General features: G+C 51.1%; 1 protein-coding gene across 1 annotated transcript; it reads right to left on the bottom strand.

Annotated features, from left to right (window-relative positions):
* Positions 1-46,771: 46,771 nt before the first annotated feature.
* RHCG (Rh family C glycoprotein) lies at positions 46,772-70,541 on the bottom strand. Its single transcript, XM_060120919.1, has 10 exons — positions 70,355-70,541; positions 61,373-61,559; positions 58,019-58,169; positions 53,924-54,071; positions 52,972-53,138; positions 51,393-51,530; positions 51,058-51,194; positions 50,605-50,729; positions 50,334-50,407; positions 46,772-46,840 (listed from the first exon to the last, which is right to left on the bottom strand). The coding sequence occupies exons 1-10, from the start codon at positions 70,539-70,541 to the stop codon at positions 46,772-46,774; spliced, it is 1,383 nt and encodes a 460-aa protein (XP_059976902.1).
* Between the last annotated feature and the right edge of the window lie 399 nt (positions 70,542-70,940).

Here is a 70,940-nt window from a genome sequence, read left to right as displayed (position 1 = left end):
GATGTCGCCTTCACCTGGAGTCTTGGTCAGAGGAACCGAAGTGGGACCCTGGACACAGTAGGTCACCTCCAGGTCCTTAATTTTCCCATCTGTACAGTGAGTGTGAACATGTCTGCCCAGTCCTCAGTGGAGGTCATAGAGGTCTAGAGAGATACCAGGAAATGAACTAGTTGGGATGGGGGAAGTCTCCCTTAATTCTGAGAATCTCCTTGGGCACTTCCCTTCCTGGAGGGCACCCACATTTTAATGAGTCATTGGGGCTATAGTAAGAGGTTTACTTTTATCTCAGTGACTCCTGATAGCAGCCCCCTGGGAGGAACTACGTTCCTCCCATTTCACTGTTGAAGAAACTGAGGCTGAGAGCAGTAAAATGAAAAGGGACTTGCCCAAGGTCACCGAGTGAGTGAGGAAAAAGAGAAGGAGCTGGGGTTTGAATGAGGTCTGGGTCTGGCCACCTTTTCACACCAAGAAACCTACTTCCGGCCACCTCCCCACTTCTGTATCCACCTCATTATCCCTTGGGGGCAGGGTGATTCTGAGGTTGGGGCACCTGAGCCCTAGTCCTTTTGGAGACTGGCAGGCCTAAAGACCGAGCCCTGGGCCTCCCTGGTGGCGCACTGGTTAAGAATCCACCTGCCAATGCTGGAGACAAGGGTTCAAGCCCTGGTCCGGGAAGTGCCCACATGCCGCGGAGTAACGAAGCCCATGAGCCACAACTACTGAGCCTGCACTCTAGAGCCTGTGAGCCACAACTACTGAGCCCATGTGCCACAACTACTGAGCCCATGCCCCACAACTACTGAGCCTGTGCTCTAGATCCTGTGAGCCACAACTACTGAGCCCATGTGTCACAACTACTGAGCCCATGCACCACAACTACTGAGCCTGTGCTCTAGAGCCTGTAAGCCACAACTACGGAAGCCTGCACACCTAGAGCCCGTGCTCCGCAACAAGAGAAGCCAACACAATGAGAAACCCACGCACCGCAACGAAGAGTAGCCCCCACTCGCTGCAACTAGAGAAAGTACGCACGCAGCAAGGAAGATCCAATGCCAAAATTAAATAAATAAATTTTAAAAATAAATAAATAGGGCTTCCCTGGTGGCTCAGTGGTTGAGAGTCCACCTGCCGATGCAGGGGACACGGGTTCATGCCCCGGTCTGGGAAGATCCCACATGCCGCGGAGCGGCTGGGCCCGTGAGCCATGGCCGCTGAGCCTGCGTGTCCGGAGCCTGTGCTCCGCAACGGGAGAGGCCACAACAGTGAGAGGCCCGCGTACCACAAAAATAAATAAATAATAAATAAATAAATAAAAGACCGCGCCCCCTCACAGTGTGGGAAGGCTCTCAGAGGACTCCTGGACCTCCACTCTGGAGGGAAGGGAAGGAGAGAGGGCCAAATGGCCGGCCGGATGACTGTGTGGACTTGGGCAGTTGCAGAGAGTGCTGGAGAGCCAGACTGATGCAGGGTTTAGCAGTGGGGCCATTCCAGATGCCCAGGTTGGCTCCTGCTGTGGTTTGCCAGTATCCCTAAGGCCAGAGTCTGACCCTCCACTCCCTTTCCCTCAGGGAAGCTGAAAGGAAACTCCTCTCTGGGGACCCAAAACCCAGAAGTCATTTCAGACAGAGAAATCTCCTGGTCCCTCCTGGCTTGCCTGACCTAGCAAGACTGCGTCTTTGAGAGCCTGAGTTGGCACATCAAGATCCTTCCGTCTGCTGTTCCCAAGTGGTACTCCCCAACTCCGAGAAAAGGAATCCTGCCAATCTTCAAACAAGAAAAGCAAACCAGTTCAAACACATCAAGAGGAACTAGATTTGGTTAGGGCCCAGCGACGGGAAGGGCAGGAATGGAGTCCTGGCTCTCGCCATTCCATCCTGGAGAAACTCTGCTGTTGGAGGGAGAAAATCTGCACTGTCTGGAACAGTTCAGACTGATTGTCCAGCTGTCGGAGAAGTAGCTTAGCTCTCCAGAGCTTTGTCAATAGCGACTCCATGCACAGTGGTGCAGGAGACCAGGGGCAAGGGCTGCGCGGGAGGCACCCCAGATTAGGTTTCGAACAGTTCCTTCCCCAAACCCGCTGAAGACTCGGCTTCATTTTAAATTCTCCAAAGTCAGGGAAATGACCTCCGGAGTCTGTAGGGAAACCCTTTTTTTTTTTTTTTTTGCCGCGCCCCGCGGCATATGGCACCTTAGTTCCCCGACCAGTGATCGAACCAGCGTTCCTTGAATTGGAAGCGCAGAATCTTAACCACTGGACCGGAAGTCCCGGAAACTCTTTTAAGAGGTCTTGCTCTCAGGCAGCCCTATCCACTGGTGTTACCAAAGTCCTTGGGTAGCTGGCTCGTCGGCGCTTGCAGCGGCCTTGTGAGGCAGAGCGACGGCGTTATTAACTCCATTTTAGAGTGTGGCAAACGGAGGTTTCCAAAGGAAAGGTGTTCGCCTAAGTCCAGGGCAGGGCCGCTTCCCCTGGCCGCTGGCTTCCAGCGAGGGCACTGGGCACGGGCTGAACGCCGAGGCTCCCAATTCTGAAAAGGGGCGGGAGCTGTCCACCCACTGGTGCTGAAACGCGGACCGCCTCTGCTGGTGTTACCGACAGAGCGAGCTGATTCAGCCACACCCCGGGCCCGCCTTCCAGCCTCTGAGACGGGCTCCTCTGATGGAACTGAGGTGGGGGATTCTTCACGGAAGGAAAATAATGCACATCATCATCATCCTGCCTCCAAACCTCAATAGCTACCTAACAGGCCTCACTACTTCCAGCCTTGCCCCCTCAATTCATTCCCCACTCAGCACCTAGGGTAGTTTCTTCAAGAGAGAAATCTCATCATATTTAAAGTTTTCCAATGGTCTCCCATATAATTCAGAGTGAAACTTAAATGTTCTTGCCACAGCCAATACACCTTCTCTCCCCTTCAATGATCTAGCCCCTGCCTACTTCTCCCACTTTAAACACCTATCATGATAGTAGTGATAGGGTGGGAACTGGCTTATTTCTCATATATTTTGAAGGCAAAACTGCTATGATTTGCTGAGGGGTTGGAGGTAGGGTGTGGGAGAAATCGTGGAATCAAGGATGATTACAGGGGTTTGATTTGAGCTTCTGGAAGGATGAAGTTTCTATTTCCTGAACTGACAAGATAGAAGTAAGAGCAGAATTTTGGGATTGAGGATATCAGCTTGGGAATTCCCTGGTGGTCCAGTGGTTAGGACTCTGCGCTTTCACTGCCGAGGGCCTGGGTTCGATCCCTGGTCAGGGAACTAAGATCCCACAACCCACAAGTGGCGTGGCCAAAAAAAAAGATAGCTTGGCTCTGGACATGTTAAGTTTGAGAGGCCTATCAGAAAGCTGGGGTGGGGGGAGGTCCCATAGGCAACTGGACTTATAGGCCTGGCATTCAGGGGAGAGGTCCAGGTTGGAGTTTTAAACCTAGGAGTTGTTACATTATAGGTCTTATTTAAAACCATGAGGCAAGTGAGATTACTAGGGAGCAAGTGTAGAAAGAAAAAAATGTTCTAAGGGCTGAACACTGGGGTACTTTGATTTTGACAGGAGGAAGATGAGAATCAGTAAAGGAGGCCAAGAGAGAGAGTCTTTGAGTAGGAGAACAAAGAAAGTGGTATCCTTGAGGCCAGGGGGAAAATGTCTTAAGAAGGAAGGAGAGATCAAAAGTGTCCAATATACCAGGCTTCCCTGGTGGCGCAGTGGTTGGGAGTCCGCCTGCTGATGCAGGGGACACGGGTTCGTGCCCTGGTCCGGGAAGATCCCACATGCCGCGGAGCAGCTGGGCCTGTGAGCCATGGCTGCTGAGCCTGCACGTCCGGAGCCTGTGCTCTGCAATGGGAGAGGCCACAACAGTGAGAGGCCCGCGTACCGCAAAAAAAAAAAAAAAAAAAAAAAAAAAGTGTCCAATATACTGACAGGCACAGGCCAAGTAAGATGAGGACTGAGAACTGACCCTTGGATATATCCTCAAAGAGGTCCTCTTTGAGAAATGGGAGTCTGGGTTGGGTTGATTAGAGGGAAGACCAAGAGAGAGTAAGAGGAAATGGTAGCTGGCATTGACATAGCCTGGCAGGCTAAGAAAGAGAAAAATGGACTGGGAGCTGGCAGGGAGGCCAAAGGGAAGGAACCCCATGAGGTGGTAAAGCCCTGGGCTAAACATTTTCAGCCAGGTAAGTGCCCCATTGGCAGACCATGCCCTCAACCTTCCACATGCTTCTAAAATCAGCTCAGAACCTATCTGAGCCTTAATAAGACATTCAGGGCACACATGTTTAGTGGAGTTTTCATTTTCCTCTTCTTTTTCATTTGAACTCAAGATCCCAGCTGATGAAATGGTTTGACATTCACCCTTGTGAGATCAGAGCTTTGCAGCCCCTTAACCTCATAGGGACCAGATTGCGATGGGCAATCTGGGAGCATCAGGACACATTCTTGCTTCCCACCAACCAGTGAATCTGGGTGGCCTTGGACCACATACCCTTTGGCAGGCCCCATGCCCAGGCTTGAGGCTCTCCAGAGCCACCTCCCTTGCTCAGCCTCCCTTCAAGAATGCAGTAGATATCTCTTTTTGCCTTATTTTTCAAGTTGGGAAAGATTCAATGCCCCCAAATACAGTCTGACTCTACTTGGCCTGTCATTTAGGCAGATGGTGGCAGGTTTTTCTCTCAGGGACCCTGGGCTCAGTGAGAGTCCGCAGACCTTAGGATCACAGTGGTCCCCAAGCAGCCTTGATGAGAAGCCCTGAGAAGCAGAGGTGGGCTCTCTCACTCAGTGCCCACCTGTGGAACAATGGCTGTGAGTTCATTGTCTAGTGGGGGAGCACGAAGCGCCCAGTCTCAATTACCAAGGGTGGAGACAAGGACCAACCTTGTGCTCTCAGGTGCCGAGGTTGCAGAAGTGGAGCAGATGGATTCAGGTGGGTTCCCTTGGATGCTCCTTGACCTCTGTCACCTCTATTTAGCTGCTCTGCATCCCCTCCTGAAGTCATGGGAGAACTGCAGAGCCAGGCCACGTGCAGCTCCCAGGCCCCACGGGTGTGTGTGTGTTTTCCTGGGGCTGCAAAGGTTGCTGCTGAGAGACTAGGCCTCTGGGTACCCCCTGCCCATCCTGCCCCTTCATGAACCACACCTCCTGGCATGATGCTTCCAGGACTGCCCCTTGTCCCATAAAATATCCATATACAGGCTAAACCTAGTAATGCAAGTGTGGTGTGAGCACCAATGGGGGACCAAGAGTCCCTACTCTGCCTCTGTGTGACCTTGGGCAAGTTACTGCCTGTCTCCAGGTCTCAGTTTTCTCATCTGTCAAATGGGGGTTAAGGAACAAATTGGAACCCATCATCTTTTCCCATCTCAAAGACTCAAGGGTAGCCCCAGCTTGCCTCCTGCTGGCACATGTAAGGCTGCTGCATCTATAGCTCAGGCCTCTCTTTAGCCCTGGACAGCAGAACGCCTCCTCCTTCCCCAGCCCAAGTCTGAATGCATACCCTTTCCTGGTCACCTCTTTCTCCCTGACCCTGGGAAGACTCTAGGGAGGAGATAATATTCTAACTAAATGGAGAAGAGAGAAAAATGGCATTCCAAAAATGGGCAAAGGCAGAGAGTCATGGAAGCATGGCTGATTTGGAGAAGACCAGTGGCCCAGAGTGGCTAGAATGAAGGGTAAGTGGCAAGCAATGGGGGCAGATCCTTCAGGGCTTTATAATCCATGCTCCTACATTTGGAGCTCATGCTGAAGGCAGTGGGGAGACACTGAAGGATTTAGACATGGTCAGAAGTTTCAGTTTAGAAATATTACTCAGGAGTGGTGTGGAGAAGAACTTGAAGGTGTGTGGCAAAGCCTGGATTGTCTCCCTTTCCCCATGCATGCCCAAAAGGAAGACTGCATTTCCAGCCTCTCTTGGAGTTAGGTATGGACCTGTGACTAAGTTCTGGCTGACTGGATATAAGCAGAAGTATCTTGTGCACCTTCCAGGGAGTGTCCCTTGTGGGAGGGAAAGTGCCTATGCCTTCTGGCTGGAATGTACCTTGATGGCTGTCGCCTGGTCCTCCTGATCTGATCTGGTTAGGCTGATGCAAGCATGTTCAATGGGCAAGGCCAGGGCGAGATGGTGGCTACCATCTTTGGTCCACAGCTCTACTCTGCTCTTCCAGTGTATTCTCCCACAGCTGCCTGAGCCTTTTGCTCACCTATCCTAAAACTGGTGGCAACTGGGCCATCTCCACTGCTTCCTTTTCCCCATGTTCCCAACTGTTAGCCCCATTCTGGAGGAGGTATTTCTCAGGGCCATCTCCACATTTGGACAGCTGAGACAATTTAATCCACTTAGTGAAAATAATAACAGCTAATATTCACTGAACACTTACTATGGGCAGGCGCTGTGCTCAGGGCTTTGCATGGATGATCACATATATTATCTCTTAACCTTCATGCCGTCTTGCTTCTGAAACCACACCAGGGTGAAGAGAACAGGAAGGTTCTGATGGAGTCAGGAGTCATTATTGAATAGAACTGATGAGGCTCTTCAGGCCCCAACCCCTGACCCACTTTAATCACCCTTCCTGCTCTAGGTGAGGAACCAGGCTCAGAGATGTGAACCAAGTGGCCCAAGGTCACACAGCTGGAAAGTAGTAGACAAGAAACTCCAGGTATTTATTGTGCTCAAGAGAAGCAGGTGACCCTGTGAACTTCACCTCCAGTGGAGGGAGCCTATGTTTAAATACCAGCTCTGCCACTTACTGGCTTAGTCTCTCTGTGCCTCAGTTTCCTCATCTGAAAAAAGGTGGGTAGCAGTAGTGCAACCCTCATAGGATTACTGTGAAGATTAAAAGAGATAACGCAAATAAAGCGTTTTGCATAGTAGCTATTATTATTTCTATTAGTAGTAGTATTATCATGGGTCTGAACCCCTCCCCTGACCTGCCAGGGAGAATCAGGAGATAGAAAGGAAGGCTGGGGCTGAGAATTTTCTGCCCCATCACCTGTGCCAGAGGCCAAAGGGCAGAGGAGGAGCCGCGTGACTGTCTGAGCTGGCGGGCAATTTACTGGAGGAGTTCATTTGGTGACTCTGACTCCGAGTTAATTAAGGATGGCCGCTAGGGGTCATTGCCATGGCGACAATTAGGCCGGGAAGGAGCCTCATTAAGGTGAGGTTTTAACAAGGCCTGTTGTTTTTAACTGGAGATCCCATGAAAGAGGTGTTCTTCAGGCTGCTTCCCTTTCTCCCTTCCTGTGTTTTGGATCCATTTCCAGAGTCTCTGAGGAAGAACAAGACAGAATTCTTGGGATCAGTCCCACGAGAAAATCAACAGGTTTCTCTCCCTGGTGCTGCTCTGCACCAGAAAGGAGGTCTGGTGGAAGAGGTTTAAGGAGGGAGGGGAGGGTAGAGGCAATGAGGGCAGAGCAGAAGGTGAGGAAGGAGGATTTTATTTAAAATGGAACCGGAAGCCTTTCCTGGAACTTAGAAAAGTTGTTGGTGGAGGGATGGTGTAGACGGAAATGGTGGTGGAAGAGCACCAAGCCTGTTTCTTCAGAGTTGAGGGAGGAAAGGAAGGAAGGAAGGAAGGGAGGAAGAAAGGCTTCTCTTAATTCCAAGCACTTTTAAAAAGTGTGTATTTTTTTTCTTATTTCCATAGTAATACATATGCTTATTGAGAAAAATTAGAAATTTCAGAAAAGTACAGAAAAGAAAATATCCCTGCAGTCCTCCACTCCGACTTAATGACTATTAATGTTTTTGGTAAGATAAGTTGAGCAGAGGCTACAGGAAGCTGAACTGAGGGAAGCAATAGGAGAATGTATATTTTTATGTTTATACCCTTTTCTACTGTTTGAATTTTCATCAGGAGAATGTCAAAACTAAGTTAAAATAGCAGGGACTTCCCTGGTGGTGCAGTTGTTAAGAATCCGCCTGCCAATGGAGGGGACACGGGTTCGATCCCTGGCCTGGGAAAATCCCACATGCCGCGGAGCAACTAAGCGCGTGTGCCACAGCGACTGAGCCTGCGCTGTAGAGCCCACGAGGCACAACTACTGAGCTCATGTGCCACAACTACTGACACCCACGCGACTAGATTCCATGCTCTGCAACAAGGGAAGCCACTGCAATGAGAAGCCCACACACCACAACGAAGAGTAGCCCCCACTCACTGCGACTAGAGAAAGCCTGCACACAGCAACGAAGACCAACGCAGCCAAAAATAAATAAATAAATAAATTTATTAAAATAGCACACAATGCAACACTTCTATACATTGAGATGCAGGTACATTTTTCCCTAGAAAAATAGTGGTCATAGTGTATCTACAATTTTGAAATCTAAATTTATCACTTCAAGATAACAAGATATCTTGAATGCTTTACCAGAATGTTACGTTTACTTCCTGACTTTTTTTTTTTAAAGCACATTGTAAAATATGCCATCTGTACAAAGGGTAGACAGAAAAGGTAAGTTTCCTAGCTGGTTCCCCACTCCAGAGGCAACCACTGATACCAGTTTCTTTTGTATCTGTCCAGAGACATCCTATGTACATTTTTTCCATGTATCTGTTTTGTTTAACAATGTTAGCACACTATTCACTCTGCTTTGCACATTACTTTTTTCCCTTTCAAGTGTGTCTTGGAGATAGTCACATAGCAGCATGCACAGAACAGTCTCATTCTTTTTTAACAGCTGCATTCTATACAATTCTGGACTCCAGTGCATCTCACCAGTACCCTGTCGGTGGATGCTCTGGTTATTGCCACAGATAAGGCTGCTCTGCTATATCTGAGGTTGGAGTTCTAAAGGAGACTTACTAATTCAGAGTATTACACCATTATTTTTAATGGTTTTGTAATATTCCAGAACATAAATGGCCATGACACATTTAACAGTTCCTTATGGTTGAACATTTAAATTGTTGCCATTTTTCACAATGGGCTACCCACGATAGTCCTTGAGGAGCCCACAGTCTGCTGAGGGAGATAGACAAGTGAACAAGCCCGTGTAACAACAATACATTGCATAGCTGCTGTGATGGTGGAGTGTCCAGGAATGGCACAGCACAGCTTGCAGAAGTCAGGGAGGAACCAGGCTGCAAGTGAGAGGAGGGAGGATGTCAGGGCTTTAGGCAGAGGTCCTGAGCTGTGAAGCACTTGGCTGGCTGCTGGAGCTGGAAGTCATTAGGTATGAACAAGAGGTAGTCCTGCCCCTTAAGGGACTCATAGAGGGGTCTTGGATACACTTTCATACCCAGCATTTGGCGTAGTGGTCAGTACTTGGTGAATGTTTATGGACAAATGAATAAGTAGAGGATAAAAGGAGAGGAGCTGGCGAAGTGGGCAGAGGCCATGGCTTTGATGGCCAGGCTGAAGGTTTAAACTTTGTCTGGTCAGGGATGGGGTCCCCCTGAAAGCCCTCATATGGGAATGGGAAGAGTCAGATCTGCTCTCATAGAAAGGTTCCTCTGGGAGCCCAGGTGGAATCAGGGTGGCCACATAGACTGCAAACCAGGTGTGGGCGACAGTAGTACTGTTCCCCCATATTCAGTGTCCCTCCCTTCACCGACCCTCCCTGCAGGAGGATTCTACGTCCCAACCCTGGTGAACACAGGCATGGCCATGTGACTTGTTCTGGTCAGGGAAACATGAATGGAAGAGATTTTCCAGGAGCAGCTTTAAGGGATGGTTAGTTTGGGATCTGCCACGTTCTCATTTCTCTCCCTTGGCAATTGTGGGAGTACTGGCTGATATGGAGCTCCCTTCAGCCTGCGTGCCTGAGTGACTATAATGAGTACCTGCAATAGGTATTTAAACACGAGTGAGAAATAAATGATGTGGCTTCAAGCTACTAAGATTTGGGGGGTTGTTTGTTACTGTAGCATAACAGTGATTATTCTGACTGATACAGAAGGGAACTGGATGGGGTAATTCCCAAGTCCCTTCCAGATGTGCATAACAGGCTGGGATTCTGCCGTGCTGGCTTTTCTGTGGCTTGGGCCTGTGAGTCTACTTTTGGCTTACCCAGTGATACTCAACCTCAAGTTCTTTTAAATACCTAGACTCATGGCCTTTCTGTTAGACCCACTTTGAGCCCCATAAACTTTTCTCAGGTGGAGAGAAACTTATGGCAGAAGTTTGCAGCGGCTGCTGTCCCTTCTGAGATATGGCTCCTGGGGGCCTTTAAGGGTCAGAAATATCAACAGCCATGTTGGGATCAATAGTAAGAGGAGGGTGTATCCTTGCTCACTAGGATTCTCTCTTTCTGAAGGGGAAACTGAGGCCGTAGTGCTACTTTAACCCAAACCCCTCATGCCATTGTACCCAGAAGCTGCCTTCCCAATAGGGACACATCTCACAGAGCGGAAGGTCCAGAAGAAGGATGTCCATGGACATTGTAGCATCAGGGCTCAGTGAGGTCCCCAAGGATTCAGGTCCTCCATCTCCATCCTTCATGTTGGCTTTATCCTCAGGAACATTCCCTCTTCATTATTACAAGGTGGCTGTTGGTAGTCATCAGGGACATGGGATTGCTTTCCTGCAAGTGAGAAGGTGAGGGAAAACACTCTACCCAGTCCATGGACCTGTACTCCTCACCAGGGCAGATGGCACTGACTGGCTCAGACCAGCTGTTCCCAATCCCATCAGGTCTAGTGCCCCCTTTCCATAACAAATATTACTATCCTAATGAAATATGTAGAAAATAGAACCCACTAACAAATATAATTGCAAAAATATCAATGCAATGCCCTAACTGTAAAGGAAAAACAAAAGGAAATGTATAATGAAATAATATGTATTTCAAGATATATCCTCAGTATTTATCAGGTTTTTTAAAAAAATTAATTAAGTTATTTATTTTTGGCTGTGTTGGGTCTTTGTTTCTGTGAGAGGGCTTTCTCTAGTTGCGGCGAGCAGAGGCCACTCTTCATCGCAGTGCGCGGGCCTCTCACTGTCGTGGCCTCTCTTGTTGTAGAGCACAAGCTCCAGACGCGCAGGCTCAGTAGTTGTGGCTCACGGGCCTAGTTGCTCCGCGGCATGTGGGATCTTCCCAGACCAGGGCTCGAACCCGTGTCCCCTGCATTGGCAGGCAGATTCTCAACCACTGCGCCACCAGGGAAGCCCCAGGCATTCTTGATTCTAGAGTATTCTAGAAGACATGATGAAACAATCAGGTGCCTTCACCTGCACAGACCTCCATGAGTATGGCAGTGATGTATGCAGGCAGATACAGATGGATTGTTTTGGTGACTAAAATGCCACTGCTATGTGACTGTGTTGAAATGGTAACTCTTGGAAGATTCTAAACAACACAGAACATAAGCTTCCTCAATGTACACAGTGGTGGTTGTGCTATGGTGTATATTCGATATATATATTAAAGCTGTGCCAAAAAAACTTTCTGTTAACATGTAAAGTGAGATTAGATCCTAGGCTCAGATTTTTCACCTATGTCTCTGTCCCATGGGACATTTGAAAGTCATGTGGGATTCAGGCCAAAGCTTTGTTCTGTGGAACTTTCAGGGATTCTAGCCCCCACCCCTGCTCACCAAATATTCACAGTGCCCCCATCATCATGACAACCAAAAATGTCTCACAGAAATGTAAATGCCCCTAGGGATACTGCTGCCCTTCTGGAAAACCTCTGGTTGGTCCAATCAGAAATGATTTGTTGGGGGAATTCCCTGGTGGTCCAGTGGTTAGGACTTGTTGCTCTCACTGCCAGGGGCCCAGGTTTGATCCCTGGTCAGGGAACTAAGATGCCACATGCCGCACAATGAGGCCAAACAAACAGAACAGAACAAAATAAAACAAAAACAGGAGGCAGAAAGACAGGGTAGGCTGGTCCTGCGCCCACTGAGACAGAATGAGTCCTCTCTCCCTGACTTTTTCCAGAACACTCAGATTTGTCCAACTCTTCCTACCATACAGAATCCCTTTCCTGCTACTATCTCAATGGACCTTGCCTCCTGTGGGTTACTTGGCTTTTTAAAAACTAACTTGTAGGAGTTTCCCTGGTGGCGCAGTGGTTGAGAATCCGCCTGCCGGTGCAGGGGACACGGGTTCGTGCCCCGGTCCGGGAAGATCCCACATGCTGTGGAATGGCTGGGCCCGTGAGCCATGACCGCTTGCGTGTCCGGAGCCTGTGATCCGCAGCGGGAGAGGCCACAACAGTGAGAGGCCCGCGTACTGCAAAAAAAAAAAAAACAAAAAAACCCAAAACTCATTTGTAATATATTATAGATACTATTCCTCTTTTTATTTACATTGTTGACATATTTTCCAATTGTCACTTTACTTTTAACTTCATATGAGGTATTTTTTGCTTCATGTAAGTGTTTAACTTTTATGTAATCAAATCTGGAAATCCATTTCCTTGTGTACATCAGGACTGTGAGGCTGGATGAACTGGAGGTTTTCATGAGCTGACAGGAAGGAGGCCTGCTGGGATGAGGAAACCATGCTACAGAAAGGCCAGCTCACCAGCCTGTGACACAGGCAAATGTCCAGAGGCCTAGACCAAACCTCCCCTCCACTCCTCTCCCCAGGAGGTGCAGCCATTTTCAGGGCCTGGGATGCGGAGTTCTTCCTGAATCCTACCAGTAATACTTCGGGAGCGATGAATGACTGACAGTTCTGTCTGGGGAAGGCTGAGGGGTCCCTGAAGGTCATCTCCTGGCTTTGGGAGTGGGCGTGCAGGGCAACAGTGGAGCCAAGTGGAGGCCACCGAGGGCTGGGAGGCAGAGGAGGTGGGGTGAGTTTCAGTGCTGCAGCTAACTGGCTGTGTGGCCTTGGAGCAGCCCCTGCCCCTCTCTGGGCTCAGCTTCCTCTTCTGTCCAAGAAGGGGGTTGACCACCATGGTCTCAAGGTTTCCTTTCACTGCAGATATTCCACCACTGCTTCTCCATGTACCCCTCCCTTGAAAGAGCCTCACTGTGGGAGCTGCCTCGTCCTGCCCCTGCTCACACTCCTCATCTTGGGCAGGAGGGGCCCTTTGTGTGAGGATGTCTAGGAGTATCCATAGCCCTAGAAATTTGCTCCTGGCCCAAGATGTGACTTCCCTGGTGCCTGGCTTCAGCCCTGGAGGTACAGAATGGAGGCAGTCCTACAGGGCTCCCATTGGGCATCCCTTCCCCCCCCACATATCAAACCTATTCACACGAATGCACACTGAATATAATTTACTCTATGAGGTACGTGGCAATTGACTTATAGGCACCAGTTCCGTTCTGTAGATATCTGATTAAACATGTGTTCATTTGGTTGTTGCAGTTTTCTTTTAAAAAGCAACACTTTTGTTTTCATGCCCCTTATATTTTTGTAGCCACAGAAAAGCTGATAAGCTGAACCCTGTGCCTGTTGCCAGGCTGGAGACCCCTAGCCCTGTGCTTGCTCCTAACCCCCAGCCCCCCAGCCTCCCAGCCTGGCCCAGGCCCCCTCCATCACTCCTCAGTCTTCTGCAGTTCTCCCCGCTTCCAGTCTCTGTCTCTCCAACTCGCCCTACTCAACACAGCCAAAGTGATCTTAATTTCTTTTCTTTTTGAAAAATATTTATTTATTTGGTTGCACCAGGTCTTAGTTGTGGCACACAGGCTCTTTTAGTTGCAGTACGTGGGATCTAGTTCCCTGACCAGGGGTCAAACCCGGGGCCCCCTGCATTGCCAGTGCAAGTCTTAACCACTGGGCCACCAGGGAAGTCCCTCTTTTTCTTTTTTTAATTATAAATACAATTTTCAATTTAATAATTTTTGTTTAGTTTATTTTTCAGAAAGGTGATTCATTCGCATGGCTCAAAATTCAATACGAACAAAATATACACAGTGAAGTTTTCCTTCCCACCCCTGTGCCCAGCCCCCAGTCCTATCCCCAGAGGAAACTACTGTCTATCACTGTTGTATATCTTCTGAAAATTCTGTGAATACTCAGGAGTGTATGCATACATATTCTTTATTTTTGCTGCCCCCCCCCTTTTTTTTTACACAAATGACAGAAGGATACTTTTATAAGTGCACCTCCAACCGGACCTTTGTGTGGCTTCCTAGTGTCCCGCATCGCAAAGCCCAAACTCTAGGCTGGGACTAAAGGCAGTCCGCAACCAGCCCCTCTTCTGACCGCTCCCCAGCGTCCTTGCTCACCTCCAGGCCTGTGCACACCTCTGCCTCCGCTCGGAGCACCCTTATACTGCTCCTGGCTCCTCCTGCTCTTCTTCAGGCCTCAGCTTGCCTGGCTCTGCACGCTGCTCTGGCAGTGTCCCTCCTGCCTATGTGCGCATTCAGCGCCCGCCACGGGCCACTGCCGCTCTCTGCTTCCTTGTGTCTCCCCCGCCAGGCTGTGCGATGTTCGGGGACAAGAGCCTGTACCTTACGCATCTGGAATCCCCAGATCCGGACCCGGTGTCTGGCACAGAGAGGGAGCTCCCTCCGCAAATGTCGCCCAGTGGGTTCGGAACGGGCTGACAGGCGGGGATCGCTTTGCTACAACGGCACCTCGTGGTAGGCCTCGGAAGTGCAGCAGGAAGGGGACACTGGGGCTAGGGGCGGGGGCTCCATGACTCCAGATTGTCCCCTGGGGTCCGAGTCGGAGACGGTCTCCCGCCCATCCACTCTAGACCCCACCTTGCCCAACGGCGCCCAACCTAGGCAGAGCCTAGTGGGCGGGTGACATGCCCGCCTTTCCATCACCGGGACTGCCCGCGGCTAAGGAGCTTTGCCTACCCCATGATCATTGGCTTTGGGCACTTAGAGAGACAGAGAGAGAGAGAGACAGAGAGGCCGGGGGGGGGGGGGGGGGGGGGGGAAGCGAGGAGCGTGTGTGTGTGTGTGTGTGATGCACTTGTGCGTTTCAGGGCGTAGTTAGCATGTACCCTGAGCCGATACTTAACACCACTCCTATAAGACCAAATTTTATCAGTAACAATCATGAAATGAATAACAATAAATAAACGGCAGGCAGCCAAAATTTTCCTTTACTGAATTGTGTACATAAACTTATGCCATTTCAAAAACAAATAAAATTAAAAATACAATAATCATTATAGTACAAAAAGGGGGAAAATGGATACATACTTTTAAATTACATTATTTTTAAAAGGGGGGAATATATATCTACATATTGGTCTATCTCAGTAATGAATACAATTACATTAGAATTAAATCAGAATAAAAGACTAACTAGTTAAAAAGAAGAAACTTAATTTATAAACAAACTCTTCAAATTCAGTAAAATATTTCCTGTGTAATCTAAAATGTACACTTTCCTAACAAAACTATTATGGCCTCACAACTCACACTCTAATTCACTGTTTTAAATGTTAAATACAAATAAAACTAAGCAATTCAAGTCCTGTTTCTACAATTTCACCATCACAGAGCTAGGGCTAGGCGACACAAACTGCACCTGAAAACACTCAGTTGATTCCAAACACCAGAACTGGATAAGGGGCCAGCTGCATGGAGCTGCAAGTTATTGGGATTAACTTCCATGTAGAACACAGGGTTAATTAAAGGATAAGTAATAAAAAATGTGCTGACTTGAAGCCTACATATTTATTATTAAAGCCAACAGGTTAAGACACAAAAGGACACATGTTATATGATTCCACTTATATGAGAAACCTAGAATAGGTAATTCATAGAAACGGAAAGTAGAAAGAGGTTACCAGGGGCTGGGGAAGGGGTATTGGAAGTTATTGTTTAATGGGTACAAGGTTTCTGATTGGGATGATGAAAGAGTTCTGGAAATAGTGGTGATGGTTATACAACATCGTGAATGCGCTCAACGCCATTGAACTGTATGCTTAAAAGTGGTTAAGGGCTTCCCTGGTGGCGCAGTGGTTAAGAATCCGCCTGCCAATGCAGGGGACATGGGTTCAAGCCCTGGTCCAGGAAGATCCCACATGCCGCGGAGCAACTAAGCCCGTGCGCCACGACTACTGAGCCTGCACTCTAGAGCCCACGAGCTACAAGGACTGAAGCCCGCGTGCCTAGAGCCTGTGCTCCACAAGAGAAGCCACCACAATGAGAAGCCTGCGTGCGCAACAAAGAGTAGCCCCCCGCTCACTGCAACTAGACAAAGCCCGCGCGCAGCAACGAAGGCCCAATGCGGCCATAAATAAATAAATGTTTAAAAAAAAAAAAAGTGGTTAAAATAGTCACAATAAAAAATAGAAAAAATAATTATTTTTATGTTATGTATATTTTACCACAATAAAAATCATCTGAAAACAACCCAACAGGTTAGAATTAACAAAATAATTTGGGGAGGGGGAGAGGAATATCTTATCACTGACGTGGTTAAAGGCCAGTGCAAGGCGGGGGGGGGGAAGCAGACTGAAGGCGTGTTTTACTACGGTTTTCAAGTTCTCTACAGACAAGGTACTTGCCTGACCCCAGGCTGGATCCCTTGGGACAACTTTGTTGTGTTTATCTTCGTGGGTCCAAGGTGTGTTTGTCCCTCTTTTGTGTCTGAGTCCGTGAAGTGTTTGTCTTTGGGTTTCTAAAGTGTGTGTGTGTCTCTCTCTTTATGTCTTTTTGTGTGTATATTTGCGTGTCTGTCTACAGTGAGATGATCAGGCACCCATCACAGTGCCTATGATGAGGATCCAACAACTGTTATCTGCTGTGTGCTTGTTTGTGGGTTCTCATCTTTGTGTCTCCATGGTTCTGATGGTGGTGGGGTTTTGGTGTCTCTGTGTACAAGTTTCTATGTGTGTGTATGGTGTGTGGGGTAGGTACATGGTGACTGTCTCCATCTCTACTCCTCCTCTCTGGCCTGTGTGTGGGGTGCCACAGTGGATGGGCTCATAGGGAGGGCTGCTGCCCCCAAATTTCTGGCTTAGGGTTCTCTCAGATCTGCACTGGTGGGAGAGGGCACCCCATAGCCTGGCTTTCCCAAAAGCCACACCAAAAAGTCTCTGACATTTTGCCTGAGACAGTCTTCCTAGTGACTCCCAGTCCTTCCAAAGTCCCAGCTAGCCCTGCACTTGCTCATCCACGGACCCCCAAATTAGGCAGTAAGGAGTGGACAGCAAACAACCCTGGCAGTGGGCAAACCCTCTTGAGGTCACCTCGGTCCACCCCTTTCACAGAGCTAGGGGCATGAGTCCTTAGGGCAAGTGGCCCAGGAGCCACATGGGACTCCAATCCTGGGTCTGGAGACCCGATGCATGCCCCTCCCCTGGGCCCATCAGTCACCCCTCTGGGCCTGAGTTCCACTACCTTCAAAGTAGGCACAGTAACTCCAGCTGGAATCTCTCCCTCCTTCCAAACACAGCCCTAAGCAGGCTTCATTGCAAGCCCCTTTCAAGGCTAACAGGATGAGCCTTGTGAAAGGTCTTCAGAGCAGTTGATGAATAGGTAGGGGGTGGATGGGGGCCGGAGGCAGTGAGCCAGGCAGGCTGGGAATCCTGTAGCTTCAGAGTCAGGAGGGAGCGGACCCGACTCACAAAGCGTGGGGGGCACACTTCCCTTTCCAACTCTGAGGTTCCCAAGCGGGGGGTAGCGGGAAGCCTCTGCTTCCTGAACAAAGGTTAGTCCCCCTTGCCGCTGATGCTCTTTTGGGAGGCTTGGCTTTGGCCAGCAGGGAAGAAAGGCTCCTTCTCTCTGGGTCGTGGCAGGCCTGGCACAGGGCTGCCTGGGAAACAGAGTCCAGTGTCTGGCTCCAATGGGCATTCAGAAGCTCAGGGCCTGGCAGGCTCTGCCAGCTACCAGAAAAAAGGGGTATTGTCCCTTCCTCACCGGAGCCAACGGGTCTTTCCTCCCCTGCTCTTGGGGGCCCAGTGGACTCCCTGCTCCCAGGGTATGCTGGAACCCAGGGGTGCCCACCGTCAGGCACCAAGACCCAGTTCTGAGGGAAGAGGGCTTGGGGTATGGGCTGGGACTCCTTCTGGTTCTCATTCAAGTGCTCAAGTGTGGGGAGGAAGCGTTCTGGATTCAGAACCACCCTCTGAGCTACAAGATGGCCTGACTTGGGGCTGAGGGTGTGTGGGCACCAAGCAGCCGGGACACAGGGCCTCTCAGATGCTTCTGGGGTCCCAGTTCCCATCTGTGTGGTCTGGCACAGCTCTGAAATTCTCCCTACAGACTCCCAAGCTAGCAAGAAGCTACCGAAATCCTTCACGAATCCAGAGCTTTGAGAAGGGCAGCTCTACCTGCACTCCTGAGTTTAGGAAACCTGCACGCAGATCAGGGAGATGCGGAAGCATCAACCGGACAGCTTGTGTGGATCCCGTGCCCACGGTGGAGACAGCTTTACTGGAAGCTCTGCCTTCGGGGAGTAAGAAAAGCTGATGAAGAATGACACTTCCGTCCTTTCATCCACTAAAAAACAGGTGGCGGGACTTCCCTGGCGGTCCACTGGTTAAGACTCCACGCTTCCAATGCAGGGGGTGCAGGTTTGATCCCTGGTCGGGGAACTAAGATCCCACAAGCCGCGCAGCGCAGCAAAACCAACCAACCAACCAACCAACCAACAAAAGTAGGTGTGTGGACTGGACCCTGGAACAAAGGACATTAGTGGAAAAACTGGTGAAATCCAAATAAGTCTGGAGTTTATATCATCGTATTGTAGAAATGTTAACTTCCTAGTTTTGAAAAATGTACCATGGTTGTATAACACGTTAATGTTTGGGGAATTTGGATGAAGGGTATACGGAACTCTGTACTACCTGCAATTTTTCTGTAAGTCTAAAGTTATTCCAAAATAAAAAAGGTTACTTTAAAAAAGGCCAGATGGATACTATAGAAGGAGCCCTTATTGTGCATCACTTTCGCCCCAACATACAACGGTTGTTACTAAGAATGCTGGAAGCCTTAGTCTGAACGCTACTTTTGGATACAACTTATTTAGAATTAATGATCATTCCGCATTCAAACAGGGCCTAAGAAATATAGTTGCCATTTATAGAGCATATCCTATGTGTCGGGGCCTGATACCCATCACCTCATATAATGCACACGCCACCCTACAAGCGTAATTTCTGTACAATCACTGTTTAGAGATGGAGAAACTGTGGTTCAGTGGGTTATAAAGCCCGTTGAGATCCCAGAGCCAGAGCTGCAGAGCCCAGGCATGCTGACTCCCGTATCCCATGGTCCCAGGTCCCCAGGGTGAGATTCCTATCCGATAACGCAGTTGGCTAAGGACATGGCTCTTGTGATGTGATTGGCCAGCGGGGGGGACGGCTCAGAAGAGGAGCTGTTTCTAAGCCTCCTGGAGCTTCCCCTGGTTTGCAAACCAGCAACCTCTCAGGGGTCCATCTCTCATCAGAGGCTGAAGGCCTTTCTGAAGCCCACTCTCATCCATCATGAGTTCCTGTTGCTGTCCTGGAAGGCAGCATTTTAGCTCCCCCCCTCGCTCCTGGTGAGGACTCTTCTTGTACTTTCCGGGCCCCTTGGCCAGTGTGTGTGTGTGTAGGGGGGCGGTTTCCCTCTGCTTTCATTAAGTCTCAGCACAGCTGCCCAGGCTGTGGGTGACTGGGACCCAGCAGGCCCCCGTGATGGGGCGGCAAGTGAGAGCTGGCTTCCTGGGGCCTCCCCGGGTGTCGAGCAGCGTGGCCACTTCCGAAGGCCCCTTTGTTCGCCCCTTTATCCAGAAGAGTGGCTGCGATTGTATGGGTACAAAGAGCCTGCGGGCCCTGACTTCCCACCCCTGCCTGTGGCTCAGCAGGGAGAGGGTTTCCCAGGCTCTCCTGCGTAAGCCGGAGACTCAGACCTTCTACTTCTGGGTCCCAGACCTGTTCATTCATCTAGCCTGCACTGGCTCCCCTGCCCCCGGGGCCCGGCTATTCACACTGGCCACCATCTCCCTGTCCCTCCTGTGCTCACATCGGGACACACACAGCAAGCAGTTCCTGCGCTAAACGCTGGGGGAGACTCCAGGAAGATGCAGCTTGCTCCGTTCACCTGCCGCAAAGTGTTTTTGGAAGGTTTGCTGACTTACAGGCAGCTGAGGATGCACTGGGTGTGGGCCTCCCCAAGAAGCAGCTGGAAAGTGGGGTAGGGTGGGGAAGCGGGCCGGAGGCCTGTCTGTGGGGACTTGCACCCACCATGAGCACATGCATGGCTGCCCTGTGCCAGAGGAAGAACAGAGTAAAGAAAGGAAGAGGGGGCTTCCCTGGTGGCGCAGTGGTTGAGAATCCGCCTGCTGATGCAGGGGACGCGGGTTCGTGCCCCGGTCCGGGAGGATCCCACATGCCGCGGAGCGGCTGTGCCTGTGAGCCATGGCCGCTGAGCCTGCGCGTCTGGAGCCTGTGCTCCGCAACGGGAGAGGCCACAACAGAGAGAGGCTCACGTACCGCAAAAAAAAAAAAAAAAGAAAGGAAGAGGAAGGCAGGACATCTTAACCTCCTCCTTTAAGCACTGGTATGCCGAGCCCTGGCCTCACATAATGGTGCTCAGTGCCTCCAGTAGTACCCCTTCCTATAGACAACTAAGCCTGAGAGAAGGAAGTGACTTTCTCAAGGACTAGCAGCTCAAAAGTGAAATTTAAGGCCATGGGTCTCTGATCCTTAAGGCCATGCTTTTTACTACAATTCAGGAGAGAGAGCAGGAATGCCAACCAGGGGTCAGACTACACGGCCATGGCCAAAGAGCCTGCTCTGGGGCTGGCTGCTTTGGCCCCATCTGTCCAGAGTACCCAGCCTCAGCGATCCCCTGGGAGTGGCCACCTTTACCTAGTGGGAAGGTTCTGGTCCTTCCAGGAAAGAGCCAGAAAAGCCTTTTACCCTGGTTTGATCTCTTGCCTCTCTGTCTGCCCCTCGCCTCCAAAGAAGAGAAGGGGTACTGCCCCCGGGCGCATGAGCACACCCTGGGCGTGCTCGCGGGGGAAATAATGGCTCGTCTATAGGCCAATGGCTCTCACCTGACCTGTTTTCCTCTAGGTCAGGGGAGGCAGTGACTCAAGGTCTAGTGGTCTGTCCCTGGAATCCAGAAGGGCAGCCGCAGGGGCCAGACTGGACATCAGCCCTCTAGGAAGAGCCTACCATGCCCCACCTCCCACAAGCCAGAAGTCCTTCAGGCATCCCGGTAGCTAACTCATTCCTGGTCTCCTCTGCACAGATGGGAGCAGCCCAGCTGAAACTTCCTTCTCATTCCTCCTCTTCTTCTTCTCCTCCCTCCCTCCCTCACTCCTCCCCCTCCCCCCTCCTTCCTCTGCCCTCCCTTCTCCTCTCCCATCTTTCTTTCCTTCTTCCTGCTTCTCATCTCTTTCTTCCTCTCCCTTTCCTTTTCCTCTTCCTCATCCCCTCTCTCCTACACTTTTCTTCTCCTCCTTCTCTCCCTCCTCCACTCTCTCCTACCTCCAAACGTCTCCAGGGGCCCAGGATTTGAAGCTCATAAATGATATAGTCAGCACAGCCTTCCTCTCATCAACCCAGAGTGCCCACAAACCATATAGCTCACACCAGAAGGAGGCCTTGGGTTTCTTCTCCTCCAAGCCCCTCATTTCACAGATGGCCCAGAGACGGGATGCAATTTGCCCAAGGTCACAAAGCCCAGGGCACTAAAGTACTATGTGGCCACTTGTCCATGGGAATAAAAAGAATCATAGCACCTTTTATTGAGCACCTACTAAATTTTAGGTCTTGTGCTAGGCATTTGTACCTATTGCATGATAGCAACCCTTTAGAATAGGTATCACTATTTCCTTTTATTTTGCACCAGGGAGCTGAAACACTGAAAAGTCCAATTACTTGTCTAAGGTCACACAGCGAGGAAGTGGAAGAGCAGAGATTCAAGCCACGTCTGCTCAGACTCTGACCATGAGGTCTGCTAGGATCACCTGCTCCAGCTGTCTCCTGCTTAGGACCCATTGGTCACTGACTCTCTCAGAGATTGCTTGAGACCAAGCAGAGGCCTCTGTGTTATGCTAGACTGTCCTCTGCCAGCCCAGTCCTGCAGCCCCATCACACACCTTCCTCCTGCCGGAGGTGCTGCCATCAGTTCCACCCAGGGACTCTGTCCTGCTTGCTCAGAACTTGCAAATGAGGGCAGAGGAGCATCCTGGGAGAATGGGGGTAGGGGGCTCAGAGCACCTCCCCTTCCATCTGTCTGCCCACCCAGGAGCCCTCCCTCTGAGATGTCACATGAATTCGGCATTGGCAGAAGCCCAGGGCAGAAGAGGGAGTGCAGCCACAGCTGTGGGAAAGAGGCGAGAAGGAGGGAGGCAGGCAGCCAGAGACATCCCCAACCTCTGGCTGCCCCTTGGAGCAGAAGGGGGCCTGTCAGATGTGAGAGGACAAGGACCTAACCCCTGCAGAGGGAAGGCACTAAGCTCAGGCCTCTTGCCAGCCCTAGAGGGCCTGACCCCAGCTGAGCCAGTCTGGGGCAAAGCAGCAGGTTTGCAGGGGAAGCGGGGGTTGCTTGGTCCAGTAACCAGGTTCTTGCCCTTCACATGGTGTCCCCTGCATTCATAGGTCACAGGACGCCTGGGGGTGGGGAATTAAGGGATCCAGGCAGCAGGGAGCCCCTGTTGCTGGCCTGCTGAGCATCCCAGACTAAATGGGTACAAACCTCAGGGCCTGAGAGGAGGAAGAAAACTGGTTCATTTGACAGATGAGGAAACTGAGGTCCAGATAAGGGAAGGGACTTTTGTGGGTTCAAACATTAGACTATAGGCAGTCAGGGCTCTTGACTGTTGGTGGAAAGGATTCAGGGAGGGCCACCAGTGGATCCCTTCCTTGTCCCATACAGGGTCTCCAGCCCAAGAGAGCTCAGAGTCTAGAGGATGCTATCGGGAGACTGGGGGCAACTTCTTCCTGGGACAAGGGCTTGGGTCCAGAATGATCATGGGGGTTCCCTGCAGCACCAGAGCTAACCTACATGGTATCTCCATTTGAATTAGAAAAGAAGACCCATTTCCCTAACACACCCAGACTTTCTGCACCCCAGAGCTGGGTGACCCTGGTAAACTGGCCCCTCTCCACCCCCTGTCTTCTCTTCTAACCGTCACCTCTCTCCACTGCATTTCCTCTCTCTCCTTCTACCCTCCCATTCTCTGAGCTCAGCTGTGCCCCTATCCCCATCGCCCCCAGAAGTCCAAACTCCCCAGCAGGGCTCACACAGGCCTTTTAGGAGCCGGCCTCTCCATCCTTCCACGCGTCCCCTGCTGTAGCTGCACTGAGCTGCTGCAGGGCCCTGAGCAGACCTGCCTCAGTATCTGCTGTTTCTTCTGGCCAGAACTTGGTTCTTCCTTCTTTGCCTGGACTGCTCCTGGGCATGCACCAAGGCTTAGAGGCCCCAGTGGCTGAGTTAGCTGCCCCTCCATCGGGCTTCCCCTTACACGGGCCTTGCCTCACCGCACCCTCACATGATGTGCTGTCTCTCCCCCAGGGGACACAAGGCTTCGGGAGTGGGGGCGGGGCCCATGTGTCCCCTCCCAGCTGCATCCCCGGGTCTAGGCCCATAATACAAATTGCTACTATCTAATGAGTGTAATGAGTGTATCCTGTGTGCAAGATATAGTGGAAAATGCATTACACACAACACTTCAGCGACTCTTCACCATGACCCTTTGGGTTCTATTACTGATAATTAATAATAAATGCTATTATTAAGCCCATTCCACAGGTGAAGAAACCGAGACCCAGGGAGATTAGGCACTTTCCTGCCAAGTCTTCTATCACACGCTCCACCTCTGAGAAAATGTGAGGTAAATGAACTGGGTCTGCGTGGAGAGGCAGGGGGGATCTGGGATGCTTCTCCCACCAGAGTGTGGCACCAGGTCCCCGATTCCATCAGGGACTAAGTCCCAGTCCAACGGGCTCCAGGACCTTCTCAAACTAGCGCTGGGTCCTAGCCTCAGCCTTGCCAAGAGATGTGTGAGTCTCATTCCCTGAGCTTCTGGGCTGCTCCTGTAAAATGGACATTGTGGTCCTGCCCTGGCTCCCCAGCATGCTGGTTTGAGGGGCTCAGACAAGATCCTGGATGTGAACGTGCTTTGAAAACGGGAAAGCTTCACACAAACAGAAAGCAGTGTTTGGTATTAAGAAAAGCTACTGGCCTCTCTTTGGCTCCTGCCGCACCCTTGTCCAGGGTCTGGAGTTCCCCAGACTGCTGGGGACAGGGGTGCTTGGGCTGTCTGGGGGTCATCAGTTCCTTCTCCTTGCTGGATCCGGATGCTCCTCTACGACTTTGTGGGAGTGGGTTGGCAGCCTACCAGGAGATGTAGGACAACGGGTTCTAGGCCCTGGGAGGCCCCTTGCAGCTGTGTGCCCTAGAGCAGGGAGCATCAGTTTCCCCAGGTGTAAGATAAACTGTTTTAGGGTTTGTCATGAAGACCAAGTGGGGAAGTGGGTTTAAAATCCAGCCTGCACTCAATCCCCAAGCTGTATGCCCTGCAGGCGCTGCCCAGAGGGGCGCCTTTTCCTAATTTTCACACAAGACTTGTCTGGGCTGGCAGCTGAGCTGGGGTGCAGGCCCTATCAGGAGAGAGGCAGCCTGGCGTCTGAAACCCTCCAGGACTCCCTGGGGTTAGAGCACTTTTCCAGGCATGGATATTCAGCAGGTCTCTGAGGCAGGCATGAATCTGCGTCCCCAGTTGCCCATGAGGAACCTGGGTAGGTGATGTGTGTGGAGGTGCTGCTGGTAGGCCCCGGGCCCTGGGCTTGATCCACCATCCATCTGCCCCATGGTCTGAGCATCACCTGCAGACATGGCTTCCGGATGCTAGGCCCTCCTCTCTATCCTCCAACCCTCCTCTCTTGGAAAGAATGAGACAGATAATAAAGTTCTATTTCCACCACATTTGCCATTTCCTGGTCTAAGTAAAGAGTGTCAGGAGAGTGACAAGCTAAAAGCTGCTGATTACTGTGGCTTCAAGGCAGTGACCAGTGAAAAGATCCAACATCAGAAATAATGTGGTCCAGCCGGTTTGGGGTGCCCAACCCTGAAATTAATCAGCATTGGAGTAGAGGGATGGTTGGAGAAGATGGGTAAGGGTCTGTGTGCCTACCCCCCAGGAGGTGGGGAACCTGACAGTTAAAGGGACAGACACTCTCCCTCTCCTGGGTGGTGGTGGGGTCTGAGGATGGAGGAAGCAGGGGCCAGGGTAGAGTCACCATGAAACCAGTTTGGGTATTTTGAATTCAAACCCATATTGTGAGTCTGTGCCCCAACCTTCCCCCAGAAATCCCTGGGATTATCATTCAATCCGATTTAGCGGCCTGCCCTCTGGGGGCCTAAATGTTAGAACAGTGAGGCTGATGGACACACACACACACACTCAGACACACACACCCAGAGGCACTTAACCAGTCTGGCAGGACTGATTTCATTTATTCATTTATTTTACTCTCAATATCAAGGAGGCTTTGCAGGGAATAAACCTTTCCTCTAGGTAGGCTGGTAAACTCTGTGACTTGTTTGCAAGCTTATTTTAAACCTATGGTATCATAGGAATAAGGCTAGTTTGGGGCCTGGTTCCAGCTCACACTTATTCTTGACTCATCTGAGTTATTAATTTTGATGGCACTGGTACCATCATGCACACGATCATCTTGATTTGGGTTTCTTGCATTCCTGTGACTGGTCCTGCGCTGGTGGAGCGCCTTTGTTTCTGGGGCTGTTTTCTGGGATTCAGGAGCTGCCAGTCACAGCTCAGGAGGAGGCTTGGATCTGCAGATCCAGAACTCAGGGTCAGGCAGCACTGCCCTCCTTAGAGGTGGGATGGTGCCCTGGCTTCAAGGTGACCAGGGCAGGGAAGATGTCCACATCCCTTGCCACGAGAGCCTCCGGGGCCACAGGGCAGGGGTGGGGAGTAGGGGTGGAGGCTTGGTCTCTTGATCTTTTAGCCCCCTGAGGCTCAGTAAATTAATCCGCTAAAGAGGTTGGGTTGTTTTTTATCTCACTCTCAACACCCACCCCCACCCCTGAGTCTCCTTTATACACCCTGGGGGCTGAGAGAACAGACAGGACTAAAACCCACAGAAGGGTCAGAGGGGAAGGCCTGGCAATTAACCTCACATCCTGAGCAGGGTGGGGTCAGGGGTCATTGAGGTGGGGGGAGGGGCTGATCACCAGCTGCCTTGCCCAAGAGGAGGCCTCCAGGGGCCCCCACAGGCGGGATTCCAGCCAGGCCCGAGCTGGAGAGAGGACAGGAGGTTCCAGCTCTCTACCACCCCCTGCACCCTCCACCAGGCCTCCAGGAAGCGTCTTTCTCACTTCGCTCCCACACCACACAGGGCCCATCCTGCTGCCCGCCAGGCCTCTTCCTGGGCTGGGACCCTGCACCCAACCCCATCTTGGAGAGGCAGCTGATTCTCCCCCACCGCCCCTCCCCCTCTCTACTTTCGGAGGAGAATAACCTGTGATAATTTTTTCTTATTCTTTCTGGCAACTAATGGACTCCTTAAATAGCAAAAATTGCGGCCTGTAATTAAGATCTTGCTTTTTAAATGATTAATCATTGTAACCCCTTTGAGCAGCATCCTACTTTCCACTCTTCTCACATTGAAATGCAGATCATTGGCAAGGGAGGGAGGTGCTCCCAAGCCACTGAGGAGCAATTAAACCTTCCCAGCTGTCACTCGTCCCGTCTGCCTCCCGGCCTGTCCAGACGCCTTGGAGAGCACGCGGGGCCCTGCTCTGAGTGCCGCACTTGCCAGTGGCCTGGCTGGGGCCTCCGGGAGGGTCTGCCTCCAAGCCTGACCCTGGGTGGCAGCGCAAGTGCTCTTGGAAACTCCCGGGAAAGCAGATAACGTTTGCTGAGCACTTTTTAAAAATATATATTTATTTATTTATTTGGCTGTGCCGGGTCTTAGTTGTGGCATGCGGGATCTTCATTGCCACGTGCGAGATTTTTTTTTTTTTTTAGTTGTGGCATGCATAATCTTTAGTTGCGGCATATGGGGTCTTTAGTTGCGGCATGAGAACTCTTAGTTGCAGCACATGGGGTCTGTTTCCCTGACCAGGGATCGAACCTAGGCCCCCTGCATTGGGAGCACGGAGTCTTAGCCACAGGAACACAAAGGAAGTCCCTGCTGAGCACTTCTAATGTGTCCAGCTCTTTAGTAACAAGATCTCATTCAATGTTCACAATAGCCACCTAAGAGAGATGTGAAGGTGGCCCAGAAAACGCTTTGTATTTCTACAAAGCACCACCATTTATCAGCCCAAGAAGTGTTTTCCAAGCCTTTCCTCCCTTTGATACATACATGGACATGATTTGGCGATGGTACCTCATTAGTGCTAGGAGACTTGGAAGCCCCATGTCCATACCTGTCATCTTACTCAAGAGATTGCTGGGGCCCAGAGGTTAAGGGAAGTGGCCAAGATCACATATTACACATACATCACTTAGGAGGATGCCAGGCCCACGGTAGATGCTCATGGATTTGTTCAATGAGTAAACATGGGCAGATGTACTTCTTCCTGTAGGACTCTGCTGCTGTGTTTTCCAGAACCGACTTGTGTATGTGTGTGTGGTGTTGGTGGTTGGCGGGGGCGTCCCCTCCTTTGTAATGGTTTCAGAGGAAGAGGCAGGGGAGAAAAACAGCAGATACAAGCGTGAGCAGGGCTGCCATGTGTGGTCACACACTATCCCTGCGTGAGAGCACCAGCTGGGAAGGCTGACAGGCCAGTGCCCTGCTGGCCAAGCCACGATGGGTGCGTCTAACTACACAGTGATCCATCCTCACTAAGATCCTATCAGCCACATACTGTGGGTAGGGGGTGACACCCACCCCATGAAGGACAAGATATAGCAAAATGACAAAGGCATATAAGCTTTGGCCCAGCGGTCTCCCTTCTGGGAATTTGTCCTATAGATACGCTCACACTTGTGAGAAATGACTCATGAGCAAGGTTATTTGCTGCAGTGACATCTGTAAAAGCAAAAGGTTGAAACAAGGCAAATGAGCCTCAAGAGAGAACTGATTAATGTCATCCTATGAAGCTGTGTAAAATGAGGGAAAAATCAGAATACAAGTTTGTATGGGCTTGTTTATGTATAAAGAAACTCTGGAAGGATACAAAAAAATGAATAACAGTTATTACCTTTTTAGGGAGTCATGAGAACAGGGCAGATGGGAGACAGGGCATGAAGGAGACTTCTCATAGCAAATGTTTTTAGTTTTATACTAGGTGAAAATATCAGCTTTTGCAAAAAATTAAATACGAATGATCTGAAATGCTCTTGGTGGTGTGGTACAGGCTCATACAAATGTCACCACCCCTGTGGGTTCTCTTAGGTGCCCGCTCTTGTGGGAGGTGTAGGTCAGGTGAAACCACCTGTGGCCAGTCTTCAGGGGCAGCTGGGGGTGGAGGTGGTACAGACCTGCAGCTCCCTTTCCTTCCTCAGGGATACCCCCAGCTTCCTTGGCCGCTTACTCAGCTGGTCTCATGTTGGGACTCACCCCATAATCCAGGTATGGGCCCACCTTTGTCTTGCACTTAGGAACATCAGAGTGGTTCAAGGCTTCTGCTCCAGCCGTACGTGACCATGGCACAGGCACATGTACAACCACATACACACAGCCAAACAACATGTGCTTGCATGCGCACAGGCACACCTGGGCACATAGGCCTTGCTTGGGCCAATATGCAGGTCAGGGATGCCCCCTCAGCCACAGTCAGGACCAAGGCACTGAGGGGTGGGGAGTGGGAACTCAGAGGGAGGACTGGAAGAACCGAGAGAACTGGGCTCATCCATCCCAGGCTATCACCTCCCACGGCCTAGACCCAAGTGGGGAATGAGGCTCCATATCCCTTGGGACTGTGAGAAGTAGTGAGCCTTTGAGCTCAGGGGTCAGACCACACGGATACAAAGCCCAGCCCTGCTGCTTGCTCCTGGTGTGCCAAGTGCTTTTCTAGGATGTGTCATCAACATTGGCAGGTCTGCAAACTGAGGCACAGAGAAGTTGACTGGCTTGCTAAGGTCCCACAGCTGGTAAGTGGCAGAGCCAGGATCACACCCGTCAGGGTGGCCCAGCAGCTATGCTCGTCCCCACGGTGCCAAGGGGGCCACCTCTCAGCTTTGAGGGGCTTTTTGAGGTGTTTGTGCATGAAAAACACAAGAGGTGCACAAGAGGTGCTCAGTAAGCAGGAGAGTCATTATTATGGCCGTTTCTGCTCTGTATTCCTATAAGAGGCAGCTCACAGGCTTTCACTCAGGACATGACACGTGCTGGCCAAAGGGTCAGTTGTCTAGTCCTGCTGGGCGAGTGTCAGGACAGGTGTCCCAGGAAGCATGGGGGTCCTCAGGAAATGCCTTTGCTGCCCAAGACCCCCAGAGATGAGGTCTCCTTGGGCGAGGGCACTTCACGGGCCACCACCATCTGGGAAGGGACAGCCTGGCTCACTATGCCCAGAATCATTGCTGTGTCCCAGGTCTTCACACCCCACCATGGCTATGTCACCTCCTCTCAAGGAAGTTCTGAGTGGCACAACCCCTTCAGTCACTCTGAAAGTGCAAGACCAGGAATATGAGGCCTGGGCTGTCCTACTGTGTCAGGTAGGATTGTTTCTGCTGCAAGTAACTGACAGCCTGATGGACAGGACAGGGGCTTAAACAAATGAAGGCCTATTCATCTCACACAGTAAGAGGGTGGTGATCCCCGGGTTGGCCCGGTGGCTCAGTGACATCAGGGTTCAGCATCTCTGGTCACCCTGGCACTTGAACCTTAGGCTCTCCTAATCCTGTCCCCTCAACAGTGCCTCACACTAGCCCATCAGGAGAAAGGATCAGTGAACACTAATCCCACCCAGTAGCTGTTAGAGGCACTGGGCCACCTTGGCATCGACAGGGGCCTGGGAAGGGGGCCTGGCTGATACAGGGGGACTGTGTAGTTCCCAGACTGCCCCCCTCCCTGGCCTGGCCTGGGGAGAAAGGAAGGGAGGTGAGTTGTTCCTTTCTCTTCCCACCCCTACCCCACCCCGCATTCCAGGACACTTCCCAGAGCTGGGTCAGGCCATCCCAGCCTGTTCCCATCCTCCCTGGGCATGATGAATGCCAGGGCCGCTTATAGAGTCACAATCGCCAAATTAGGTTGCCAAAGCATCCCAGGCCTGGCCTGGAAACACCTCCCCGGCTGAAAGGAGGCATGTCTGGACCGAGCAGACGTCTTTATTCAGCTGTAATTGACGTTTCACAGACGTCTGTAACTCGTCTGGAGAGACACAAAGCGCCCCCATGCTCAGCCCAGGCAGCCTTTTTATGTCGCCCCCTTTCATCTGGCAGTCAAAAGTGTATGAGCCGCCTGGGCCGTCCTAACCTGGTCGTGGGGCCAGGACAAAGGCAGGCACTGCACACAGAGGCCGCCTGGTGGGCCTTTACCTCCTGGAGTGCGTTATGCTAATCCAGCGCCAGTCCGGACCCCTCCTGCATATCGATGGGCAGCTGTCAGCCTGGCTGGGACAGCCACTGGGGATCCAGAGAGGCCCCACTCACCCAGAGGAGGGGTGGCCCTGGCCAGTCAGGTCTGAGAGAGTGGGTCTGCTTGGACCCAGACTCAGGCAGCTGAGGCAAAGGGGGAAGGGACGTTGGTGCTCAGCAGGGGTTCTTAGCCTGGCATCCCTGCCCCCCAGGGGGAGGGGCATGTGAACCTCTCAAATGGTAGGCAAATCTATGCACAGGTCCTTTTCTCTAGGGAGAGGGTCCATAGCTTTCATCAGATGCTCCAAAAGGTGAGTCTTACTGCTGGGCTCATCCAATCTCCCGTTTTACAGATGGAAAAGCTGAGGCCCAGTGCTGGCATGCTTTGCCCAATGTCACACGATAAGTTGGTGGTAGCACTTGGGCCCCTACTCTTGCCCAGAGAACTCCCTGCTGTCACAGGCAACACATTCCTGAGCTTACAGAGGCAGGCAGGTAACTGAGGAGTTATCCAGGTTCAAGGAGAAGGGGCCAGCAGGACAGAGGAGTGTGCAATGGTCTGCCAGGGACACTGCTGCTCAGCCATAGCCCAGCGTTGCCAGGTCCTCAAGAGGAAACTTAGATTTGGGGACTTCCCTGGCGGCACAGTGGTTAAGAATCCACCTGCCAATGCAGGGGACAAGGGTTCGAGCCCTGGTCCACGAAGATCCCACATGCTGCGGAGCAACTAAGCCCGTGCGCCACAACTACTGAGCCTGCACTCTAGAGCCTGCGAGTCACAACTACTGAAGCCCGCATGCACTAGGGTCCACTCGCCGCAATTACCGAGGCTGCATGCTACAACTACTGAAGCCCGCGCGCCTAGAGCCCGTGCTCCGCAACAAGAGAAGCCACGGTAGGGCTTCCCTGGTGGCACAGTGGTTGGGAGTCCGCCTGCAGATGCAGGGGATGTGGGTTTGCGCCCCGGTCCGGGAGGATCCCACATGCCGCGGAGCGGCTGGGCCAGTGAGCCATGGCCGCTGGGCCTGCGCATCCGGAGCCCGTGCTCCGCAACGGGAGGGGCCACAACAGTGAGAGGCCCGCGTACCGCAAAAAAAAAAAAGAGAAGCCACCGCGATGAGAAGCCCACGCACCACAACGAAAACTAGGTCCCACTCACCGCAACTAGAGAAAGTCTGCACACAGCAGCAAAGGCCCAAAGCAGACAAAAAAAAAAAAAAAAAGAAAAGAAACTTAGATTTAAAAAAAAATGTGCTACCATTTTATGTAGCTACCAAAAAATGTGCTACCAAAATAGATAGCTAGTGGGAAGCAGCCGCATAGCACAGGGAGATCAGCTTGGTGCTTTGTGACCACCTAGAGAGGTGGGATAGGGAGGGTGGAAGGGAGATGCAAGAAGGAGGAGAGATGGGGATGTATGTATATGTATAGCTGATTCACTTTGTTATACAGCAGAAACTAACATACCATTGTAAAGCAATTATACTCCAATAAAGATGTTAAAAAATGTGAAATTTGCCAATTAAAAAATGTACATTCATATTTTAGAGCCACTGGGGGGCAGGGTGGTGATGGGATACATGGCCCTCAGGCTGCTGAGTTTGAGACCTTTGCTTCTGACCTCACTGAGATCCCCCATCCTCAGTTCCCAAGACTGCAGGCAAGGGAGGCTTGAATGTGGCCACCAGTGCAGATTCTCCCTGTGCACAGGTCCCCCCGGCCCAGAAGTCAAAAGCAGTCTGTAATGCGGGCTGGTGTCCAGAAACCCACTCTATTTGTCCTTGGTGCCCTGGTGCACGTCTGCAGCCCTCTGACTGGGTGGCTTCTGCTTTCAGTTGTCAGCCCCAGCTGAGACGTCCCATCTCCAATGACTGCAATTCCTCGCCTTTCCTGAGCCCCGCTGTTTTCCCCACTGGAGGCAGAAGTGACAGGTTAATGGCAGTCTGTGCTGGTCTCTGCGGGGTTCCCTGACCTTCCCTTTGGGCTTGGCATGATCCCACAACACAGATCATCCTCCAGAGGGGGCAATGGGGAGGGGGAGGACCGAGAGGGAGAGAGACAGAGAGAGAGAGACAGCCACAGAGAGAGAAGAGCAGGGAGGCGAGGGAGCAGAGAAGGAAAGAGAAAAAGGAGAAGAAGAGAGAGAAAGAGAGGGAGAATCAGGCGGATACACGGAGAGAAACAGCAAGGAAATCAGAGAGAGATACAAGAGAGATAGAGGATGTTGGTGGAGACAGAGGAGAGAGATGGGGAGAGACACAGGGGACAAGCCTGACACAGGTGGAGAGAGTCAGGGAGAGACCTACAGACAGACATGGAAAGAGACCGCGGAAGAGAGGAGGAGAGAAGGGCAGGAGAGAAGGTAGGGGACACCCCTCCAGGTGCCCCCAGGTCCCCTTCCCCAGGCTTTCCTTGTCAGAACTGTCTCCGCATTTCCCAGAGGCTCTGAGGGGCAAGAATCAGAGCCCTCCGAGATGATTCCCTCTTTGCTCTGAACCCTGGGGCCGTGCGCACCTGCATTTGAAGCTCAGGGGAAGCCGGCACTACCTCTACGCTGGTAAGTGACAGACTCCAGTCCAGGGCCGACATGTTCTGAGGGCTCTGAAAGGCAGAAGGGCAGCTCTCACTGGACTCCAGGGAGGTGCTGCAGATGGGGAGCCCCACCCACCTGTCAAAGGAGTTGACATTTATTTGGGAAGGATGAGACCAAAAATTTCAAATTCTTAAAAAAATTCCTTTTGAAAATGTCATTAAGCTTTTAAGATGATAAAGAGAAAACACTTGCCGTGACGACATAGGAGGAGATCAAGTGAAGAGTAAAAATTCTCCTCCCCTGCAACATCTCCAAGCACGTTCTAGGGGACAGGATTCAAATCCGGAGCCCTCTAAGCCAGATTCACAAGTGGTCCCCTTAGCCTTCCCTCCCCTTGGCCCATGGGACTGGGGCTACTGGGGTTGGCATTCGTGCCAGCTCTGCCTGCAGGACCCCTTGATGGCATCTCTTAGGAACATACAGAAGGGTCAGGTCTTTAGTGAGGCAGCTTTTCACAAGTACCCATGTATGTAAGTGCACAAGCATGTGCAAGCACACACGTGCACGCACAAGCACACACGTGCATGTGCACACACAACCCATCTTACGGGTGTGGCTCCGGGTGTGGCTCCTGGTGTGTCCGAGGGGTCAGCTAGGTGACCTTTCATTACAATCCTTGGTAATAGTCAACCAGAAAGTTTAGAACACATATCGGGTACTGGTGTGCTGCTCATAACCGTGGTCTTTGGGACACTTGACCTGTGTGCCTTGGTGCTCAGTGACTCAAGTGGGGAAATTCCAGGCACAAGAGAAGGACAAACAGTGTTGGGCCGACAGGGGAGAGGTTTGAAGGGAAAAATGAGCAGATGGGCCAGACCCATCCCTTTGTGTCTTTAATGACAGATATCTTCTTCTATCAAGCATTTACAGTGATGTTTATCTCATGTGCATTTAATTATGTGTATAGACACTCAAAATATTTTTAATTAAAAATACTGAATACATTTGAAAATGTACTCTTTCTTGTATCCTACATATTAGTACATCCATTTATACATGTATATTACTGTTCAGAGCTGTATATACAAAGCCATGTATACTGACTTGCTGGGCAAATTTTAAAGGCTCACTAGGGGTAATATTTTTTTTCAAATATTTAATTAATTAGTTTATTTATGGCTGCTTCGGGTCTTAGTTGCAGCATGTGGGCTTCTCTCTAGCTGTGGTGTGTGAACTCAGTGGCTGTGGTGCATAGGCTCTCTAGTTGTGGCTCACGGGCTTAGTTGCAGAGCGTGGGCTTAGTTGTCCCGGCTTAGTTGCCCCAAAGCATGTAGGATCTTAGTTCCTTGACCAGGGATAGGACCCATGTCCCCTGCATTGGAAGGTGAACTCTTTTTTTTTTTTAATTTTTTTTTTGGCTGCATTGGGTCTTCGTTGCTACATGTGGGCTTTCTCTAGTTGCGGCGAGGCGGGGATACTCTTCGTTACTGTGCACGGGCTTCTCATTGCAGTGGCCTCTCTTGTAGAGCACGGGCTCTAGGCGCACAGACTTCAGTAGTTGAGGCACACGGCCTTAGTTGCTCCGCAGCATGTGGGATGGAATCTTCCCAGACCAGGGCTCAAACCCGTGTCTCCTGTATTGGCAGGCAGATTCTAAACCACTGCGCCACCAGGGAAGTCCCAGAAGGTGGATTCTTAACCATGGGACCACCAGTGAAGTCCCCAACTAGGGGTAATTTTGACTATACTGGATGTTGACTTTAAGTAATGATTCTAACCCCACAAAAGATAAGACTCCACTGTGCCTATTCCCTCCTCTCTGCCAAGCCCCCCATTATGCCCTGGGGGAGACAGAAACAAAGGTCCCACCTTGTGGGGTATTGTATCCTATTGGGGGTAGACGTATAGGCACATGATGAGAATATACTGTGATGTGTGTTATAGGGGAGGTGTGTCCATGGGGAAATGGCATCCAGGAAGGCTTTGTAGAGCAGAGGACACTGGAGGAAATTCTCAGAGGGGGAGTAGGAGAGGTTATGGGCACTAATAGTTTCAGCCTTGCTCCTGATGTCTGGGATACAGCCTGGGTTCAAAGCCTGGCCCTGACACACACTAGCTGTGGGACCTCGGGCTAGTTACCTCATCTCACTGGACCTAACATCCACGGCAGATGCTGTTGGTCACCCACCAGCAGGCATTTCTTTGTCCTTGCACAACTCTAACTTTGACCCTGGCTCAGGGAAGGGGAACCGAGCTCCAGCCCCAGTCCCAGCCTCTGGGGGAGGGTTCCAGAAGATTTAAGTCCTTGTCCCCTTGTCAGTGATTGGTTTAGGCGTTGAAACATATTGCACCATTGGCACAACTGCCTAACAAACCACCCTGACACTTCAAACAACAACAATCATTTCCTTTTTTATTTATTTTTGGCTGTGTTGTGTCTTTGTTGCTGCGTGGGCTTTCTCTAGTTGCGGCGAGCGGGGGCTACTCTTTGTTGCAGTGCATGGGCTTCTCATTGCAGTGGCTTCTCTTGCTGCAGAGCACGGGATCTAGGTGAGTGGGCTCAGTAGTTGTGGTTTGCAGGCCCTAGAGCGCAGGCTCAGTAGTTGTGGCGCACGGGCTTAGTTGCTCCGCAGCATGTGGGATCTTCCCGGACTAGGGCTCGAACCCATGTCCCCTGCATTGGCAAGCGGATTCTTAACTTCCGTGCCACCAGGGAAGTCCCAGCAATCATTTCTTTCGCTCAATACATCTGTGATTGGGGCAGGAATCAGTGGGATGGCTCATCTAGGTTTCACATGGTATCACATGGTATCAACTGAGTGGAGCTAGAGGATCAATCACACGGCTGGAAGTTGGGGCTGGCTGTGGGCCGGTCACTCAGCCTAGCCTGCGGGCCAAGGGCCTCCATTCCTCCTTGCTTGGACTTCTTCAGACATGGACGCTGGGTTCCCAGAACAAGGGTCCCAAGACGCAGGAAAGAGAAGCTGTCATTTCTTAAGGTCTGGGCCTGGAAGCTGGCACAGAGTCATTTTGTCCTGTTCTATTGGGCAAGCAGTCACCAAGCTCAGATTCAAGGGGAGGGCACAGACCTCACCTCTTGATGAGAAGAATATGGAAGAATTGGGGGTGGGGGCATGTTTTAAAATTGCTGTAGCCAGTGAAACATGGGGAGAAGTCTGTTGGGGGGTGATTACTAAGAAAGGTTTCTTTGCTCCCCAAAAGAGACATAGGCTTAACTGAATCACAACTGAGAGGCCAACATAAGAAATGAGACTCTCCCAAGAAGAATAGGATGATCATACACTTGACCCTTTACGATTATATTCTTAGTTTCATAAAATTCAGGGAAAGGAGACCATTATAATAATATCTCCTGCAGTTGTTATATTTGGGATCATAACAAAGCATGCCTAAATTACATATAATTATGTGAATTATACTTAAAATCCTGTAGAATTTCAATATTTGATGGGAAAACTCAATACTGTCAAGATGTCAATCCTTCCTAAATTAAAGTATAAATACAATGCAATACCACTGAGATTGGAATTTAGAAACGTTCTAAAGTTCATCTGGAGAAGCGAATGTGAAAAATTAACCAAGAAAATTTTGAGAGAGAAGAAGTGTTCTCACAGGACACAAAAACACATATAATGGGATGTATCATAGCGTAAGTTTTAATAACAAGAAATTGGAGACAACTTGAATGTCCACCCCCAGGGGAATAGTTAAATAAATTAGAGAGTATGACTCAAGCTTGAGCATGCATCAGGATCACCTGAAGACTGTCAGGTCCTGCTCGCAGAGTTTCTGTAGGCTGGGGGAGGGAAGGCTCAAGAATTCTGCGTTTCAAACAGGCTCCCAGGTGATGGCGATGTCGCTGGTCCAGACCACACTTTGAGAACCCCTGAATTAGAGACTCTCTCTACTAGAGAATACACTGAAATTGATCTAAGGACAAGGTGTGTGTGAGCCGCAAAAGATAAAGAATAACATCAATTTTCCCTCCCAAAACACAAAAACTAAACGTAATCAAATTATGTGGGTGTATAATTTCACTTAAAAAGATGACTGAAGGGAAAAAAGACAGGTAAGGAAAAGGTAGGTTGTTGCTCTTCTTGCCCTGGACGTTGCTGCGTCTGTATGCGATGCTGCAGCCACCTTTATACTGGCCTGACGTTGGAGCCAATAGCAAGGAGGGAGGAGCCATGAGAATCACAGGAAAGCATGCCCGCAGCCTGGTGTATCCCTGGAACTCTTGTTATGTGAATTAATAAGTCCTCATATGGCTTAAGCCATTTTTTGTTAGGGTCTTCTTTTACTCACAGCCCAAACTGCGTAACTGATACAGTAATGACTGAATAAGATCATATAAGTGACTGCTTACTTGGGCACTTGACACATAGCCCTCTTCCATCCAGCCACCTTTTACTGCACTTATTCTGGAAAAGCTTTCTGGGCTGGGCCATAATAGGAAATATTGTGAGGAAGCTGGCAGATTCCCTGACCTCCAGGAGCTCAGAGTGATTAAGGGGAGCCAAGAGAAGCAAAAGAAGGAATTTAATGGTTCATGCAACTGGGAAATCCAGGAATGGGCTGGCTTCAGGTGTGGCAGAGTCCTGTTACTCAAATGATGTCAATTGGTCTCTTTTTCAATGTGGCTCAGGTCTCTCCTTTGTGAGCTACTTGCATTCTGTCCTGCTGTGGAGCACTTCCTCTATGCAGTGGGAGGAGAGCATGGATTTTGTCAACCATAAGGCTTACATCCTACCATCTGAGCAAGCCTAGAGGAAAGAGAAGCCTCCTCTTTTCCCTGCCTCCATATATAAAATCCCAGGGAAGGAGTCTGACTGGCTTGGCCTGTGCCATGTGCCCCTATCTGGCCAAAAATTGTGGTCGGGGGATGGCATACCATGCTTGGCCTAACATGTGTATTGTGTGGGTGTTTACATATATCATTTATGTCATATATGTGTATATATTGTATATATATATATTTTTTAATCTATTGTGTCTTTTTTAAGATTTTATTTTTGGCTGCTTTGGGTCTTTTTTTTTTAATTAATTAATTAATTTATTTATTTATTTATTTTTGACTGTGTTGGGTCTTTGTTGTTGTGCGTGGGCTTTCTCTAGCTGCTGAGAGCAGGGGCTACTCTTTGTTGTGTTGCACCGGCTTCTCATTGCGGTGGCTTCTCTTGTTGTGGAGCATGGGCTCTAGGCGCACGGGCTTCAGTAGTTGTGGCTTGTGGGCTCTAGAGCACAGGCTCAGCAGTTGTGGCGCACGGGCTTCATTGCTCTGCGGCATGTGGGATCTTCCCGGACCAGGGCTCGAACCCGTGTCCCCTGCACTGGCAGGCGGATTCTTATCCACTGCGCCACGATGGAAGTCCCTAATCTATTGTTGTATAACAATATTACCACAAATGCAGCAGTGTGAGACAACATATATTATCTCACAGCTTTTGTGGGTCAGGAATCCTGGCATAGCTTAGCTGGGTCCTCTGCAAGCCTGCAATCAAGGTGCAGGCCAGGACTGAGGCCTCATCTGGAGGCTCAGCTGGGGAAGGGTCCACTTCCAAATTCATGCAGCACTTGGCCAAATTCAGTTCCTTGCACATACAGGACTGAGGGCTCATTTTCTTGCTGGCTGTCACCTGTCCTCAGTTTCTAGAGGCCATTTTCAGGTGGGCTGCAACATGGCCACCTGCTTTAGCAAAACCAACAAGGGAGTGAGAGAATTAGTAAGATGGGTGCTACAATCTTATTTTTTTTTTGGCCACGCCATGTGACACGTGGGATCTTAGTTCCCTGACCAAGGATCGGACCGGTGCCCCCTGCAGTGGAAGTTCAGAGTCTTAACCACTGGACCGCCAGGGAAGTTCCCGGGTACTACAGTCTTACGTGATGTAATCACATCATCATATACATGTAATCACATACATCCCATCACCTTTGCTGTATCCTGTTGTTTAGACTAAGTCACAGGTCCTGCCCAATCTCAAGGAGATGGGATTCCGCATGGGCATGAATACCAAGAAGTGGGTGTCATGGGGGCCACCTCAAGAGTTTGTCTCCATAGAGTATATATACATACAGGTATATGTTTACTGAATAGTTTATTACATATATAGTTGTTCTCTGCTTGCTATTCTCCACCTCATTCTCCCAGTGTAGCCAAAATTCATTCATTCACTTATTCATTCACTTAACAAGTACTGATCAATCCCCTGCAATGTGCCAGGCTCAGCCCTAGGAAGATGGATTCCTGTTCTCATAGGACTTATATGTACTGGGGGAACTGAGAGTTAACTAATCACACAACGAAATATATCATCACAGACTCTGTAAATGCTATGAAGAAAAGTTCAGGGTACAGTAAAGGCATATAACTAGGGGTCCTGTCCTGGTCTAGGGCTCAGGAAAAGTTCCTCTGAGAAATATTTCCTGAAATTTAAGGATGAGTAGAAAATGCAGTGCACAGGGAGTCAATGCAATGGGGCAGGGTGTGTAGAACACTCTAGGCAAAGGGCATGGCCTATGCAAAGGCCCTGAGGCAGAACTGTATGACTAATTCCTAGAACTCAGTGAATTCCCTGAGGCTGGCATCCCGAACAGCAAGGGGGAGTGGAGAATACTGTTCCTGATCCTGTCCCTCCTGGTGCTTAAAACTCTTCAATGACTTGTTCTCAGAACCCTTAGTATAATATCTAAACTTGCCCTTGGGTAGACTCTTGTCTTCCCCTCTGGCTGCATGCCTGGCCACTCCTGAGCCAGATGTTCTGTCACCTCCCAGAAGCTGGTTTCTCCACCCCCAACCCTTTGCTTGAATATTTCCTATTTGTCCTTCAGGACACAGATTAGACATCATGGCCTCTGGAAAGCTGGGTTAAATATTCTCCTGTTTGTCTCTGCAAACCCATGGGTTCCATGCAGGTTTTGTCAGGAGGGAGGGGAGTGAAGATGGGTCATTGTTCCATGGTCTCCTCTCCTCCCTCCCTCACAGGGTCACTTGGAGCTGGCTATGGCCATTGACAGATATCACTGATCTGCTTGAGACAGCCCTCTCCACATAACCCTCCCCCATCTAGGATCCTCAAACCCTCCCTTCCTTTGTCTCTTCCAGTGACCTAAGAGTGGTAACAGCCTAGCTGTGACTAAAAGTGTGTGATTAAAAGCTGGACCTCTGGGGCCATAGTTTGAATGTCAGCTTTGCTACATACTTAGCTGTGTGACTTTGGGCAAGTTACTCAACCTCTCTGTGCTTCAGTTTCTTCATGAGTTAAAATGAGGATAATAACTGTACTCCCTTCATAGAATTGTTATGAAGATTAAATGAATTGGGACTTCTCTGGTGGTCCAGTGGTAAAGAATCCGCCTTCCAATGCAGGGGACGCAGGTTTGATCCCTGGTCAGGGAACTAAGATCCCAAATGTCGCAGAGCAATTAGGCCCATGAGCCACAACTACTGAGCTCGAGCACCTCAACGAGAGAGCCTGCATGCTGCAAACTATAGAGCCCACATGCTCTGGAGCCTGCGCGCCACAACAAAAGATCCCGCATGCTGCAACTAAGACCTAACACAGCCAAAAATAAAAATAAAATAAATAAATCTTTAAAAAAAAAAGATTAAATGAATTAATATATGTAAATCCACCCACTTTGTGAAATAGCTGGAATCCTCCTCCCACTCATTAGCCTATGAAATTACCCACCCCTATAAAAACTGACAACCCCAAACCCTGGTGCCTTTCTCACCTTCTGAGATGGCCCACACTCTGTCTGTGGAGTGTGTTTCTCTCTAAATAAATCCACTTCTTACTTATCACTTTGTCTCTCACTGAATTTCTTCTGCGATGAGACATCAAGAATCTAAGCTTCATTAAGTCCTGAAACCAGGTGTGTGATCACAGTTCAAAGACTGTGGGTTTTGGCCGGGTTCGAGTCCCAGCCGTGGGGGTTCAAGTCCCAATCTGAGGTGCACGGTTTCACTTCCTGGGTCATCTTAGTTCTCTGCATCCTCCATGCCTCAAACAGAACCCGGCTGACTGTCAGTTCTTGTTTGCTGCTTGAAGGAAGGAATGAACGCCTGTGGTGGGGCCGGGCAGAAGGGAAAAAGGGATCAGATAGACCTGGGTTCAAATTTCTGCTCTTGGGGCTTCCCTGGTGGTGCAGTGGTTAAGAATCTGCCTGCCAATGCAGGGAACACGGGTTCAAGCCCTGATCTGGGCAGATCCCACATGCCACAGAGCAACTAAGCCTATGCACCACAACTACTGAGCCTGCACTCTAGAGCCCGCGCACCACAACTACTGAGCCCAGGTGCCACAACTACTGAAGCCCGCGCGCCTAGAGCCCGTGCTCCACAACAAGAGAAGCCACTGCAATGAGAAACCCATGCACCATGACGAAGAGTAGCCCCCGCTTGCCGCCACTAGAGAAAGCCCGCGCGCACAAACGAAGACCCAACGCAGCCAGAAATAAATTAAAAAATAAATTAATTAAAAAAAAATTTCTGCTCTTCACCTACTGGCTGTGTGACCTTGGGCAAATCATTTAGCTTATCTGAGCCTCAGTTTCTTTGTGAAATGGGAAGCCCAGGGCCTACGTCCCTGGATTGCTCTCAGGCTCAATGAGCTGCTGTGTACAAAGTAGTGACACAGTGGCTGGCGCCTGCATAAAGGCTCAGTAAACTGATAAGAACTTTTTCTGAGTCTCTACACATCCCAACGTGTCCGCTTGCTGTGACTCGACTTACCCTTTCAGGATTCCATCTCTCCGGCACCTCCCAGATTCTATCCAGCTCCCAAACCACTCAAGTCTCAGCCTGGCCCTCAAAGGATCAGGCATAAAGACAGAAAGCTGCCCATCTTCACCCTGAAGGAAACTGGAGGCCAATTCTTCTGTCCTCTATGGGGTCCTTGCCTCCTTCCCCATCCTTCATCTTGACTGGCCAAAAAGGACATCCCAGAGCACAACCCAAGCTGGAAGTTTCTGGAATTCATGGGAAAAAGCCCCACACTAGTTAGGGGAGAGTTCCCAAGGCCTGGGTGCCCCACACTCCCAGCCTGTCTGCTCCCTCGAAAAGGGTCCCGGTACCTCCTATTTTCCCAGCCAGGAGGCCTGCCAGTTCCCACATTACCACATGAATGGGCCACAAGGCGCCCTGTCCACTCGAGCAAACAATTTGGCTAGCAAATTGACATAATTAGGAGAGACAGAGAGGGAAGAAAGCCGCGCCCGGCTCCCACAGCAGCCCGCGGGCAGCTCCTGCCGAGCTCCTCCTGGGCTTTGTGGGCCTGGTGCTCAGGGCTGATTAGAAACCTTGTGGCCTTTTCAAGAGCCCTAAGTGATTGGCCCCCTTAATCTGATTACAACTTGCAGAGCCCCTCCAGCCGCCTCTGAAGGGCCGTTCTCAAGCATCCTGCTTGATGGTGCACACACGAGTACACACACACACACACACACACACACTTAGCACCCACTCAGGCCTGCTGGTGGAGGCGCTGCCTCTTTCCTCACCATGGCTCACCTCTTTAGTCAGGGACCTCTGAGGACCTCTGAGCTGTCCTAGTCGCCGCCTTCAGGCTCCATTCCCCTCAAGACAGGCCCTAAACCTGACACACAAGGGGACTGACACTGCCCCTAACACACTGGGTCACCTTTTAATTTTTTTAATTTCTTAATACAATTTTAAAAGTTACTTTCCATTTACAGTTATTACAAAACATTGGCTATACTCCCCACGTCGTACAATACATCCTTGAGTCTATCTTACACCCAACAGTTTGTACTTCCCTCTCGCCCACCCCCAATTGCCCTCCCCCCACCCCAACTGGTAACCACTAGCTTGTTCTTTATATCTTGGGTCACCTATCTTTAGAGTGTCCCACTCGGATACACTGCCCAGGCCAGGGGCACACGCGTACACTCACACCCCATGGGCATGCCTCCCCACCACCCATCCCTCCTCAGAGCGGCCACTCTGACCATCCAGGACAAGGTACCCGACCCCACCAAGGGCAGCCCTCTCTCCACAGCAGCTGTATTTCCGGGGCTTCTCGGGCTGCAGCTCCCAGGGGATTAGGCCCAGCAGGCAGCCTGGACACAGCTCAGGCACAGGCTGCTTGGGCCGCCCCCCCTGGGAACTCAGCTCGCAGGGCTACCGTCAATGGCCTCAGCTCTCCACATCCACTTTCTAGCTCTTAATCCCCGGAGCTGAGCCACAATGGCCCCTTTTCCCATACTTGCTCCTGGTCCTCACAGGCCCCAGCCTGGCCTCCCACCCCAATCGGAGCCCTCCTGGACCGCAGCACAGGATGAGGGTGGGGCGGGGGACAAACCTGGCGCAAGGCGGAAGGGGACAGAAGAGGAGGCTCTGGCCTTGTTAACTAACCACCCCTACCCCAAGAGATGCAAGACAGGCATGTACGTATGGGTGGGTGACATGCGTAGGGCCCTCAGGGATGAGCCCCAGGCTGCTGCACCCCATCTTTCAGGCCATTCAACCTGGAGGCTCTGAGAAAGGGTTCTCCACTTAAGAACCCCACTCTTTTCTCACACCGTCCTGAAGACCCTCATCTCCTGGCTGGGCCAGGAACCAGAGAGTGGGAAACATGGGGTCCAGGTTGGGACATTGAAATCAGAGGGACCTGGGCTCCAGTGTCACTTTAGCACCACCCTTAATAACACTGTGACCATGGACGGGTTACTTATCCTCTCTGGACCTCAGTATCCCCACCTGTGAGATGCTGGGAGCTGCTGGGAGGTTAAATAACAGGGCCTGTAAGGTCAGCACAGTGCCCAGCACATAGTCAGCACTCAACACATGGCTGCTGTCATCATTTGTGAGTCAAAACAGGAGGGGACTTGGGGTACAGCCACCAAACAACAGATGTGGGGACAGTCTCTGGGTGTGCCCCTGCAGCCCTGCAGGAATCTGGGCTCTGCAGGGTCCTGCGAAAACCGTCGTCACAGCTGTGCCCTCCAGGATAAGCCTCCCAGTATAAGCCTCCCAGTTGCCAACATTTTAAAGACCTCATCCCCAATCATGTGACCCAGAGCTAGTTTGGGCAACAGGGGTCGGTCCAGACTCAGGTCTCTCCCTGCTGAGGCCTGGGCTTGGGCTCCCAGGGCAACCTCTATATTACCCTGAGGGAACTGCCGGACCCTTGTGTTCGGTGCCCTCCCTGCACAGCCACCAGAACCCAGGTCGTGTCATCAGGGGAAGGGGCCCCCCCAGAGCCCCCAAAGCCTGGTCCTTGTCTGGGCCTACTACTGGGCGAGACTGCCAGCGGGACCTCAGGGCCGTCAGGCTTCGGGGATCTCCTCCACCCGTACCTCTCCGGCGCCGCCGCCCCTCCCAGGCCCTCCGTGGGCGTGCCGGGCTGGGCTGGCTGGGCTGGGCCAGCTCTGCAGGGGGAGGGAGGCTGGGGTGAGGATCAGCTGAAATCAAAGCCGCCGCTCCCCTCCCCGCCACGCCGCACCCCTGCCGAGCCGCCGCGCACCTCCTTCTTTGTCACAATGTTTTTCAATCCGGTGAAGCAAACTGTCCAATTAGAGCCGGGGCCTCCGGCTTCCATCTTTGCCGACGTTTAATTAACACGCTCCTCTTGGCAGCTGCTGACAAGTTCCAGAAACAGGTTGTAAAGGGTTTTTGTCTTTACCCAGCATGGAAAATGAGGGGTGTTACATCTCGGGAACATGAATAGGTTGCATTTCAGCTCCTCCTCCCCGCCGCCTCCTCCCGCTCCTCTGGCAAGCGGAATGAAGGCCTGAGTGCGTATGTACGTGTGAATTGCGAGGCGGACGGGGAGGGCGATTTGGAGGCAGGAGAGACCTCCTCCCTCTCCCCTCACCCCTTCTTCCTGGAGTCTTTGCTCCACAAAGGATCTGGATTCTGCTTCTTATTCTCCAGCTGGCACACTTTTGCCTCACCTCCTTTTAGCCATACCAAACCTTGCCATGCTGATTCCCATCCCTGGGTCTCTGCCCATGCTGTCCCTTTGCCATCCTTCTGGTAAACTCCTATTCAGCCTCCAAAACCCTGCACAGGTGGCCCACTCTGGTAAGCCACCTGGGCATTGAATGCCTGCCAGAGTTTTGGGTGGATTCTGGATGTCAGTTTAATCCCCCAGCTACACTGTGAGCCCCCTGAAGGCAGGAACCCTGTGTGGTGGCAGGCCTTAATAAGTGATGGAAGATCTGAATTACTGCAACATTCTCCCAATGTGGAGGGAAAGCAGGAGTGGCATGGCAGGGAGGAAGGCGGGAAGGGTTGGGGGAGGGGAATTGGCCACAAAAGCCCTATCTCTCTACTCTCTCACCTGCCTGAGTGCCCTTGAAAGGGAGCCGGGTCACATGGAGGGCACAGTGGGCATGGTAGTTTCACAAAATGGGTGTTTCTGGGGTGGCTGATGTGAAGTAAGGAGGGGCCTTGGGGAAAGATCCCAGTACAAAAGCTGAGCCCTGCTGGGGGAGGGTGGGGGCGGGCTCCAGGCTGGGCAGACTCCAGCACCCTGAATTCTTCCTCTTCAGCCTGGGATGACTTTCCTTGCAGTGTGAGTGGCAGCTTGGGGTGGGAGGTCAGCACTGAGGCAGGAGGTTTCTTGGGTCTTTTTCTCCCTCAAACTGGCCCTGTTGGAGCATTAATACCCATTCTACAAAGAACACCAAGAACGTTTTATTCACGGAGGCTACCATCTGCATGGCACAGAGAGGCCTGGAGGTTTCAGGGGGCATGGGAGATACTGGCTGAGGGGCAGGAAGGGAGTGGAAGAGCCCAGCAGTCGGTGGTTGGCAGCTACGTTGTCTCATAGGAGGGCTCAGGTCCACCTCCAGCCCCCAGCCCCACTCCTGCCTGCTTTTCTCAGGATGTGGCCACCAAGACCCCTGGTGGCAGGCTTCCTGCAGCTAGAACCTGGCTTGGATGCCCACTTTGTCTATAGTTCCTCCTCCATTTTCAGGCAGGTCCCCTGGGATGAAGGCGGAGGGAGAGATGGAGGCACCCTGGACCGGGCCAGCAGGTGGAGTGCCGCTCGCCTTCCTCTTTTGTTCCCAGCTTGATCAGCACTGGCTCCTTGGGGATCGCTGGAACAGTCTGTGGAGCCTGCAGGGAGAGAGCCAACAGCAGCGGGCCACTGTCATGTTCTGCAGTAGCCCCTCGGGCACCTTTTCCTTTTCTGAACGAGATGGGCAGCATTAGAAGCAACCGGTGACAGCCTCTCTTTTCTCTTTCCTTAAACCCCAGCATACTCTCCTGCCACATCACTCAGCCTGTGTCCCAGACACAGCTCTTTCCAAACTCTGGTCTTTGAAGAGGTCAGATAACTACGATAAGAGCAATGATAGCGACCTGGAGAGACCCCAGTTCCTCCACTTGCGTTGTGTGGCTTTGAAGATCCTGAACATCTCTGAGCCTTAATTTCCTCATCTATTAAAAAGAGGGAAGTAACTGCACCTGTCTGTAGAGATCTCTGAAGGGTCAGATGCAAAAGACATGAGAAAGGGCTTGGTGCATTCCACAGAGGGAGCAAGGAAATGTTAGTTGATGGAAAAAAAGGAAGGCGAGAGAGAGAAGGAAGGAAGGAAGGGTCTCGCCTGAGTTGATCTACTGAACAGAGCCAGACCTGTCATCTCCACTTTTATAAATGAGGAAAGTGAGGCTCAGTCTCTGGGGTGAAGAGTTCCTCAAAGTCACTCTTCCAGTCCCGGGTGCTTTCCACAAATTACCGTGTCTGTCCAGTAGGCACATAGTCTGACTCTGAGTACCTCTCCCACCAACCCCAGCATGCCGCTGTGGGTGGGTGGGTAGCGGGGTGTGGGAGCTCACATCCTCATTTCTTGATGCTTTCTTTTTGCCCCTTTGCTGGTGGCATCTGATTCCCAGAGTTGGGCCCCCACTGACAAGCCAAGCCCATGCTCACCTGCTTCTCACTTGCCCTGGGAGTTTAAGGTTCTGAGGGCTTGAGGGTGGGGTCCTCAGAATGGAAGACAATACTCTTCTGGTCCTTGGGCATCTGCAGAGAGAGGAGGCAGCTCCGAGGGCCCTGCTCCAGGCCGGGCAGGTGTACCTGGTGGAACTAGAACAGCCTGGGCAAGTCAGGAGCAGCAAATGGTGTGTGGCGGGCGCCACCTTGTGATCACCGTGCAGTTTGCATGCCGCAAAGCAGGGCAGTCTTTCACACAGGTATCTGGCTTCTAGTTCACTTAGCCACTGTCCAGGGTGCTAGGGCACTGCAAGGCCAAGGCACAGTCCTTGACCCACTAGAGCAATGGGAAGGCATTCAAGTGAAGTGCACAGTGACAGTAAGAGTTGTAAATGCACCTAAGAGACTGATAACCCAGCCTGGGGGGATTCCATTGTGCTGAACACACTTTTTGAAAGAGGCGTAGCAGTGTGCCAGGTGAGAGGTAGCACGGCAAGCTCCCTGAAGCACTGGCAGGTCCAAAAGTGAGGTAGGGGGAGATGCAGGGGCAGCCAGAAGTGGATTGGTAGGTGCAGTAGGGGTGGGGCAGATCAGCCCAACCTTGGCCTCAAGGCTCAGATTTGATCCTAAAGACTCCCTCATCTGTTGTCCTGGGGAATATCTGTCTCACTTCTGTCCTCTGGGAAGCCACCTTATCTCCCAGGTAGACTATCCAGAGGCCAGGGGCCATGGGAATGGCTTGATGGTGGCTTACTTCCATCAACACGGAATTATATTACTTGAAACTGAGCACTGCTGAAGAGTATACAGCACGGAGAAGGTGTGAACTTAGAATAAATTATGAAGATCAAAACAGAACCAAGAGGGAATTCCCTGGTGGTCCAGTGGTTAGGACTTGGAGCTTCCACTGCTGCGGCCGCCCCAGTTCAATCCCTGGTTGGGAAACTAGGATCCCACAGGCTGTGCAATGGCCAAAAAAAAAGAAAAGAAAAAAAATAAAACAAGAGAGAACTTCTACATATGGGAATTGATAATGTTTTTTAGTTTACTTCATCAGCATTAAATCTGTGTGGTTTCTAATTGTGGTGTCTGAAATAGTTTAAGTTCTGACTTCAAATATAGAGTGAAAATAATTACACTGCTAAAAAAATAAAGTTTATGCAGAATGTAATAACACAAAACACTTCTTATGATAGAGAGATAAAGAACAAGAGCAGGATACCAAATTGAGTATAATATCATCTCAGCTATGGATGAAAAATCAATGCTGATTTTAAAAAAAGGGCTGGAAGGAAATATATCGAGACTATTAATAGTGCTTGAATGAGGGTGATGGGATTTCTTTCTATTTCTCTCTATTTCCAAATTTTCTTTAATGAGCTTCTATTCATGTTATAATTTAAAAAATAATTTAAAGAGAGTGAATTGAAAAGGCTTATTAGTTATGTACATAAAATTGGATTACCCTGAAAACTTCTGGTATGATTTTAAAAATACAGAGCCAACTAATCATAAGAGATGCAAATCAAAACCACAATGAGCTATCACCTCACACCTGTCACAATGGCTATCATCAGAAAGTCTACAAATAACAAACGTTGGTGAGGATGTAAGAAAAGGGAACCCTTGGACACTGTTGGTGGGAATGAAAATTGGTGCAGCCACTATGGAGAACAGTATGGAAGTTCCTCAAAAAACTAAAAATAGAACTGCTATATGATCCAGCAATTCCACTGCTGGATACATATCTGAAGAAAATGGAAACATTAATTTGAAAAGATATATGCACCCCAATGTGCATAGCAGCATTATTTACAATAGCCAAGATATGGAAGCAACCTAAGTGTTCAACAACAGATAAGCAGATAAAGAAGAAGACGTGGTATATAGAGAGAATGGAATATTACTCAGCCATAAAAAAGAATGAATTTCTGCCATTTGTAACAACATAGATGGACCTGGAGGGTGTTATGCTTAGTGAAATAAATCAGAGAAAGACAAATACTGTACGTTATCACTTATATGTGGAATCTAAAACATAAAATGAACGAATGAATATAACAGAACAGAAACAGACTCACAGATACAGAGAACAAACTAGTGGTCACCAGTGGGGAGAGGGAAGGGAGGAGGGGCCAGATGGGGTAGGGGATTAAGAGGTACAAACCACCATGTATAAAATAAGCTACAAGGATATAGTATACAGCACAGGGAAATATAGCTATTATTTTATAATAACTTTAAATAGAGTATAATCTATTAGAATATTGAATCACTATGCTGTACATCTGAAACTAATATAGTACTGTAATTCAACCATACTTCAGTAATAAAATAATACAAAGCCAAATGAGGGACCATGATGGGCAGACCCTTGTCTCAGAGGCCACAGACACAGGCTAGGTTCTTGCCCTTGTCAGGAGGGGGAAGTGCAGGAGGCAAGAAGGGCCCTCTATGTCATCCTCCATCACCTAATGCAGGTATATACCTCTAATAATGATTCGTGGGGAGGAAGGCCATCCTGAAGTCACAGAAAGCCCAGACTGTGGCATGTTTTTTGTTTTTTGTTTTTTGCTGTACGCGGGCCTCTCACTGTTGTGGCCTCTCCCGTTGCGGGGCACAGGCTCCGGACACGCAGGCTCAGCGGCCATGGCTCACGGGCCCAGCCACTCTGCGGCATGTGGGATCTTCCCAGACCGGGGCACGAACCCGTGTCCCCTGCATCGGCAGGCGGACTCTCAACCACTGCGCCACCAGGGAAGCCCTGTGGCATGTTTTTAAAGAAACTGAGTTCTGTGACATTCTACTACTTTTAGCTTCTAGAACAATGTTTCTCAAGTTGGATTTTTGTACTGACACTTCTCTGGATGCTGGGAGAAGTGTTAGTATAAGACCACCTGGGAGCTTGTTCCCATGCAGAGTCCCAGGCCCTACTGAAATGGAATTTCTGGGCTAGCCTCTGGGAGACTGAGTTTTTCCAGGTGGTTCTTATGGATACAGAGGCTAAGCACTGCACTGTGATTCTGAACCCAGGCTGTATATTAGATTCACCTGGGAGGTTTTAAGTACTGAAAAATTCTAATGCCCAGGCCCTTCACAAGACCAATTAACTCCAAGTCTCTGGAGGCTGAGACCTGAGCTTGGAAAGCTTTTAAAGCTCTCCAGGTGATTCCAATGTGCATGTAAGGACCCAAACCCACTGGTCTTGGGCAGTGGTTCACAGATGAGTTTTTCATCAGAGTCAGGTGGAGGGCTTGTAAACAGTGCTGGGCCCCACCTCTTGAGCTGTGAAATCAGGAGCTTTGGGTGGGACTTGAGAATTTATATTTCTCACGAGTTCCCAGGTGGTGCTTCTGCTCTGGGGAGCACAGGGGACTAGGCTTTGGGAATTACTCTAGAATGTTCTAGAATGAAGCCTTCAACCCCCAGGAGACACAGCCTCCTGGATAAAGGAGCAGGATGTCACAGGCTCTGTCCCCCAACCCTCAGCTTCCTGCTTCCCAGGCCCCAGCCCAGCTGATGTGGTCCAGGGAGAGGGGAATGCAGCCACCCTTGTGTTGGGGGACAAGTCAGTAAAACTCACCTCCCAGTAGATTGCATCCTCAAAGCAGTTCTCATCAGCGGCTTGTCCCCAGAATGGCAATTTCAAAATGACCCCTAAAGGAAGTTGGAGGTCAGGGATAACTTCTTCTCTACCTACCCAGCCCTTTCCCTTGACGGAAAAATCCCCTCAGTCTCACCGCTATAAGTGCAGAGACAAAGGGTTTCTGGGAGCCTCAGCTGACCTCTGGCACACACTCTTAGGTCCCCCAACCACAGGCCCCACCTTCTCTGGCCCAGCCAGTCCCACTCACCTACGATGATGCCGCCCACCAGGGCCATGGCCAGCGACACAAAGAGACCAGCAGCCTGGAACTTGCCCTGTGTGCTTGCATTCCAGCTCAGTGTGGAACTTCCAAAGCCAAAGGCAAAGGCAAGCCTGGGGTGGAAACAGGGGGCAGGTCAGGGCCCCACGGAGAGGCCAAGTCACCGCCTGCTGCCACCCCACACACGAGTGGACACCAAGGCTCAATAACCCCTGGGCCTCAGCCTTCCTGTCTACAAAATGGGGGCACTGGAAAGACCAGATGATCTCTAAGATCCTTATGGAAGGACAGAGGTTGAGGAGAGAAGGCCCATGAAATAGTGGTCCAGACTGGGCAAGAAAGGGGATAGAGACACAGTCTTGGACCCGAAAGGAACAGTAGGAAGGAGGAATGGAGAAGGAAGGAGGGAGCTCAACCTCCCTCTGCCTCCTCCATTCTTACCCTTCCTGCCCATACAGCTCAGTGTTGGCAGAGGCTGCCGTCACAGCACCCACAATGCCACCTATGATGCCGGGCATGCCATGCAGGTTGTGAATGCCACACGTGTCCTGGATCCGCAGCCGGGACTCCAGGAATGGCTGGAAAGGGGAGATAGGTGCTGCTCAGGCAGGGGGCTGTGGCACGATGTGGGGAGGCCAGGATTCTGGAGGCTCCAAATACAGAGAGACCCCGGATTCCCCAGTCCCCCACCCCCTCCCTAGGGACCGCCCCCCACTGTCAGGAACACAGAGACCCCAGCATTCTCCAGCCCCCAGCCCCTGGCCTGGGGCCCTCACCGTCAGGTACACAAAACCCAGGGTGGAGATGATGCCGCAGATGAAGCCGATGATGAGGGAGCCGTAAGGCATGAGCATCATCTCGGCGGCGGTGCCCACGGCCACCCCTCCCGCGAGCGTGGCGTTCTGGATGTGCACCTGAGCAGGGCAGGCAGAGGGGGCAGGAACTCAGTCCTCTCCCAGAGTAGCGTCCTGGAGGAGCTGACCCATAGCCCAAGTTGACCTCCTATGCGTGGGTGCCACCTGGGAGCCAGGGATGGCTCAGAGTGCATCTCAGCAAGCCAGGAGACTGCGGAGGGCTCCAGCCTGGGCCCAGGCTTCGGACAGCCACCCCTGTGTTCTCTGCACATGTGCCACCCACACCAGCACTCTGGGCTTTTTCCGTGTGCACAAATCAGTGTTCTTGTGTCCATGCCAATGAGTTCCATCAGCACATCTGCATGTTCCCTTTTTATCTGGCTGCCACACATCCCTGTGTGCCCAGGTTTGCATGTCTGATGTTCTCTACGCCCGTGTGCCAACGTCAGGCACCTCATTCACACGCACCCATGTCAGACTCTGTGAGCCTACACCAGCACCAGCTGACTCTCTGAGCGCCTACCTGCGCCATGGACTATGTCGCTGGCTTGTGGGGATGTTGTTTCCTCTCCACAACAAGCCCAGGAGGTAAGTACAGTTATCTTTTGACGTTTGCAGATGAGGAAATTGAGGCACAGGGAGGTTAATGGACTTGCTGAAGACCACACAGCTAGCAAGGGGCAGAAAGGTGTCTTGATCCAGGTCTTCGTGGAGCCACAGCCCCTGACCTTGACCCTATTCCATGTCCCTCCCTGCGTGTGCCCACGTCAGCGTGTCTGATTCTCTTCCCCCTGCTTCCTGAGTCCCCACCTCTCTGTGCAGTGATCGGCCAGTGCATCCAGGGGCTCGAGGCTGTGTCCCGGAATAACGGGTACTCCTGGCAGTGTCTCGACACACATGTGCCCATGTCTAGAAGCTAGTGTCAGAATGGCAAATAGAGAGGCGGTTGTCTTTTTACAGAAAAATCTACCAACACCCATGGGGTTTGGCCCCTCCCACTAATGACAGAAACACATGTCCCAGTGGCGTGATATGAAGGACACTGGGCAACACCACATTCCCACAAACCTCCCAAATGCATCGAAGGGATTCCCCCCTTTGGTGTGTGGGATAGGGCAGGTGAAAGCAGTGCTAGGAAGGCTGAGGGCCAGTGTCTGGAGGATCAGAAGTTGGCAGAGGGGAGGTGCTCAGTCCAGAAGAGCTGTCAGCACCCAGGCTGTGGGGAGGAGAATGAGAGGAGCCAGTTCATCCAGAGCAGCCGGCATAATAGAACCTCTAAGAACGTGGTTCTGGACTCTGCCTAAAGCCAGCTATGTCATCTGGACAAATCATTTCTCCCGGAGCCTCCGTCTCTTCATCTGCAAGATGGGTGCGATAACCCTTATGCTGCCTGCTGCACAGCGCTGTCGGCGGGGCATGGTGATCAGTGCCCACTGGGCACAGGCAGTCATGGCCGCAGCTCCCCCCAAGGCTCCCCACTGCTCCCCCGCCCCACGCTCACCATATCCAGCTTGCCCTTCTTATGCAGGACGCTGGACAGCGCCACCGCAGTGAGCACACAGGCTGCCAAGGAGCAATAGGTGTTGATGACAGCTCGGTGCTGGGCGTCTCCGTGATTGGACACAGCTGAGTTGAAGCTGGGCCAGTACATCCACAGGAAGAGGGTGCCTGGCCAGACCAGACAGGGCCGGTGGGCCCGGGAGAAGAGGTGTTAGATGGGCCCAATGGAGCTCAGGCAGACGTCCTGTCCTTTAGCTACAGAGATGTCAGATGGCTCACACGCCCCAGCTATTTCCCACCCCTGCAGCTTTATTCATGCTGGGATCTTCTTAGAAGGCCCTCCCTGCCTTACTTACTACCTAACTCCCACTGAGCCTTCCACTCTGCTCCAGGAAGTCTACCTTGACCCCATAACTGGGCAAAATGCCTCCCACCGGCTTCCACAGCACCTTGAGGGAGAATCCTTTTCTCCACTGTAGGGAGATTATCTGGTGGCATGGCCATCTCTCTACTACACTGTGAGGCGCTCCTTGGAGGCAGGGCTGGGTTTTAAGAGACCAGAGAGGGTGGCTGATACGTATTCTCTGGAATGAATGGACACTGGAAATAGGAATGTACACCTTGCCTAGCCTAGGGATGGAGTGAACAGTTCCTGGTTACCACTGTGTCTGTCCTGGGACATCCTAGGGAACACACAGGATGACTGACCAACTTCTTCCAGCCCCATGGGGGAAAGGGACAAGTATCTGGGATCCTGGAAGTATCTATAGGCGACCTGTCTCCGCACTTCCTCCAAAGGGAGCTGGCAGCCACCTCACAGAGCGCATGGGGATCAGCTGTGAACATGGCAGCCTGAACTGCTCATGGTGACCCTCACCCGTCACAGTGGTCCTCACCCGACATGGCAGCCCTCAGTCATCAAGGCGGCCCTCAATCATTATGGAAGCTCTCACCGATCATGGCAAAGAGGTCCGAGTGGTACTCAGAGCTTGGCCTGTCCTTGCTCTGATATAGGTTGGGTCGGTAGAGGATCCAGGTCACTGTGAGCCCAAAGTAGGCGCCGAATGTGTGGATGGTCATGGAGCCCCCTGCATCCTTCACCTGGGGTACAAGGGGCCTGTAAGACTCTGACACCTCCTCTCTCTCCCTCCTCAGAGCACTCTCCCACCTCCCCCTACCCACAGACAGAAGTTCAGCTGTCTTTTGACTCCACAGGCTACAGGAGGGAGCCTAGGGCCCCTTATAGAAGAATCAACTGGGAAGGGGAGAAAGTGGGGATCCCCTGTACAGCTATACTTCAATAAAAAAATAAAGAGGGGGATCCATGAACCCAGGCTGTAAGCCTGTCAGCAAAATGTCAGGGCATCCTCACCCAACAGATGAGGTTTATGGCCAGATGGGGAACCCAGGCCTGGAAAGGACTTGCTCGGTCACACAGCTGGAAGAGGTAAAGCCAAGCTAGGACCCAGGGCAGCGCCCTATCTGGTCTGTCACCCACTAGTTTCCAGCTTATCTTAATTCCTGGGACCTCGCCGCTGCCCTCTGGGGTCTCCCCTCTCCACATTTCCTCCTACACACCACTCCTGGCCCAACACCACCCCATCCGGACTGCCATTACCCGTCTCCCCTGCATCCTATCATGCTCCTTGTCCTCCAACCTCCCAGCCCACCGTCCACCCCATCCCCTCTCCTCTCCCCTGTCCCCCAGAGTCAGAGCAGGCAGATTTGGTGCCCTCCCCATCTGTCCATTCCTGGGCCTCCTGCCCTACCCGACTCAGCCCACTGCACCTCTGGACCTTAAGTCTCAAGTTCCTCCTTTACAAAGTGGGGCAGGTCCTAGTGACTTAGCAGAGCTGTCTTGAGGATGAAACTAGACAACTGGTGTAAAGCACTTGGCAAGCATGTGGCACTCCACAGGGGTGGATGATTGACTGATTTAGTCTTCCCCCTGCCCCCAACCTCCCCTCTCTTCATCTTCCTCTTCTTCCCCACTCAGGAAATCTCCATCAGGATCACAGACTCGCTTCTTCGCTTTAGATGGGAAACCCAACCTTGCGTCCAAGGTCACAGAGCTAGCTGTTGAATAGTTGACAGAGCTGAGTTTCCTGACTCCCAGCCTGGTGGGTGCCTCTACTAGCTATGTGACCTTTGGGGAGCCCCTTACCCTCTCTGAGTCTCAGTCTTCTCATCTGTAACATGGGGGTAATAATTGTGTCTATCTCAGAGATGAGAATTAAATGAGATAACCCACGTGAAGCATTCAGAGCAGGGCCCAGGCAAGGCAAGTGCTCCTTAACTGTCAGCAGTCATTATTGTGTTTAAACTTGGCTCAAAGAGAGGCCAGAAGACTGTCATGGATTGAAAGAATTTCTGCAGCAGATCAGGGAGGGATTTTGAGGGCGAAAGGAGCCTTCTCTGCCTCTAAATTCACACCCAGGATACTACTTCTCAGCCAATTTCAGATCTCATCTGTTGACCCCACTGTGTACCCCCTCACCTAGCCTCACTTCTTTCTCTCTACCCACCCCAACCGGTCTCCAAGGTCTATTTGTTCACCTTCCTTATAACTCTTGTATCATCCACTTTCTTCTCCTTGTACTAACCCGGTCCCATTATCTCTCACCAGGGTGACTAAAACAGCCTCCTAACTGGACCCTTTGCCTCCAACTGTTCTCTTCACCACAGCCAAAGTGACATTTCCATTACATGTGTCTGACCACGACACTCTCCTGCCTGAAACCTTCCATAACTCCCGACTGCCCTCATGGTAAAGTGGAGACTCTTTGGGACTTCCCTGGTGGTCCAGTGGTTAAGACTCTGCGCTTCCAATGCAGGGGACTCGGGTTCGATCCCTGGTTGGGGAACTAAGATCTCACATGCCGCATGGTGCAGGCAAAAACAAACAAACAAAAAAGTTGAGACTCTTTAACACAGCCTCTGAAAGTCTGAAGATCCATGTTCGTCTCCCTACCCCGTTTCCTCTGCCTCAAATACCCTTGCTCATTCCTTTGCCTGGTTATCTCCTACTTGACTTCTAGCTTTGATATCTCTTCCTCCAGGAAGCCTCCCTGACCTGCCAGGTGCTGGTTCAGGCCTTCCTCCCCTCCCTCCAGGCCACCTAGCCCTGGAGCTCAATCCTTGTCTCACTGCATGGTCACTGTCTATTTGCTTCCTGGCCCCCTCACTAGACTGTGAGCTCCTTCGGATCGAAACATGAGTCCTGCTCACCTCTGTATCCTAGTGCCTGGAGCATTGCCTGACATGCAGTTAGACTCCAAAATTCATTCCCTCGACAAATATTTCTTGAGAACTTATTAGGCATTGGGCCAGGTGCCAGGAATAGAGACTGTCCAGATAAGATAAGGTTTCCCATCCTTATCATATAAGGATACATGCTATGAAGAAGATAAATTAAGGCAATGAGAGAGAGAGTGACTGGGAAGAGGTAAGGTAGAAGGCAACACTGGGTAGGAGAATCTGGGAGGGCCTCTCTGAATAGGTGAGATTCCAGTTTAGACCACAAAAAAGGACTGGGGTGGGGGGATGAGCATTCCAGGTAAAGGGAACAGCAAGTACAAAGGCCCTGAGGTGGAACCAAGCTTGGTGTGTTTGAAGAGCAGACAGCAGGGTATGGCCAGAGCACAGAAATATGGGGAGACAGTAGATGATAAGCTTGGAGAAAAGGCTGGGACCAGAACATGTAGGGCCTTATAACAAGTTTGGATTTTACTTGAAGTGAAATTTTAAAAACCAGTGTTTTAATCCGGGGAATGGTCTTATATGCATTATTAACAGGTCACCATGGCTGCTGGTGGAGATTAGCCTGAGGTGGTGGGTGGGGCAAGGATGAAGCCAGCGAGGGACTTACTTCCCTGGCCATCCAGTAGTTAAAACTCTGCGCCTCCACTGCAGGGCGCGTGGGTTCAATCCCTGGTAGGGGAACTAAGGTCCCACATGCCTGGCGCGGCCAAAAAAAAAAAAAAAAAAAAAGGATGAAGACAGGGAGATGAGTCAGGAGGAAGGGATATGGTGGCTTGGACTAGTCTGGTGGCTGAAAAAAAATGACAAAATGAATGATTGAATGTAGGGTGGCCTGAAAACAAAAACCCTGGCAGTGGGACTTCCCTGGTGGTCCAGTGGTTAAGACTCTGTGCTTCCACTGCAGGGGGCATGGGTTCGATCCCTGGTTGGGGAACTAAAATCCTGTGTGCACAGCATGGCTGAAGAAAAAAGAAAAGAAAAAGAATGGAAATCATGTGCTCACAATAGTGGAACAAAAAAGATTAGGGTCCTGGATCCCAGATGATACTGAAGAACCACTATACAAGCCCTGATCTCCCCGCTTCTGAGAAATAAACTTTTGTATTAAAAAACAAAAACCCCCCCAAAATCCTGGGGGTTTTCAGGCAGAGTCCAAATATAGAGGAGCTGGGGGCTAAGAAATGGATGGGGTCCCTGAATAATCCCTACACCTGCAAATATACCAAAGAGGTGTCTGAGCAAGAGTCAGCAGCCTAAGGTGCCCCTTACCTGGGCCAGTGAATTGGCCAACTCCAGGGGGCATCATTCCTGCCATAGAGGTCCATGTGAATGGCACCTCTGGAGTTGTGCAACCTGTGAAGCTATACATATCCACCTTGGCCACTCCCCTGGGAACTTTTCTTACTGATGTGCCCCTTCAATATACTGTGCCTTTTTCTTGGCAGAGCAATCTGGGAATATGTGTGTGGAAGAGGATGTGCAGGAACATCCCATTCTTTCCATCTGATATACAGGAAAGAGAAAGAAGAGAGAAAATCAACATGTGAGGAACCACTTCTCTGCCTAGCTGGTGGACTGATGTACCAGGTGGACTATCATTCCTGCCCAATAAATGTCATTACTCCCGCTTTACAGATGAGGAAACTGAGATTCAGGAGGTTAAGTGACTTGCCAAGCTTGAATTGAATTCAGCTGGCATGTCTCCCCAGCTCTCTCTTTCTCTGTCCCCCTCCTGCCCCCACCCAAGTGTCCCTTCCACCCCCATCCCTGTTCTGACCCCTGCTCACCTCTAGCAGGCTGAGGAGAATGAACTCATTCACTGAGAAGAGGGTCACTTGGAAGAGAGTCATGATGAGGAGCTGGACAGGGCTGACTTTGCCCAGAACTGCCCCAAAGGCGACACAGACAGAGCCCACGCAGAAGTCCGCATTGATGAGGCTGTAAGGAGACAGGTCAGGGGAGGGGCTGAGGCCACAGCAAGAAGTGGCACTCCAAGCCCTGGGGTTGAACCTAGACTTTGGTCACTTGTGGGTTTGGGCTTGCGGTCTAAACTTTCTGAGCCTCAGTTTCATCATCTGTGGTAATGGGCACATAGCATCTTAGAGCTACTCTAAGAATTGAAAGAGGGCTTCCTTGGTGGCGCAGTGGTTTAGAGTCCACCTGCCGATGCAGGGGACATGGGTTCGTGCCCTGGTCCGGGAAGATCCCACATGCCATGGAGCGGCTGGGCCCGTGAGCCATGGCCGCTGAGCCTGCGCGTCTGGAGCCTGTGCTCCGCAACGGGAGAGGCCACAACAGTGAGAGGCCCACGTACAGCAGAAAAAAAAGAATTGAAAGAAATAGCATGTGAAGTATCCAGCACAGCAGTGGTACATACTAGATGCCACACCCTTCCTTTGCGGCCCCATCTCAGGCCCCCACCCCTCCTTGCAGGCAGCTTGCATTTAAGGCATCCAAGTGGTCTGGCTGCTGTTGTTGAATGTGGCCCATATTTGGGGCCTTGCCCTGCCTTCCATCTTCTACCTGCCCTTCCAGAACCTCTTCTCACCTGCCTCCTCTTCAGGAAGCCTTCCCCAATTCCTCTAACCAGATGTGGTCTCTGCCTCCAAATCCTTATCTCTCACTGTGCACACACCTCTCCTGCTGGCTACCAGGGCCTTGCTTGGGTTTGAGTTATCGTGACCTCCTCCTCACCTTACTTGGGAGAGAGGATATGTGTCCAGGGAAGAGAGAGGGGCCTTCCTGCAGGCAGTAGGGAGACGGAGGCTGGGTGGAGGGAGGGGGCAGAAAGGCCAACAGAGAGAATGGAGGCAGAGGGGCACATAGGCGCTCCTTAAGTGTGGACCCTGAAAGCCCAGCCAGCCAGCAGAGGCGGACATCATGTGGTCAGAGGAGACCCTGTTTCCATCCGTGTGTCCGCTTTGCCTAACCCAGGCCTCTGTGGGCCCTGCCAGCAGCAACGCTGTCCTGGATTCCAAGGCAGACTCTCAGCGTGGCTCTCCGAGTCATGAGCGTTGTTAATTGGGTTTCGTGTAAGTACAGCAGGGGCTACTACTTCCTTAAGGCAGTCACATCCAGGGGAGTGCCCCTCCCCCACGTTCAGGGGTGTGTGTGTGTGTGTGTGTGTGTGTGTGTGTGTGTGTGTGTGTGTATCAGGAGGTGAGAAGTAAGAAGCCAGCTGATTGTAGGGTCAGTGCGTGGAGTGCGGGCAGGGCACTGTTCCCTCAGGGTCCCTCCCCAGACAAAGGATATTCACTGGAATGTACGCTTCACTATGAGCCTTGTTCACTGCTGAGTCCCCAGGGCCTGGCTGCATGAACAATGACAGCTGCTAAGTGCCAGGCACCTAAATGCCTGCTCAGTACTGCTCAGGCCCTCCTGTACCACACCCGAACCAATGATGGGAAATGGAGGCTTAGAGAGGCCAAGTTATTTGCCCCAATTCCCATAACTGCAGCCAGAAGACCATCTGACAGAGGTGACCACTAAGAAGGAGTGAGAGGGAGAGTACCAAAGCCCACACCTGGGCCATCAGCTCCCAGGAGATGGAGATCTGGATTTCACCTCTCAGGCAGAGCCTGCAGAGGGGAACTACCCTGGAGTGACAGGTACGATCTGGAGGACTCGGCAGCAGGGACAGGACAGAAGCCAGGAGAAGGGTCCACAGGTCAGGTCTGGGGGCGACATGCCCATCTCAGCCCTGGACACCAGAGATCAGCTCTGGCTCAGTTGGTGAAAATCATTTCCCTGAAAACCAATTTGCCAAAACTCAAGTTGTCAAATAACTAACTTGTTAAATAACTGGTTCAAAAAACTTAACTCACAAAAGTTTACAATAATTCCCTTTGAACATTTTAAAAAGCATTTAGCCATAGCCATTTTGCTGTGGTGGCCAATTAAATATATTACAGATTTTTTTATGCTTTGGGTCTATGGCTTTGGGAATGAGAATTTCTTGTGTATCTTAAACAGTAGAGTGATATGCATGTCACGGATTTTATATACAAAAAGACTGACTTCTTGGTTCCGAAACATTTCCTATCTAGTCGACTATTTTTCCTGTTTCTCTTAATTCATGGAGTCACTAACTGGCTTAAGTGAATTAATATTTTGCAAATATTTGGCATATGTTTAAAATTTCAGGCACCTGGCTTATGACACCTGGTTGGTGCCCTATATGTGACAGCAGGGATTTGCACTTTAAAGTGGTTTATAACAATTTGCCTCTAAACCCTTTCTGTGGACTTGGTTTTCTGATTTTCTCCCATGCAACACAAATTGCTATAGGTTTCACAAGTTGCCACGGCCTAGAGAGTTTGATAAAAGAGACATTTAGTGAAGTGACTGCTTTGGCAACTTGGTTTTTGGCAAGTTGGCAAATTTATTGTATAACCTGGTGGTGGTGTTGGGGGGAGGGATACACTGAGGCTCCTAGGAGGTCTCCTCAGACAGAGGGAGGGGCTGAGTTACCTGATGTGAGGGGGTGGTGGTATTCACCAGACCAAGGGATTATCACAGAGAAAAGTGATGTGGATAGAGGTGAGAAGAGATGGGGATAAGGTGCCCCCTGGAGGCTGAGGCAGGGAGGGGCTTCAGTCTTCAGTCTCCACACCTCCCTCAGCTCTTTCCTATGCCTGTTCCGTGGGTGGGGATTCGGGCAAGTCAGGGAGAGGGCAAGGCAGGGAGAAGCACCCCATTCTGTCCACAATGAACCTTAGGAGGCTGGTTCAGGCAGCCCCACACTCCTTCCCCTCCTCTGCCACCCGCAACACCGCCCCCTCCATGGGTTCCATGGGCTGAGGTTTCTCAGGGCAGTTTTGATGTTTGATGTGTCAAAGGGGAGGGTCTGGCTCTGGCCCCTGGAGAGAAGAAGCCTGGCCTTGTGTCCCTGCAGCCTGCGTCTTAGGAGGAGGGAAAGCCTCCAACAGCACTTGGACACCATTAGAACTCCCACCTTGGGGACTCGTTGATCAGGAAGTGAGTGAGCGAGTGTGTGTGGTGTATGTCGCAGGGCCCCGGGTACCCTGGATGGACGATGAGGACTCAGCTCACAGCCCCAAGCGCCGGGCTCCGCCCCTGGACCCTCCCCTCACCCGGGGCCCCGCCCACTGTGCCCGCCCCGCCGCCGGCGCCGCGCTTACTTCTCCACGCCCAAGAGAATGTAGCGTCCGTCAAAGGAGTGGAACCATCCCTGCATGAGCAGCGCCCACTGGATGCCGAAGGCCGCCAGCAGGAAGTTGAAGCCCACGGCGCTGTAGCCGTAGCGCTGCAGGAAGGTCATGAGGAAGCCGAAGCCCACGAAGATCATCACGTGCACGTCCTGGAAGCCTGAGGGGAAAGCGCAGCCGAGGGTCTTGGCGGCCCGGCGAAGACCCGCCGTAGCCCTGGGTCTGGGTCAGCTCCGCCTGACATAGAGCCAGTGTCTTCCCTGCCGCTGGCCGGGGCGGGCCGCCCCCGAAGCCGGTCCCGCCATGCCCTCATCTGGATCCTGAGGCTAGGCGCAGTAATGAATGGCTCTACTGCAAGTAGAGGAGCCATTACTACCCCATCAAGTCATAAGATAGAAACTACTATGTATAAAACAGATAAACAAGGTCCTACTGTATAGCAAAGGGAACTATTCAATACTTCTATTCAATATATTGAATAGAAACTATTGAAACTATATTGAAACTATTCAGTATATTCAATAGCCTGTAATAAACCGTAAAGGAAAGAATATGAAAAAGAATGGACTTCCCTGGTGGTGCAGTGGTTAAGAATCCACCTGCCAATGCAGGGGACATGGGTTCAGTCCCTGATCCAGGAAGATCCCACATGCTTGTGGCAACTAAGCCTGTGAGCCACAAGTATTGAGCCTGCACGCCACAACTATTGAGCCCACGTGGTGCAACTATTGAAGCCTGCGTGCCTAGAGCCCGTGCTCTGCACCACCACAATGAGAAGCCCAAGCACCGCAATGAAGAGTAGCCCCTACTCTACACAACTAGAGAAAGCCTGAGCGCAGCAACGAAGACCCAACGCAGCCATAAATAAATAAATAAACTTATTTTTTTAAAAATTTATTAAAAAAAAGAAAAAATATATTTATATATATGTATAACTGAATCACTTTGCTGTACACCAGAAACTAACCTAACATTGTAAATCGACTATACTTCAATTAAAAAAAAAAAAGACCTTCTGGAGTGGACTGGTCTAGGGGAACAGAGGTGGGCCCCCCGACTTTAGACCACTTAGACCACTGGGTTTTAAGGCCAAGAAATGCCTGAGGTCCCCCTCGGGAGATGACAGCTCCCCCTCACCACTCTCACCAAGGGTGGGTGTGGGCAGCTAGGCATTTCAAACTGGGGCCAGGCTGTGGATTACACCCAGGGTCTAGGGCCTTGCCCCCTCAACTCCATTCTTCTACTATGGAGAAGTTAGTCTTATCTAGCCTAAGTGTCCCTTGACTGGCAATGCTCATCAGTTGATCACCCCCAGAAACATCGCCACATCCCACCCCCACTCCCAGCAAGCACACCTTCCAGCATCACTGAGACCCGAATTAGATGTCTCTGGAAAGTCACTTAACATACTTGATTCTCAGCACCTTCTGCAATGCTTACTCACAGATGTTGCAGAGATTAAATGCAGATGTGTATGTAAAGCACCTAGCACAGTGTCTATCCCATAATAGATGCTCCAAGTGGGCATGTCATTATTTATTGCTACTTGATTATCATTTATTGTTACTTAGGTATAGTCTAATTCTCAGTTCTGACCCAACCCTTCTACCAATTCACAGTGTGGCCTCGACAAGCTACTTCCAGGACTTCCTTGGCAGTCCAGTGGTTAAGACTTTGCGCTTCCACTGCAGGGGGCATGGGTTCGATCCCTGGTCAGGGAACTAAGATCCCGCATGGTGCAGCAAAAAAGAAAGGAAGGAAGGAAGGAATAAAGGAAGGGAGAAAGAAAGAAAGGAAGGGAGAAAGAAAGAAAAGACAAGCCACTTCCCCTCTCAGAGCCTCAGTTTTCTCAATGATAAGACTAAAGGGATGGATTAGAATGATCTCAAGTGTCCTCCTAGGGCTAACATTGCATGGTTCTAGATTCCCAGAAAATAACAGAAGGCAAAGAGCTTTGAGAAGCAAAGACAGCTACAAAAGTATAAGCCACTAAAAGGAACTACCACAGGTGTCACAGGACACAGGGCTCAGATGGAAGTGCTCTCATTGGCCAATTCTGGGACAATTTGAGCACCAAAATAATTAGGTTACCATAACAAATTAAAACCATAAAAAAATAGGAACTCAGAATAGGTAAATATATAAATGAGATAGCAGGGAGGGCTCTTGCTTACAGCAGAATGCTGCCAGCCTGACAGTTAAATGTGGAATGAGTGCTGAAGTTGGAAAATCATAATTTTCACAGCAAAGATTCCATCAGTGGATGCTGAAATCCAGGGACAAACTTTTATGAAGAGCAGGACATTTGCCTTGTCTTAAAAGGGTCTCCCTATAGACTGCTTATGAGTTGCAAGGGAGGGGAAAAAGCACCCAGTAATTATACGGCAGAGAAATTGGGCAACATCTTGACTGGGTGATCAAAATGAACATCACCAGTGAGGGACAGATGGACAATGTGCTCCTTCAGGAAGATACTCTGAAAAGGACATATCACCTCTGTGGTGCTCTGGCTGAGAATGCATAATCCCACTCTAACTGTGAGGAAACATCAGACAAAAAATGAGCAACATGTTATTAGAAAGGGGTGAGGCTGTATTCTTGAAAAAAATCAATATCGTAAAAGATAAAGAAAGGCTGCCCATTTTGAGCATCTATTATGGGACAGACCCTGTACTAGGTGCTTTACATGCACAGGAATGGTCCAGATTAAAGAGGCTAAAGAGGGAGAGGGAAGGGTAAGCTGGGACGAAGTGAGAGAGTAGTATTGCCATATATACACTACCAAATGCAAAGTAGATAGCTAGTGGGAAGAGCTGCATAGCACAGGGAGACCAGCTCGGTGTTTTGAGACCACCTAGAGGGGTGGGATAGGGAGGGTGGGAGGGAGGCACAAGAGGGAGGGGATACAGGGATATATGTATACGTATAGCTGATTCACTTTGTTATTCAGCAAAAACTAACACAACATTGTAAAGCAATTATACTCCAATAAATATGTTAAAAAAAAGAAAAAGAGGCTAAAGAAACAGGTCAAATAAATTCAACACCTAACACTAGACTGGATCCTGGACTTGGCTGGGGTGGGGGGTGGGTGCAGGTGCAGGGGAGTGCTACAAAGGTTGTTACTGCGCCAACTGACAAAATTATATAGGGACAGTATATTAAAGTACTGTGCAACGTAAATTTATGAAATTGATCACTGTGGTTATAGAAGAGAATACCTCTATTCTTAGGAAACATTGTGGAGTAATTAAGGCTACAAGACCATGATGTGTACAACTGACTCTCAAGTAGTTCAGGGAAAAAGTAAGTGTGTGTATGTGCTTGTGTTTATGTGGGAAAAGAGAGAGAGAGAGAAGAGCACATAGCTTAATTGGAGTTAAAGAGTATACAGTGTTCTTTGTACTATTTTTGTCTTAGCAACTTTTTGTAAATTTGGAATGATTTCCAAATTAAAACAGTTTTTGAATAAAAGTGAACTGCAGAGCCCACCAGATCTGGCCTACCCGCCTGCCTCCTCATTCTTCCTTTCCTCAGTCCTCCCCTCCCTCCTGTGCCCCGGTGTCACTGGCCTCCCTTGTGCTCGGTCCCACTCCGGGTCTTTGCCCGTGGTGGTCCCTCCACCTGGGATGCTGTTCCCACAGAATGGCCAAGCAACTTCTCTTCCTGCAGATCTTGGCAAAATGTCACCTCATCACAGAGGCCTTCCTGACCCCTGAGTTTAAACTTGGTTCTTTCCCTCACAGCACCCTCTTGTTTCTATTCTAGTTCTTATTACAATTTGTAGTTAGGTTTGTTTGTCTAGCCCTCCAGACTATAAAGCTCAAAGAAGGCAAGGCCAAGCCTGTTTTGTTCGCTCTGGTATTCTCCATTGTCTATGAGGGTGCCCAGGTAGATGCCCCATAAAAATCCAGGAATGAATGAATGAATGAATGGTTACTGTCATGATCTCAGCAGCACCCAGATATGCCAGCCTAGGGCCCAGGTGGGATTTCACCATCAGGGGAGGCTGCAGGCCTTCTACCGTCCGAAGTCTCCTACCCACAGCTTCCCAGGGCTTTTCTCTAACTGTCCCCACCTGGCCAGTTCTCTGTCCTTCTCTGTGACTCCCTGGCTGTCCTGACCTCTGTCTCTGACCCTCTCTGCAGGTGTCTCTTTCTCCTCCCCCCACCTCAGGCACACAGATGCCAGCTTCTCTCTCCTTGGGCACCTTCCCTATCCATTCTCTTGCTCATCTCTCTTTATCTCCCAAAGTCCTCATTAGAAGTACCACTTTATTAACTTATATTTCATAAAGTTTGATGCTACTGAAAATGCTTTTAATAATAATGGTCTGGGGACTTCCCAGGAGGTCCAGTGGTTAAGACTTTGCCTTCCAATGCAGGGGGTGTGGGTTCGATCCCTGGTTGTGGAGCTAAGATCCCACATGCCTTGTGGCCAAAAAATCAAAACATAAAACGGAAGCAATATTGTAACAAATTCAATAAAGACTTTAAAAATGGTCCACATCAAAAAAAAAAGTCTTAAAAAAAAATAATGTGAAGGTGTGGAGTGCATGAACTTCAGCAGGGACATACCTCTCTGATCTGCAGTTTCTTTTTCTGTAAAGTGGGGGATAGTAACAGAGCTCAGAGGTGTGTGGTGCATATTTAATTGGTCATCCAACCAAAGCCCTGGGCATGGGCCTGGCCCTTTAGCCGTTGTGCAATCATATTAGCTACTGTAATACTTCTCTTTTTCTCTTTCAAGACTGACTAGGTGCTTTGCATTGGGTTGGCGACTTGCTGCAGGACAGTGTAAGTTGTTAAGACACCTCCCCTCTTCCCCCTCCTTCCCCAGCCTGGAGTGACTCAAGCAGCCCAGCCCAGAACCTGCTCTCCACTGGGAGGTCCCTGATAGGGCGAGTCTGGCACCTGGCGTCCAGCTCTGAGAGCTGCCACAAGGGGGCACCAGTACACAGCTGTTCTGCACCCGCCTCCTTGCTCACTCTTCCCTATGGGTCTCTAATGAAGCTGGCCTGAAGCTGGCCAAGTCTCAAAAATCTCTGAAGCCTGAGGACAAAGCTTCCCATGCTGATGGGCTATGGCAGCTCTCCCTCCTCTGCTGCCTCAGCACAGCAGGAGTGGTGCCCTGCAGCAGCCTGGGTACCAGCCCTTCCCATGCTCTATAGGCCAGCCCAGCCTAACCTGTTGCCTTTGAAACCTACCGGCCAGCCCCTCAATTCCCCAAGGCTCTGTGCCCACCTCCCCCATGCCTCAGAGCCGACCACAGAACCACCCCATCACTGCAAAACCTCCTGGGGAGGTGGCTGGGGAGTAGCAATGCGGCAGAGACTGGGGGAAGCTGGTTGGCTGTGCAGTGGGAGGGCTTGGGCTCGCCCCTGCCTGTGCCACTGACCAGCTGGGCCAGTCTCTAACCTCCATCACCGGCACCATAAAATGGAAACAAATACACTCCCTGCCTGACAGAGCATGCAAAAAGCACTTGTAAGTGGGGAGAGCACAAAGGAATTTAAATGCTATAATAGTTCAAACTAATATTGGAAGAGACATTCCTCGGCCACATCTCTAAAGGGATGCTGAGCCTGCACTTAAACACCTTCAGCAACAGAGCACTCACTCCCTTCTGAGTAAGCTCGATACCAGCATTTACTGTCCTCTGTTTTCATGCCATGAGACGTGCCCTCCCAGCCACCCGTCATCTTCAATCTTCCAGGAGAGCCTGTGCATTAAAGAACATTCCCACTTCACAGATGAGCATACTGAGGCTCAGCATGGTTAAGGAGGTGGCTTACTCCATTTAGTGATGGACCCAGATCTGTTTAATTCCAAAGTCAACCACCAGGTTACACTGCCCTCTGCTTGTGGGAACATTGGTCTTTTATTAAATGGAGTTGAATCTGAGGTTCAGGTTCCCAGGAGCACAGGTCAAGCCTTGTTGCCTCGGTTTCATGAAACAGTCCTTCAGGTTTGAAACTGTGGCATCCTCTACCTTGGGTGATCTCCCTTCTCCCTTAGTTTTCCCAGGAGGCTTCAAGAGCCGAGGCTCTGATGGCTCCTCCTCAGGCCAACCTCCCCCAGACACTGCCTGGAGACCCCCAGGCCCCAGAGCACCAGCCCAGGAGGAAGTTCATGTTCAGCAGCCGGTGCCTGCAACACGGCCTTTGAGGCCACTGCCAGGGCAGGTCCCCAGCTGGTTCTGTGCCTGCCGCCAAGGGGCCCACGCTTGGGGAGTTGTCCTCAGGCACTCCCGGGCCCCAGCCTGAGCCAGCTGGAGCGGTACTCCTCTGGAAACCGAGATGCCCAGTGTACTCCACTAATCCCTTGGGCGGGAATGAGGCCCACGCAGGTGTTGACAGCCTGGAACCAAGAATCCTGAAAGTACCACAAGGGCTGCCCTCACTCCCCGCCCCTGGGAATTGCCTTCAGGCCCAGGAATCCAGGCACAGGGCCCCACCTGGGCTCCAACTCCTAACCATGGCCACTGGGAGCAAGAGGGGCAGGAAGAGAGGGGAAAGGTGAGACTAGGGGGAGGAGGGCAGTGTAGCAGGGTGGGCTCAGGTCCCCGGAGCTCCTACTCTGGCTCACTAGTTTCCTAGCTGAATGACTTTTGCAAGATACTTCCCCTCTCTGGCCTTAGTCTCCTCACCTGTAAAATGAGAGTCATAACATTGCCTTCCTCCTGCAGTGGCGGTGATGACTTATGGAGAGATTGCATGTTGGTTTGAGTTGCTGCCACTACTTCCTGCCCTTGCCAAGGAATCCTGAGGCCGAGATTCTTTCCCTACACTCCTCTCCTCTCTGTCACTTCCTGCTCAGATGACAAAGAGCGCCCCGGCCGTGGCAGGAGAAACTCAAGGCCCTCATTGATGGCTGGGACTACCTCATCCCGCTTAGCGACCTCCCTCCCAGTCTTTTCACAAACTTAAGCCGCTCAGCCCACATCCCCGTATGCTCTTTCCATGGACCCCTTAACTGCCCTCCTCACCATCCCACTGCTCTCCAGGAAGCTGTCACAGATCTCTTCTGCACAGAGCACTTGACCCCCTTGCTGAGGCTTGCGGTGTCGGGGTGTACCTCTCTGACCAGAGTGGCCATAAGCCCTGGTTTGCTGAGACAGTCATGGTTTATGCCTGTGTCCTGGCAAATTACTACTAGCACAAATTTCCTACCTCTTCACTCTCCAAAGTGTCATTTGGTTGATAAATTATACGGCCACCCTATAGATAAGTGATCACTGAGTGAATAAAAGTAGAGCATGCATGCAAGGAAGTGGGTGGGTGTGGAGAGAGTGGGGATAGAAGCTGGAGAGATGTGAGGATTGTACTCCCTACTGGCGTGGTTCTGTAGCTCCTATTAGAGGATCTTGAGACCTTCCACTGCACAGACACATGGGGGACCTATAAACGCCCATGGGAGGCCTTGGCCCTGACGCTTTACCAAGGGGCTGGCTCTGTGGCCAACAGAGAAGCAAGAGCTGGAGGGAAGGAGTGAAACAGGCAAAGGAGGGTCTCAAGCTTGCCTGCCTCACCATTTGCTGGGTCAGTCCCCCGCCAAGAAGCATAAAAGTGGGCAATGTGAAAGGTGGATTTGGAGTCTAAACTCCAAGGCTACAGCTGTCAAGATCTCTTAAAACATGGCCCTGAGTGGAGCCCAGTAGAGGCTGTGGTGTCACCAACGCTGGGCACCCTCTTCTCTCACCTCCCTTCTTTTAGGCACCATATTTCTGTTAACAAAGCCTGTGATTTTGCTGGCTTTTTGGGAGGCACTTAATGTGGCTGGCTCCCACGGGGCCTACAGTCTCCTCCACCTCTACTTCTTTTCATGCAGGCTGCCATCCTGAATGTGTGTACTTATTTAACTGGATCTGAGTACAATGGGTAGAATCCCATTACTGAGGGTGTATAAGCCATGGAGGGAAGACCAGTTTGTGTAGGTGACTGTTCCAAAACCAACAGTCCATGACTATGTGAGCACCAACAGTTAGAAAGATTGTCTTTGGCTGCTGGTAGATGGTGTGGAAAACTAGAAAGCACAAGGGCATGAAAAGAGTCCTGGGCTGGGAGTCTGGAGGTTGGGCCGACCCGAGTGACCTTGGGCCAGTTCTTCTAACTCCTGAATCCTAGGGCCTCTGTGTTTAGTGCTCTTCTAGCAATTGCTCCATTATGAAGTGAGGATTCCATGCCCAGCACCAGGCCAGAACTTTATGTGCAAGGTCTCAACCCACTCCTGGGAGGTAGGATCTATTATTATTGTTACTGGACAGATGAGGAAATTGAGTTTCTGCATTGTTGACATTTGCCTAAGGCCACCCACCTGGTTAATGGCAGAGCCATGATAGAGGTGAGGTCTGGTGATTCCAGGGCCGTGCTCTTAACCACAGCACCACAGATGCGAGAGAATTCAGGGGTGCTCTTTCTCCCTCTCCAAGCTAAAAGGTGGTAGGTGCCGTGGTCCCCCACACCTCTCCCAGCAGCAGGGCTGGTAGGCCAATGAGCCACCCCTGCAGCCCTCGACATTGGAACTACCCCCTTAACATGGGGAGCATGGGCACAGCTGGACAAGGGAACCAGAGTCACCCACTGGTTGGTGACCAAGATGAGACTCAGGTCTTTGGAAGATATCAGGAAGGGCTCTCTGACAGGGAGGCTGGAGGTCTCTGACGGCACCTGGAAGGAGTGAGCTCTCCCCGGTGAGTTTTCAGGGGGTGAAAGGAATTTGTGTACATCGGGCCACTTCCCAAGCTTGATCTCCAGACACTGGGAAGTCCCCCTGGTGGGGAGCCTAAGAGGGGCGGGGCAGGGGGGCCTGTGGGCAGCATTTCCTCCTCCGCTCCCGCCTGCCTGCCCGATGTTCCTGAGCAGCAGGCTGCGGAGGTGAGGCCGGGCGGGGCCCTCAGCCCGGTGGGGACAGCTCGGATATGCCGCAGCTGGGCCTGCAAGGTGGTGGGACTTACTCGGGTACCGATAGTAGAATTCGTTGTCCAAGTCGCTGGAAATGTTCCTGGACATCCTCTCCTCGATCCAGTGGGCGTCGGCATCCAGGTCATAGCGCACGAACACGCCGAAGAGGACCACCAGGGCCACCTGCAGGAGCAGGCAGATGACCGGCAGCCGCCAGCGGAGATTGGTGTTCCAGGCCATGCTGCAGGGGGCGCCTGGCCGGGACGGGCAGCAGGCAGTTCGGACGCTCGGAGGCGAGAGAGGCTTTTAAGACTTGGGCAGGGGCGGGGCGGCCGAGTCCGGTTGCGGAACAGCTGATCCGGGGGCCGCCCGCGCGCTCGCCCAACCGGGGAGGGGACCCGCGGCCCGCGGCTCGCCCTCCGCCCAAGGGCCCCCGCGCTGGGGTGGTGTTGACGGTGGCGGGAGTAGGGACCGAGAGGGCAGAGGGCAGGGATTAAGGCGTCCAGCCTCTGTGGATCCCATAGATACCGGGCAGCACTGCCTTTCCTCTTCTGTTCCGGTGAACAGAGGAAGAAAAAGCCGATCATTTGCCTCCCACCGAGATAAAAACGAAGGCATTCCCGGGCATAAATCATCATC

The sequence above is a fragment of the Lagenorhynchus albirostris genome, chromosome 1 (genome assembly GCF_949774975.1).
Source record: "Lagenorhynchus albirostris chromosome 1, mLagAlb1.1, whole genome shotgun sequence".
Taxonomy (NCBI): domain Eukaryota; kingdom Metazoa; phylum Chordata; class Mammalia; order Artiodactyla; family Delphinidae; genus Lagenorhynchus; species Lagenorhynchus albirostris.
The sequence above is the reverse complement of the archived record's forward strand: the minus strand, read 5'-3'. Positions and strand labels throughout refer to the sequence as shown.

Coding starts and splice junctions, on each gene's coding strand:
- RHCG (XM_060120919.1), bottom strand. CDS start 70,541: ATGGCCTGGAACACCAATCTCCGCTGGCGGCTGCCGGTCATCTGCCTG. Junction 61,560..70,354: donor ATTCTACTATCGGTACCCGA/GTAAGTCCCACC, acceptor CTTTCCCCTCAG/GCTTCCAGGACGTGCACGTG. Junction 58,170..61,372: donor ATTCTCTTGGGCGTGGAGAA/GTAAGCGCGGCG, acceptor GTCTCCTTACAG/CCTCATCAATGCGGACTTCT.